This window comes from Mus caroli, unplaced genomic scaffold (genome assembly GCF_978045245.1).
Source record: "Mus caroli unplaced genomic scaffold, Mus_caroli_1 scaffold_1, whole genome shotgun sequence".
Taxonomy (NCBI): domain Eukaryota; kingdom Metazoa; phylum Chordata; class Mammalia; order Rodentia; family Muridae; genus Mus; species Mus caroli.
Genome location: NW_028227256.1, coordinates 37,023,054 through 37,095,142, shown reverse-complemented (window position 1 = coordinate 37,095,142; position 72,089 = coordinate 37,023,054). Strand labels below are relative to the sequence as shown.

At 43.3% G+C, this 72,089-nt stretch overlaps 1 protein-coding gene and 1 non-coding gene across 2 annotated transcripts; one reads left to right on the top strand and one right to left on the bottom strand.

Annotated features, from left to right (window-relative positions):
• Positions 1-24,595: 24,595 nt before the first annotated feature.
• Il1r2 (interleukin 1 receptor type 2) lies at positions 24,596-60,510 on the bottom strand. The gene is made up of 7 exons (XM_021172924.3): positions 60,316-60,510; positions 53,584-53,764; positions 38,201-38,375; positions 35,210-35,272; positions 28,689-28,824; positions 26,607-26,749; positions 24,596-24,762 (listed from the first exon to the last, which is right to left on the bottom strand). The coding sequence occupies exons 1-7, from the start codon at positions 60,390-60,392 to the stop codon at positions 24,596-24,598; spliced, it is 942 nt and encodes a 313-aa protein (XP_021028583.2). The 5' UTR covers positions 60,393-60,510.
• On the top strand, positions 38,948-39,055 carry LOC115032563 (U6 spliceosomal RNA). The gene has a single exon (XR_003838208.1). It is a non-coding gene; the product is annotated as a U6 spliceosomal RNA (small nuclear RNA).
• Positions 60,511-72,089: the final 11,579 nt, after the last annotated feature.

The following is a 72,089-nucleotide window of genomic DNA, read 5'->3' as shown; positions in this document are numbered from 1 at the left end:
GGTTAGTACATCCTGTTGTTCCGACAATAGGGTTGCAGATCCCTTTAGCTCCTTGGGTACTTTCTCTAGCTTCTCCATTGGGAGCCCCGTGATACATCCAATAGCTGACTGTGAACATCCACTCCTGTGTTTGCTAGGCCCCGGCATCGTCTCACAAGAGACAGCTATATTTGGGTCTTTTCAGCAAAATCTTGCTAGTGTATGCAATGGTGTCAGCGTTTAGAAGCTGCTTATGGGATGGATCCCTGGATACGGCAGTCTCTAAATGGTCCATCCTTTCATCACAGCTACGAACTTTGTCTCTGTAACTCCTTCCCTGGGTGTTTTGTTCCCAATTCTAAGAAGGGGCACAGTGTCCACACTTTGGTCTTCATTCTTCTTGAGTTTCATTCGTTTAGCAAATTGTATCTTCTATCTTGGGTATCCTAAGTTTTGGGCTAATATCCACTTATCAGTGAATACATATTGTGTGAGTTCTTTTGTGATTGTGTTACTTCACTCAAGATGATGCCTTCCAGGTCCATCCATTTGGCTAGGAATTTCATAAATTCATTCTTTTTAATAGCTGAGTAGTACTCCATTGTGTAAATGTACCATAATTTCTGTATCCATTCCTCTGTTGAGGGACATCTGGGTTCTTTCCAGCTTCTGGCTATTATAAATAGGGCTGCTATGAACATAGTGGAGCATGTGTCCTTCTTACCGGTTGGGACATCTTCTGGATATATGCCCAGGAGAGGTATTGCTGGATCCTCCGGTAGTACTATGTCCAATTTTCTGAGGAACCGCCAGACTGATTTCCAGAGTGGTTGTACAAGCTTGCAATCCCACCAACAATGGAGGAGTGTTCCTCTTTCTCCACATCCTCGACAGCATCTGCTGTCACCTGAATTTTTGATCTTAGCCATTCTGACTGGTGTGAGGTGGAATCTCAGGGTTGTTTTGATTTGCATTTCCCTGATGATTAAGGATGTTGAACATTTTTTCAGGTGCTTCTCTGCCATTCGGTATTCCTCAGGTGAGAATTCTTTGTTCAGTTCTGAGCCCCATTTTTTAATGGGGTTATTTGACTTTCTGGAGTCCACCTTCTTGAGTTCTTTATATATATTGGATATTAGTCCCTTATCTGATTTAGGATAGGTGAAGATCCTTTCCCAATCTGTTGGTGGTTTTTTTGTCTTATTGATGGTGTCTTTAGCCTTGCAGAAGCTTTGCAGTTTCATGAGGTCCCACTTGTCAATTCTCGATCTTACAGCACAAGCCATTACTGTTCTATTCAAGAATTTTTCCCCTGTGCCCATATCTTCAAGGCTTTTCCCCCTTCTGTGGGGTTTTAACGTATACAATCGCTACCAGACCGAAAGGCCTGAGCAAGCGTTGGAATCTACCCATCCTGGTGGTAATCAGTCACATACCACCATGTAACTTCTAGTCTGATGCATACCATTCTGAAAAGCAATTGGATACCTGGAGATGAAGAATAGGCTAAAATGGTTGCCACTTCATGTTTTCACAAGGATAAAATGAATTTAAAATAGAGGAAACAGACCATTGGTAAAAATGGCACCTTTGGCTTCCCAAGCAACCACCTTCATTAAGTGCTTGTTATGAAAGTGCTACCAGAGACCATTTTCATTATTATTTTAATAAAGCCAGTGTTTTGTACATACTCCTCCTGTCTGAAATTTTGCATTGCTTCTCTCTCTTTTTTAATTTTTTTTAATTAGGAATTTCATTTACATTTCCAATGCTATCCCAAAAATCCCTCACTCGCTCCCCCACCCACCCACTTCCCACTTCTTGGCCCTGGCGTTCCCCTGTACTGAGGCATATAAAGTTTGCAAAACCAAGGGGCTCTCTTTCCACTGATACATAAGTTGAATGAATCTCAGAAGAGACCTTGAACTTTGGACTTTTAACATTGTTGCAACTGCTATAGACTATGAGGACTTTGAAAGTTGCACTAAATGCATTTTGCATTATGCTATGTTTAAGTATGACCCCCATAGACTCATGTTTTTGAACAAGTCTATGGGGACCAGGGAGTGGAATGTGATGGTTTGTATATCCTTGGACCAGGGAGTGGCACCATCTGAAGGTGTGGCCTTGTTGGGCCATCTTCTGATACATATGCAGCTAGAGACACGAGATCCAGGGAGTACTGGTTAGTTCATAATGTTGTTCCACCTATAGGGTTGCAGACCCCTTCAGCTCCTTGGGTACTTTCTCTATCGGGGGCCCTGTGATCCATCCAATAGCTGACTGTGAGCATCCACTTCTGTGTTTGCTAGGCCCCAGCATAGTCTCACAAGAGACAGCTATATCTGGGTCCTTTCAGCAAAATCTTGCATTGCTTCTCTTAAAAAGCTGCAGATCCTTACCACCTCTTTCTATGGACTCTGGTCTCTATCATTCACTTTTTCTTTTCTCAGTTCAAATTAATGAACAGATTCTCTATATAAGTGAGACCACGTAAAGTTAGTCTTCTTGTTTTGGGCTTACTTCTCATATGATATTATTCTGTCACAGATGACCAAACCCCTTCTTTTTAAAGGCACAGTAGTATTCCATTACATAGTGATATTATATCTTTACTTCTCCATTCGTCTACAAATGAACAGTTTCATTTCCTTTGGACAGATGCCCTCTGTTAAGATGACTATGTCATGTGTTCCTATAATTTAATCTTATCTAATGGAAAAAACTCCCTAATTCCAATAAGTGATCCTTATTTATGAATTGCCTGTGACTAACTCAGACCCCAAGTGGCACCTTAGTGCCTGACAATGTGCCACTTCACTATGAGCAACTCTCACATATTTCCTTCATATCAACAAAGCCACTTTTTTTTTGATCAATGTCAAACAGAGTTTGGGGGGTTATAATAATAAATCTGATTTAAATACATCATAATTGTATATAAATATATATGTGTACACACACACACACACACACACACATATATATATATATATATATATATATATATATATATACACTCATACACACACACACACTCACATATTTAATGTGTATATTACAATTTCTGAATTGCCTGAGAAGAAAACCCAGATCTTGGTAAACTACCCTTGCGTGGAAACCATCACCTCTCTTCCAAATCCGAGTTCTGATGCTACTTCAGAGACAATCCCATTCCAGCCTGACTTCAAACTGGAACCAGCAGGAATGCAGGCATCTAGTAAGTCGACACAGGAAGCTTGGGAGCCGATACAGAGGGAGTGCACTGGGAAGTCTGACTTAACGATTACTCTCCATCTCCCAGATAGCACGATGCCAAGCTGATAAACTCTGGGAAAGATCTGAAAATAGAGGAATAGCCATTACATTTTCCCTTACATTTTCTTCCAGATATGTCATCTACACTATTTTTATAAGATAAAGGTCTCCGTCCTACTCATGTGTCCCTGAAAACAGACCTAGAGCTCATCACAGTAGTTTCATGGAGACAGTCCCCCAACCCCCACACCAGTCAAGGGGCGGAAGGTAGAGGCCTCTGTCAGACAAAAATCACCACTGTGTTTCCACAGACCCAGCTTTGGCCATATTTGGAAAATTGTGTGAACTTTAGGGGACCACATCTAAAAATAGACATAATGAGGCTGAAAGAGAGTCTCAGAAACACAGCAAAAGACTATGGGTGTGCACCCAGAGAATTAATCCCAGGAGACAGAGGACAGGGAGCGTCTATCAGAACTCAGGCCCTGAGTGAGACTTTTGCCTCCTCTGCCTCAATTCCTTTCCAAGCCAAGAGGATTACAGGGGTAACAGTCAGTTGTGGGAAGGCTCTTTGTAGTGGTTGTGTGTGCACAGGCATGCATATGTGTTTGCATGTTTGTACACATATGCATGTGTGTATGCATGTGCGCATGTGTTTGTATATGTGTATGTGTGTGTGCATGTTTGTGTCTGTATGTGTATGTGTGTATGTGCGTGATAATTGCACCAAAAAAAAAAAAGAGCTCAAGGATTTGAAAGGGAGTGGGGGCTGGGAAGGGTTGTATGGGGATGGCAAGGAGGGGGAATGAATGATGTAATTATATTTGAACTAACAAAATAAAAATAAATTTAAAAACCTTTTACTTTTGCTAGTCTCTTGAATGTGGTTATCACAGAGCAAGGGCCTTGTTTCTCACATTCATGAGCACACAGCAGGAAGTAAAGGAAGATTGAACCATGCGATTAAGGCATTAAAATAAATGGGATGGTCTTAAAATCAGAAGCAGACATTTCTGACAATCCAGTATTACTGAAAAGTGGGAGAGAGAGAGAGAGAGAGAGGGAGGGAGGGAGCGAGGGAGGGAAGGAGGGAGGGAGGAAGGAAGGAAGAAGAGTGAGAAAGAGAGATCAGATATCTTTACAAGAGATTCCTCACCCAGATAAAGGACTCATCAGAAGGTGACTAAAGTGAGCCATGTCATGCCTGTGTCCCCAAAGTGCAAGTTACTTTATTAAACCATGATAACCAATGCAAGCAAAGTTCCTCCTCACAATAATACACACACATACATATATATATAATATATAATTAATATATAATACACAATGTGTAATGTAAAACATATGATACATATAATGTTTAATATGTAATATAATATGTAATAATATATGATATATGGTATATGATATATAATACATGATATATGTTATATGTGTATATAGATGTGTGTTTATATATGTATGTGTGTGTATATGTATATATGTACATGTGCGTATATATATGTATATGTGTGTATGTATATGTGTACATGTATATATATGTACATAATATATGTGTGTATATGTATATGTGTATGTATATATATAAAACACAAGCATCATGGTGGTCAAATATGTTCCTGTGGTGAGGAACAGGGACAGATATAAATGTATAAATATATAGATGTAATAGATATATACATTCCTGTTACCTCAGCCATAACTTTGGATAATCATAAATATAACCTTAGAGGGCACCTGGAAGGTAGGAGGCCCTGATATCAACTTCATTTCTGTCTCTTGGACACCTGTTTACTTGGGACACCAATGGCTCCTCTAAAAACCTTCATCCTCCAACACCAACATGAGCTCTGCAAGTCTCCTATCTTCCTTGCCTCCTCCACTGTGGGAATCCCCCCACTTTTTTTTCTACTCTCTCCTTTACATCCTGGAAAACACATCTACCATTAGTATTTTCTTCCCAAGAGCTCATAGAAGCTGCTCGCAACAGGGACAGATTTTGTGGACTTTAAGATGTGCAGCCACTAGGTAGAGCCCAATAATAAGAATGTGGATTAATAATAAGATGAAATGTGTATCCACCTACCTGCAGGGCAGGTTGCTCAGGTGCTTGATCCAAAGATCCAGACGTGGGACCAGTTGTAGAGTGTTAACCTTGAGTTCACACTGTCCTGAATGCAGTCCTCAGCATAGCAAAATTGTAAATAAGTAAATAGATCAATCCAGGCAGTTTAGAGAGACTTCCCAATGGTGACTAACTGTAAGGACATCACACTTTAGTCCAAATAAGTTTCAAGCTAGCATTTGACACAAATGTAAGTATAGTCAATATCTTCCTAAGAAGTGTGATAGCCGGGCAGTGGTGGTGCACACCTTTAATCCCAGCACTCGGGAGGCAGAGGCAGGCGGATTTCTGAGTTCGAGGTCTGGTCTACAGAGTGAGTTCCAGGACAGCCCAGGACAATACAGAGAGACCCTGTCTCAAAAAACCAAAAAAATAAAAAAATTTAAAAAAAAAGAAAGAAAGAAAAAGAAAAAGAAAAGAAAAGAAAAGAAAAGAAAAGAAAAGAAAAGAAAAGAAAAGAAAAGAAAAGAAAAGAAACCTAAGAAGTGTGATATGTCAATGAGCAGAGGAATCAGGAAGCAAAGCCATGTTGTATTTACCTATTATTAAATAATCACCGCAAGCTTGGAAACTTAACAAGAATGCTGTGAGCCTCTTCTTTCTCTGGGTCAGTAACTCAACAGGCCTCAGCCTGCTTGATTTGTCCATTCTGGGTGGCATCAACAGTGGCTACTCTGTGGCACTTGGCTAGAACAGGGTAGGTTCTCACACAGTTGGCACGGTGAGGACAGCTGGAATGCTGGCTAACATTCTGAGCTGGCACCTGCTGAAGCATTGAGCTGAGCCTTTCCAATGTGGAGCCTCTGGATGCCAGGTATCTTAGTGACCACTTGAAACTCCAAAAACCAGTGTTTTAATATTAGAGAGAGCCTGGGTCCTATACTATGTGGATTGCCATGGAAATACTCTGGACACCCCACAGACTCACATCTCTCTCCTTATTGGTCAAACAAATCATTGGGTCCAGATCAGAGTTAAGCAAAGGAGTATCCCGTCCCGTGGGATTCAGTTATTCGTGGGTGCGAGGGGGACCACAAACCTGGAAGGAAATGAGAGGAAGAGAAAGAGAAATTGGAGACCAAGAAGATGGTACCTATTAAGGTCTCATTTATTAGGCTGAGGTGCCTTGATTTTAAAGCATACATCATGGGGAATAGGGGAGGGGTCAAGGGGGAATTTTACAAAGAACAAAGAAGTGGGCATCTGCTGACATGGGGGCCAAAGTCAGGCGCCCGGCATCGGGCACTCTGCATCTTATCTCTGGAACATCTATCCTCCTTGACAGCCTTGGGTGTCAGGCCCGGCTCAGGCATAACTCATGTCCTTGGATGGCATGGGAGTTTAGGAAGAGATAGGGAAGAGGGGACTATAATTCAGCTTTTACAGTCTTAGGTGCCAGGAAGGGAATGGGGAGGAGGTGGTGATAACCAGCTCCTAGCATGAGGCCATTTGGCCTGTCAGGGAGATTGTGAAGGGCTTGCTTTCTCACGGGATGGTCACTGACAAAGGAGATTGCTATTCTGTGTTGTGTGCATGTGCTTATGTGTCTGTGTATGTCTCTGTGTATGTGTGTCTCTGTCTATGTGTCTGTGTGTGGTGCTGAGGAGAGAGGACCCAAGGCCTGTGCATGCTATGCAACTGCTCTACCAAGTCCTATATCTCCTGGCCCCTATACCTACTTGTTTATGGAAGAAGTAGCAAGAGATTCGATTCTTGGGCATGTTTATATCCTGATTAGTATCAGTTACCCAATATCCTGATTACAGCCAAAAATCTACAAGAGTGCCTCTCAGATATCACTCTAATTTATGCTTGGGAGGAACACTAGTCATGTCCATTCATCCCAGTGACTTGACACCCCCTTCTTTCAGTACTGTATCCGAGCCAGAATTTTACCATAGCTTTTGTGACTGGAAGAACTAGATGACTATTAAGAAAATACCAGAGCAGTGTTGGTATTAATGTCCATGTATGTCTTGTTACATTTTTGTGATTGTGTCTTAATATATAGTGACAAGGCCTCTGGAGCGTAATGGTAAGAATGTGAATTCTGTAGTCAGAATCCACACCATCATTAATTGGCCATGGAAACTTGGACAGGAGGCTAAAGTTTCCTGACCTCACTCCCAACCCCTCTCTAAAATGAATATGACACCCATGGCAGGTAGTTGAAGCACTGGTCTCTGTTTCTTTGTCCATAGTGCGATAGTTATTTTGTATCGTTTGGAGAATAATGATGTGTGTTGCGATTGCTATTTTGTATCATTTGGGGAATGATGACAACAAAGCACTGCCCTTGCTCAGCACTTATCAGAGGTGGCCCCACCTGCTTTTTCTCTGCCCTTGATTGAGTCTATGTTGTGGTGTGTATGACAATAGTCTATGTGTCTATGAATCTATGACGATTCAGAGATGCTAAGGGCCAACTGTACTGTCTAAAAATGTCAGCAGACAAGAGCTTGGCTGCCATGATAAAGGACCTCCATCCATCACCCTTAATCACCCTCTGTTCAGGTCGATTCATCTGTCTTCCCTTTCTCCTGATTTCCTCAATTGTCCCTTCCATAACTCCCAGCATCCAAGTCCTTGTCTCGTGATCTGCTTTAATCTTTGATCTAAGGGACCTTTATAGGACTGGACTAGGGCATAACAAAAGTCTAAATAGAAAAAGCAACTGGCACAGAGACTGGTGGTCCCACAGCGCTCTCCCTGTCCCTGTCCCTGTCCCTGTCCCTGTCCCTGTCCCTGTCCCTGTCCCTGTCCCTGTCCCTCTCCCTCTCCCTCTCCCTCTCCCTCTCCCTCTCCCTCTCCCTCTCCCTCTCCCTCTCCCTGTGTGTGTGTGTGTGTCTGATTGTGTTTCTTCATTGCTTTCCTTGTGTCTTTCATTCTTCTGTTTTTCTGTCCTCTTCCCTTCCTTTCCCTTCCCATCCCTACTCCCCCACACTTCTTCCCTCCTCTTGCTTTGCTCCTTCCTTCCTAGCATAACAGGAATTCTAGCCTGTCTGGTCACCCTTGCCATCCCATTTTTTAGTCCCCTGAGGTTGTGGAGCTCCTCACTGGTCTAATATCTACCCTTGCCCAAGATTCATCACTCCCCAAATCAAGAAGCACTGGATGACCCATACTCTCCAAATAATAGCCTCATGAAAAAAGAAACTTCTTAGGGATCTGCAACCCTATGGGTGGAACAATATTATGAACTAACCAGTACCCCGGAGCTCTTGTCTCTAGCTGCATATGTATCGAAAGATGGCCTAGTCGGCCATCACTGGAAAGAGAGGCCCATTGGACATGCAAACTTTATATGCCCCAGTACAGGGGAACGCCAGGGCCAAAAAAATGGGAATGGGTGGGTAGGGAATTAGGGGGGAGGGTATGGGGGAGTTTTGGGATAGCATTGGAAATGTAATTGAGGAAAAGATAATAAAAAAAAAAAAGAAAAAGAAACTTCTTCAAGAGAAAGAATGTCAGAGTGAAAGCCAGGCCTGAGGATTTCAATTGATTAGTGACAGCAGAGGACCTACGGGAAGCCACATGCTGCAGGAGACTCCTGTTGCTTTCATATGCAGCCCCCAGGAGCTTTTCTACATTGCAGTCACCTCTAGAGTACCAGAACACCCAACACGAATACAGGCTATGCAAATAGTTGTTACACTGCATTGCTTTAGGAATAATGTCAGGTCAACACACCATAGTGCCTATCCTTTGTAGATGGCCCCAAACAGATTGTTGATCTGTGCTTGGAAACTAAAAAACTGAGCTTATGAAAAAATGAACAGCAATGGCCTTTGGAAAGGATGGTAGAGAGGAGAAGGGAGTATAAGAAACTGAAATGGGACTTTCCTACCCTCCCTTGGGGGATGTGAATCCTACGAGAGAGTTCTAATCAACAACACATAAGCAGAATTCAGTTGTCAGCTGAGGGAGAGGCTGTTTGGAATAGTAAAGGTAGGGGTTTCATTCCCCTGTTGCCTTTCTACAGTGTAGACACCATGACACCTCAATAGTCCCCCCATAGACATGGCATCCCATCAGTCCCCCTATGGCCTTCCGGAAAAGACCATTGAGAGTGTCCAAGGCCCTGACATGGTTAAGCTGCTAGGTGCCTGGTGGTGGAAGGGAAGTTGGCAGGGCTGACTGTGTAAGTGACTCTGCTTAGTTTTCTCTTACCTGCTGCCAAAGTATCCCCTAGCTGTTCCAGACCTGGAGCTAAAGAAGAAGTCAACTGCCATTCCAGCAGCTTGGGGGACAAGAACCTGCCTTCTGTGTGGCTGTCCCAAAAATCCACACAGTCAACAGAAGTACTTCCTCCCAAGACCCTGACAAACAGGACCTCCCAACCATGTCCATTTTGCTTCTTGGCAGGAAGAGGCTGAAAATTAGCTTTGGTTATTGGGGGGAGGGGGACAGGGGAGAATGTGATTTAAGCAATCACTCTGTCAGAGTTGTCACCTGTGCTCAAGAAACTCCCCATGTCACCCCCAGCCTACCACGACATGGTCTGGATTTAGGGGACAGGACGATGCTGAGGGGTGATGGAAAGTTCCTCTGTGGGTTTTCTCCTGACAAGTCCTCATTACAAACACGTTGCTGGAAGTTTTTATTTAATGGGTTTAAATAAAAAGCCCAACGCACACAGACGGAAAGCAGGGGCCGCTCCAGGAGCTATCTTCTCAGGTCCGTTATCTCCAGGAGATGTCTGAAATTGACTCCCACTTTCGGCTTTGAAGATCAGTATCCTGAATTTCCTCAGGAGAGGCATGCTGAGTACGAGCTGACTCAGAAAGACGGGCAAGTCCAAGTGTTTACCGAGAAAAGCGCACTCGCAGTTGGCATGGCTCCCAGAAGAGTCTCCTAAAAAAATATTTTCATTGGTGTCTGAAGGATTTAATCAAGGGCTGTATTTAGTAAGAGTTCAGCAAGTGCTCTGTGCCCAACTCTGATACTCTCTCGGGCCTTTTCAACAGGAAACCCTTAGTCCAGAGAACAAAAAACACTTAGAAGCATGCCAGAGGTGGCTGGGAAAGACTACACACCCTGATCACAGCAGACTCCTGGCGTCCCTCACTCCTCTGCTGAGAGATGTGTTCAGCCTGAAACCAACTGGAAGGTTTTAGAGTTTCCTTTTACATGAAATGAAGGATTGACAGCAGAATCTGGATCTTAGGAAAGGGAGAGACTGATTTCCAACGAGCGGTGTTTGGCTAAGAGAGGACTCACATCTCCATCACAGGGATGCCCCACAGCTACCATGTCTCATTCATCCATTTACTCCTGCAAGTATACATCGCTGACATCTTGAAACCTGCAACACTTTCTTTTCCCCCATATGGGGATAATGGCCTATTTGATGGGGGAGGGGCTTACAATAAAGCCTTACATCCAGAATCTTCCACTCCCCTCTGCTTGTTCATTCACGAATTCCTTCTCCTAGTGTCTGCTGAGTGCTTAGAATGTGCAAAGAAGCACATGTGTGCAAAGAATACACTATCCGGGACCAAGGCAACAGCCCCGTCAGCAAGTACATGTCATGCATGCATGGAGACCTTAGTTCAACCCTCCTGTGCTCATGTAGGAAGGCTAGCATTTAGAGTCTCGGTGTTGGGAAGTTGAAGACAGGAGGAGTCCGAAGGCTAGCTAGCTATCCATTTAGCCCAATCTGCAAGACTCAGGTCTACATGAGAGACTCTGCCTCCAAAATAAGACAGGAGATATAGTTCAATGGGAACATGTATTTGCTATGTGAGCTTCAAGACCTGAATTTGACTCCCTAACACCAACATAAAAAGTTTGGATGGACATTAACATGTTCCCACCTGTAAGCCTAGAGTGTGGAAGGCCAAGACAGGAGGGTCACTGGGGCTTGCTGGTTTCCAGCATAGATCTAAGTTTATTGAGAGACCTTGTCTTGAAGGAATAAGGTAGAGCATGATGGAACAAGACACCTGACAGCCTCCTGTGGCCTCCATGTGTAGACATAGAAACATACATATACACATACATACCTACATATACATACATACATATACACACACACACTCATACACACAGACATACACACACCCACACTTACACATACTCACACACACACAGCAAATGGCTCTAGAGAAACAACACTCAAAGTTGACCTCTGGCTTCTATATATATGCACATACACATATATGGATTTGAACACATATATTCACTCACACCTACATGAACATATATATGCAAATATATAGACACAAAAGTATGTGCAGATAAATATGTGTATACACATACATGCAGTATCTGACCAGGCTAGTCATACCTTCCATCCCAGCACTTGGGAAGATCACAAAATCAAGACCAGCCTGGGCTATGACATAGAAAGACCGTAATTTAAAAGAAAAGAAAAGGAAAGGAAAGGAAAGGAAAGAAGAGAAAAGACAAAACAAAAAACTTAAAAGAAAAGAAGAATAAAAGGAAGAAGAGGAGGAGGAGAAGGAGGAAGAAAACGTGGCCTCTGACATTACATAGTTCAAGTTCAGGGTCTGCTTTTCTGTCAGTTCAATAAAGGGCAACTTTTCTAACTGAACTATGAATTTAATGTTGCCCATAGTCATATTTTGGAGGCTTCATCCCAGGTATTACATTGAGAGATTGAAAAAACTTTAGGTAGTTGAGTCTAGCTAGAGGACCTGAATCCCTGCATCCCTAGCAAATATACTATCCCTGGCTGTCTACTTCTTCCTTGTGTGCATTCTCCTGGACCACAAAGTGGACAGTTCTCTTTCTTCATGTGTTCTAGCTACCATGGCTGCCAAAGTGCATGGGGCAAAATGACTGAGAACTGGCTCTCTCTGACACCTTTTCCTCTTCAATTTGTGTGGTTGGGGTCTCTGTGACAAGAAAATAAGCCACTTCAAGCTGTGGTAGCTGCTTTGTGCTCTGAAATCCAATAAGAAGACCTCTCTGCCAACTGATGGAAGGGGATCCAGAAAGATCTCCTGAGTAAAACCTAAACAGGAATGAGAGGATCAGCCCATGGACACAATGGCTAATGGCTCTTCAGATGCAAGAGGTACATTTTACAAGTCTCCAACACAAGAAATAACAGAGACCCAAGGGTAAGCACTGATGTTTCTGTGTGCCCAGCCACAGGCTGGAGGACAGAGTTGGGGGGCAGTCATAAAAGACAAAGCCAAATTGCTGGGAACTGATCTACACATTCAGTCTGTTCTCAGCACTAACTCCATGGCAAGGATTCTCTTCTGGAATCTGGAAGGACATTAGGGCACTTTCCTGGAAGCTTACATTGTAAAAGCAACAGAGCAGACCCAATACATGGGCTAAAGGAGAAAAAAGGTCTTTGTATCTTAGCTGGGCTATGTAGACTATAGGAATGCAGCAGCTCTCTATAGGTATGTATCAGAGAGGGAATGCTATCAGATGTGAGACTGAGAAAGAACACTTTAGTGCCCTATGAGAGAAGCTATGGAGGAGAGATTTAAGGGGGGGGGGCAAGAAGGGAATAGGGCCATCTGGTAGACCAAGGAAAGTGTGCAGATCTCGTAATCCAAGGAAAGTGTGAAGCTGCATCACAAGCAAACCCAGAATGGAACAGTGAAACAGTTCTTGACTGCACACTACAACTGTATTTGCATACTACCCACAAGATGTCTCTAACCCCACTGCCTTTAGAGTAGTGGTTCTCAACCTTCTTAATGCTGCAAACTAATACAGTTCATGTTGCAGTGACCCCCAGTCGTAAAATAGTTACTTTCATAGCTATTTCATAACTGTAATTTGCCACTGTTATGAAATATAATGTTAATCTCTGATATGCAGGATATCAGATATGTAACTCCTGTGAAAGGGTTGTTTGGCCCCAAAAGGAATCGTGACCCACAGACTGAAAACTGATGCTTTAAAGCATTCAGACTCCAAGAAGTATACTGATTGGACTAGATGGTCATTTCCATCCCCACAGGTTGCCTCACTCATTGGAGACCTGTAGACCTACCAGCTTCCTGGCTTCCTTGGATAGAGTATGGAGAGCCAAAAGGAGTTTGTGTCTTCCAGCCTTTTACGGTGTCATAGCACAGTTATAAGACTCTTGGGCAGTTTTCTGTTACTCCCCTTCTTCCTCAAAGCTTTTACATGATCTCATGTCTTGCTTCTATTCTGTGAAATCTCACAGGATGGGTTCTGAAGCAAAGATCAATCAGACCTTGTATCTGTTCTGAACTTATCTACATGCCAACTGGGGCTGAAAGAGGAAAACAAAATCAATAGTATAGGAAGTAGGAGCCACAAATGCTATAATAAGGTGTAGATGAGGAACTCCATGGGAACCTGACCCCAGCCTTTGTGGGAGAGCCAATGGCCAACGAAAAGCTCCTTCTCATCAAGCCCTTTCCCCTCAGTACAAAAACAGTAAGCACATGCTGGTTGCCTACTGTCTATGAAACCACTTTTCTGGAAGTATAAGAGTTAGACTCTCATGCTCAAACAAAAATGCCCTGTGGTATGAAGAAGATGAGGCTACATAAAATGGGGCATAGGAGCTTAAAAGATTCCTGTCCCACTTTCGAGTGCATGAACTCCAAAGAGATATCTCAGCAGTACTCCAACTTCAAAATGACATGCCAACCACTGCTGTTGCTGTGTTCCAGGGTAGTAATGGAGAGCCGATCCTGACCAGAAAAGCTATGGCACAATTTCTAGAAATAACTGAGAAATGTTTGGGTTTGAGAAGGACACAATTGTTCCCATTGCCTGATGTTTGCTTCTTTGTGGACACTCCTCCAAGAGAGGAGTATGGGACCTTATTATGAGTTTCAGACAGGAGCTAATTATGTGAGCTTTGCTCTCCTGCTTTTATGCTGTTCATTAGGAGACATGATGTGATTAGGAAACCAGATGCTCTTGGTCTCTTTTGCCCTACTCCCAAATCTTCAGGGATCTTCTGCCAGGCCTGAACTTACTGATTTTATATCAGTCACACTGAAATTCCATGTATATGAGCAAAATCTAGAGGAGTATGTTAGAGTAGGTAAAGGAATAAAGGGTGGATGGATGGATGGATGGATGGATGATGGATGGACAAGTGGATGGATGGACAGGTGGATGGATGGACAGGTGGATGGGTGCACAGATGGATACATGGATGGATGGACAGATATGTAGATGATGGATGCATGGATGGATGGATGGATGGATGGGTGGATGGATGGATAGCAAAGGACAGGACAGCAACCCACAAAAACCAGAATGTCAAAGAGGTTAAACTGAGCCAAGCAAGGGCTTCCTCCAACGCCATTCATTAAATTCCTGCAAAGTTTTGACAACGTCCAGAGTCCAGCTTCTATAGCACAATCCTGAAGTGATCTGGATACCCAACGATCTCATTCTGCATCCAGGGCTGAGAATCTTCCACTTACTCACCACATAAGCAGAAGGGAAGTGGTCCCTCCACTTCTAAAAACTGATTCCGAGGAAGAAATGTGGTACACTGTTCTAACCACTCACATGCCTAAGGCAAGCCAAGGAACACACAATGAAAGGGCCATTCTCACGGGACACAGGTGGTGGAGGTGACCTACTCAGGGTGATGATGCAGCTGGAATACAGCTAGGAACGAGCCATTTCCTTGAGGAAGGTGCATAGGTCTAGAAAGTTCCACAGAAGACAGGCATATAGTAACTGCCTACTGATAACAAAATGGGGACCTATGCCACCAACAAAGGCTAAACTATGGAGTCACAGGTAAAAATCATGGTGTCAGGGGGCAAGAAGGTGACCCATCCAAAAAGGTTGAGTCTAGAGATAGGTGTCTAGCCCTAGCTGTGTGCTATTGAAGACAGTCCAAGCCCTATGTGCTGGGATAAGACGCAAGGTGGAAATTTACACAGTTGTGATAAACACAGTCCTATCACTGACTTTTGCTGAGAAGAAAGGGCCCAAGAGATCTTCAATCCCAGATCATGGATCTAGGCTGACCACAGAGACAAAATGCTCAGTCTTGTTGTACAAGCATTAGCAGGGGTCGAGGAGGATGTTGAACTATAGCCCAGTCTACTCTCAACAGCAGTTCTATGGAGTCCATGCTGCCTGGAGAAGCAGGAGTTGGGTTATCATCTACCTCCCCTCTTCTCCCAGAAAGCCCCCAATCTCTACTGTGAACAGTGTTGACACTCAGCCAGGACCTAGAAGCTATACACCTCTGAAAATATGCCTCAGGGATACAGGAAAGCTTGAGTTAAATTTTTGTAGGGATAGAGTCAGTGCAGCCCCAGTCTTGTATTAGCACCTATTATCAGTATAGCAAAGGCTGCAAGGAGAGACCACTCCAGAGTCTAAGATCTGGAAGCACAGGCTTCCCAGCAGAAGATGACTGATCCAGACTGCACCGCTCCTGGATGAGACTCAGCAAGAAGGAACTGTGGAATGGGCTCTCAAGCTCTACTGGTCAAGCTACAAACCCAAGACCACATGTCTACACAGCACCAGCCCTCTGCTGCCTGTGCTTGTAAGACTTTATTGTGTCTGCTCTACTGGGCTTGGTAAATGATGTTTGATATCGGGGACCTATTTGTTTAGTTGACTTTCTTTTTTCAGCACTGGGGACAAGACCCAGAGCCTTGCATAAGCTAGGCAAAGCTCCACCACAGAGCCTAACACCCACCCCAATGCTACGTTTGGCCATTTGATTTCCTAGTCTTGCTTCTCGTGCACCATCTCAGAGAAATGCTAAGTGTGTGCTTCCAGTGACTTGATACTGGAGGCTTGCTGACCCTGGAAGGTCTGCCTCTCCCAGGTTCAGTCAACTCCCACAGGTAATAACTTACCCAGAAAATGAGCCATTCAAATGCACACCAACTAAGCCAAGAGCATAGTCTCAAATCTCCCACTGTGGATCCACTTCCCTGCACGACCAAGGGCCAGCCAACCCTGACTTCAGGGATCACTGAAGCTATTCTGAGGTGCTGGTCCTGAACCCACCTCCAGCTATGCTCCTCCCAGAGAAGCATCGCAAAATCTGATGCAAACTCCTCCAGCCTGACCAAGCCCTTGTCTCCCATGTCTTCTCACACTACACATGTCCTTACCTTTGGATGATAACATTGGATCCTCTCCAATGGCACCTGTGTGCTGATCTAGTGGCCTAACCATACCTGGCTAATAATGTCTACACTTTAAAACAATAGTTTAAGATTAAAATTACAAGGTTAAATCGTCAGCCTCCAGGGTAGCAGGGTTTTGATATTAATTTAGTTCACATACTGTTTTAAATATTTCAGAGCTTTCTGATGGCGAAATCCAGACTCCTTCTCAATGGACTCAGAATGGTCCCAAAAGGCATAGCTGCATTTCCCTGGGGAAGCAGGCTGCAAAGGTCATAGCCATGCTTGACTGCCCAACAAATGGATCATTGCCATGCCTGCGGGTGTGAGGGTGTCTGGCTCAATACATCATAGGTTTGTTAGGCAGTCCACCCAGCTTAGAGAACCCGAAGTATAAAATCACTGCAAGGCGGAACACTTAGTTCACTATGATGCTTCCTGCTCCAGGGAGGGATTCCACACATGTCTGCTGGTGAGTTGGAGGGAAAGTAGATCCCTGTGTCTCAGTCTACTTCCTCTTCTTGGGAGCCAGCTCTCCCAAGAGTTAAAAACAATTACTTTGTCCCCTGTACTGATAACCTTGACTTGGGCCAACTGTTAGCAGTTAAGTAGTGGTTGTCGCTGCTCCTCTAAGCCGCATTATGTGATGTAACTTTTGAATTGAATGTGCCACAGCTGAAATGGTTCACTGGGTAACATACTTGTTGTGCAAGCGAGGGGAACTGAGTTTGGATCCCCAACACCTATGTAAGAGGCAGGTGTGGTATCAGGTGAATATGGCCTCAGTGCTGCAGGACAGAGTAGGCATCTCTCCAGGACTGATTGCTGAGCCAACCCAGGTGAAATGGGCTGAGCTCCTGGAGTTCTGAGCTCCAGGTTAAGTAAGAGTGCAGCCTCAAGAATATAAGGTGGGAAAGAGGTCCAGGAAGACACCCTGATGAAATGTACAGAGAGAGAGAGAGAGAGAGAGAGAGAGAGAGAGAGAGAGAGAGAGAGGTGGGGAAAGGGGAGGGGGAGGGGATGGGGAGAGGGAGAGGGAGACCCCATGTGTAACAGTTTCTTTATGTCTAAAGTGTGGGTAACTGCATTTACCTAGTAGTTTCTTTCTTCCTTTGAGCATTAAATTGGGTAAAACATAAAACCTTACATACCATAAATGCATGATGCTTTCTCTTTCTTTTTTACTCCTTTCATTCACCCCAAGCTTTCTCTCCCTCTGTCCTTAGATCTGGTTCTGTCCCTCCTTACCCTGGTAACCCTGCCCTACAACTATGACCTGGGCAGTTTCTCAAGAGCCAGTGAGCAGTGGATTCCAGGAGTCTCTCCATGGCAGACCTATTTTGCTTTGCTTTTGCTGAAGAAGTGGGAAGAGATGGCGGTCATGCCACCACCACCTTGGGCATTTGCAACCATGCCACCACAACCCTGGCATGGAGTCTGGTTGATAACACGAGCTTCAGAAAATAAGAACTTCCCTGGGGGGGTGTGGTTTACAGAGGATGACCATAGCTGGCTGAGGTTGCAACCAAGGGTGTCAGCTGAACAGCTTGTCCCTGAACACCCAGAGGCTACAACAGATGGCAGTGTTCTCTTGGAGCCCAGGAGCAGTAACAAGTCGACTTGAAGAGGTGACAAAGGTGGCAGATGTCCAGGGGTGGAGAGCACATATTCAAGAAAACAACCACAGAAACACAGGGAGCATTTGTACCCAAGTATTGGCAGATAGTCAGGGCAAGAGCAAAAGCCAGTGCAAGTTTGGGGTGGAAGGAGTTTGCCCATTCTGCAGACATGCTGTAAGTGTCTACAGTGTGGCAAGGCACCATGCCCAGTGCCAGAAATGTACCCTTGAGAAGGAACCCTCCGCCTTGAGACGCTTGCAATAACTCTCTCCCTTTACTACTTAAGAGCCCCTCTGCATTCCCGTGGGCATTAGAAATCTACGAGGCATCAAGTCTACCTTTTAGTGCACCAGACACTTTCAGTGACCACTGTTAACACCTGCTATCATCTGTTGCTTCTTGGGAAGATGGTGTCTTCTTGCACAAGGCTTGGTCCTTTTTCTTTCAGCAACATGTGGAAGTGTAAAGTCCCCACATGATCTGCCTCTGCACATCCATCCTTCATAGAGAAGTATGGAAAAATCCCACCTTCCAATGGTTAAGAGAGCCAGCCTAAGATGGATGGGGTCAGTCACATAAAGAAATCAGCTTGCTGTATATTTCATTTGGACTCAAGCGCATGAACCTGTTGTGATCCTCTGTCCACCACACACACTATTCATCCATTCATGGATGGCCTGGTTTGTAATTTGCTTATCTAATAATAGGCTAAGCAATAACAGTCCACTACCCAACATGAAAATGAGGACTTGATGGATCTGACACCTTCCTGTTGTTCTACTATTATCCCAGACTTGATACCTGATTCAATCATTCTTCACAAATACACATATTTATATTTAGGAATAGATGCATGACCAAATCATACTTAATCTCAGACACGTGACTGTGCATGTGTATGCATGTATACAGAGAAAGAAAGTAGAGAGGGAACATAGTTTTCCAATGTCATCTTTCCCACTCTCCCTAGAAGGGCAGAATGCCAAGACTAAATGCTTCCTGACTTGCCTCATTTATATACTTCTAAGACTCATGATACTGCTCCGTGCCACTTATTACAATGATTTTTTTTATTCTCCCACTATGTATGCCCACCGTGTTCCATACAGCAGTTCACATATGCATCTCTTACCTAGTAGACATCTGGCTTGGTTCTGCCCTGTAGTTTATTCTCCCATATGGAAATTTTCAAACATATACAAGAATAGACCATATGGCATACAGAAGCCCAGGGAAACTGTCACAGGTGACAAAAATTGTCAACACAATGTTATTTCTTTTATTCTTCCACCTAAAATGCTCCCTTAAATAATCCTGTGTGTCTTCTAGAAAGATAACAGCTCCTTTTTTTTTTTCTTTTAATTTACTGGCCTCATCATGCTTTATCTTTGGCACAGATATAAGCTGCTTCGAATCCCTGTCTCCAACCTTCTGGAGGTAAGGCTTGGTCCTTTTCTTTCAGGATAAGTGGCATTTCTTTCAATAAGTGGCACGGAGCAGTATCATGAGGACTTTACTTGGAGGTAAAGCCCAGATGTTCAAAAGCCTGTGCTTCCTCCTCCTAGTTCTTCTTCCTCTCAAATAATTAAAAAGCAGGTGGATAGAACAAGAGGAGACAACAGGGAAATTTCAAAAGAAAAGTCAAAACCAGCCCTGGTTCTCCTTGATGCAAATCAGGAACTGTACAACTCTCTCTATGAAGAGCCAGACAGTAAGCGTTTCAGGCCTTACCATTTGGGCTTCTCTGTCTACAAAAGAAAAGACGACCAATAGCAACCCACAAACATTCAGGGTGTAGATTCTGATAGCAGGTATGCACAGATGCCAGCGGCAGACTGGAGCTGCTCACAAACTTGGGTCTGCTTGTATGTAGCCTGCAAGAAGCAGCCATGTTGATTTCTATCAATGCTTCCTGGTTTGACTTTTAACTCTTTAAAAAAAAAAAAAGGAAAGGTATAATATACACACTGTAGCTAAATAGTTTAGATGATCTTGTGATCATCCCAACTTTTCTCGTGAGAAGATCAGTAGCCGGCAAGATTAAAGGATTTGCTCTCAAGATCACAAAACTCACACAAGCCACTGTTTGAACCTGAGCCCAGAGAGCTTTTTCAGTTCCTCATTCCCAACTTTCATCTGTGTCTAGATGCAGTTTAATAGCATTGTAACCAGGGCAGTCAAGCATGCAGAACTGCTTAGTCACCTGGGGTTCCACTTGGCTAGGCCTATGCCCACACCCGACTCCAAACAATGCTGCTAGCAACTCCTCAGCAACCTAGAACCCCAATCAAGCTAAATGCACACCCCACTCTAACAATGCAATGGGTTCTCCCTTCTCACGATGAACCAGCAAGCTTAGATTCTATCCAGTCATGCTCGGCTTCCAGCTAGGTATGGAGGTAGGGGGCCAACCCTGTCTAGATTGCTTCTTGGATTTATTTCCTAAAGATGCAAAACCATCTCCCAAGAAGGAATCTATGCATCATCTATGGATAGGCATAATTGGGTGTGCATATGATTATAATCAAGGAAAATGATTATGCAGCATAATCAGCCAATCAAAACAGAGACTCCTTCCAACTATGCCCTAACGAAACTCCCCCTTCATTTGAATCTCATTCAAGAAAAGCCTGGAAAACAATGTCAGGCCTTTAAATATCTCACCCATAAGTTATCACTGTCTGTCTTGACATGGTGCTAAGCTGTGCCTAAGTCTGCTTTGAATAAGGTCTCCTTGCTACTTTTGCAAATCAATGTGTAGTCTTAGTTCTTTAACTAAGAGTCCAAGAAACTGGAACTGTTCCAGATTCTGACCCTTAGTAACAGAATTCTAAGGCTCATAGGAAACACTTTATAACTTTCTATTAACGTTAGAATTCTAAGGCTCATAGGAAACACTTCATAACTTTCTATTAACGTTCTCTCTGTCTCACAAGAGGGGAAACCATAACTGGTAATTGATGTATACTTTTTATCTAAATTGTATCTCTGCAACCATTTTTCTTTCCAAAGGATTTCCTAAGGTAGGTTGCTAGGGGCAGCATGACAGCACCTCTTCGGTCTTGCCTAATCCTGTTGGCAGCTGGGAAGCTGGAGAACTAGTCATCTGTGGAACTTGCCATTATTTATGGTGAAATAAAACCGCAATGGCTCTAGATCACCAGCACGATGTCACTGAGTAGAAAAGCTAAGACACACTTGGGAACATGTGAAAGTTGACCTCCGTACCTCTCTGGCTTTAATATTGCCTTTTTCCTATTATCAAATTACAAAAGGAACTATGGGATATCAGAGTCCAGGCTTCCAAACAGCCTTGATCTTACTCATTAACATCAGACACAGTGTGAGCACATAGGTAACTCCAAGTTAGTATGCATTTGATGATCACTGACAAATGCATCTTGCCTCTGCCTCCTACCCCTGTTCTCACATTGACGAGGGTGTGTGTGCTATTAGACTGTGTCTTCCTAACATCCCTATGTTGAAATTTTAACTCTCAACAGAAGGGCACTAGGAGATGGGGCCATAGTTAGAAAATTGTCCTGTAGGGTAGCTCTCTGCAAGCTAGAAAAAAGCAGCAATCATGATCTTGAACTCTGACCTCCCAGAACTGTAAGAAATGAGGAGATAAGAGAGACAAAGTGTGGTGCAGAGACTAAAGGAAAGGCCATCCAGAGACTGCCCCACCTGGGGATTCATCCCATATACAATCACCAAACCTAGACACTATTGTGGATGTCAACAAGTGCTTGCTGACAGATGCCTGATATAGCTGTCTCCTGAGAGGCTCTGCCAGTGCCTGACAAATACAGAGGTGGATGCTCTCAGCCAAACATTGAACTGAGCATAGAGTCCACAATGGGGGAGCAGGGGTTTGCTGCCCCATAGGAGGAACAACAATATGAGTCAACCAGTACCCTCAGTTCTCCCAGGGATCAAACCACCAACCAAAGAGTACACATGGAGGGACCCATTGCTCCAGCCACATATATAGTAGAGGATGGCCTTGCAGGACATCTATGGGAGGAGAGGCCCTTGGTCCTATAAAGGTTCAATGCCTCAGTGTAGGGGAATGCCAGGACAGGGAAGTGGGGAGTGGGTGGATTGGTGGGAGGGAGGGGGATAAGGGGCTTTCAGAGGGGAAATGAGTAAAGGAGATAACATTTGAAATGTAAATACAGAAAATATCTAATAGAAAGAAAGAAAGAAAGAAAGAAAGAAAGAAAGAAAGAAAGAAAGAAAGAAAGAAAGAAAGAAAGAAAGAAAGAAAGAAAGAACGGAAGGAAGGAAGGAAGGAAGGAAGGAAGGAAGGAAGGAAGGAAGGAAGGAAGGAAGGAAGGAAGGAAGGAAGGAAGAAACTCGCTCCCATTATTTAAGCCTTCCCCCATTTACGGTAATTTTTTACAGTAGCTGTCCTGGTTAGATTTTGATACAAGCCAGAGTTATTTGGGAAGAACCTCTACTGAAAAACGCCTCCATCAGAGTGACCTGCAGACAAATTGTCTGGATTAATGATTGACAGTTGGGTAGAAGAACCCAACCCACTGTGGGCAGCACCATCCTTAGGCAGGTGGTCCTTAGAGGTATAAGAAAGATAGCTAAATATGAGCCCAATGTGCAAACCAATAACTGGCATTCTTCCATGGTCCCTGCATCATTTGAATCCTGCATTGCTTCCCGGACAATATACTGAAATCTGAACAGAGTCAACCCTTTCTCTTCCAAGTTGCTTTGGGCCATTGGTTTGGTTTTTGGTTTGGGTTTTTTTTTTTTCCATAGCAACAGAGAGTAAACTAAGACAGTAACAAAGCACACTAAAAATGATGCCTTTAAGCTAAGTAACTTATTTAAATTATTCCACTGTTAGTGGGAAAATGGTGAATTTTTTAAATGAGCTTCCTTTTGTTGTTCTTTTGTGTTTTTACAAATTTTTTGAGGATTTTACACATGAGCACTATATTTTCATCATCTCCCATACGCTCTCCCTTATTCAATTCCATCCATACCACCAACTCCCTCTCAAATTCATGATCTAAACTATATTATTATCTTATATGTGTACATATAATAACCTGCTAGTCCATTTAGTGTTGCATACACATACATATACATATACATGCCTAAGGATGGTGCTGCCCACAGTGGGCTGGGTCCTTCCATATCAATTATTAATCAAGACAATTTGCCTGCAGGTCACTCTGATGGAGGCATTTTCAGTAGAGGTTCTTCTTCCCAAATAACTCTGGTTTATATCAAGTTGACAAAATCTAACCAGGACAGCTACTGTAACAAATTACCATAAAGGGGGTACTTACAAATATGTGTGTGTGTGCGCGTGTGCATGTGTGTGCATGCATGTATGTATATGTGTGTGTGCATGTATGTACATATGTGTGCATATGTGCATGTGTATGCATTTGAGTGTGCATGTGTGTGCATGCATGTGTGTTTATATATTTGTGTGTCTATATTTATATATGTGCATGAGTGTGCATGCATGTGGGGGTGGGTGGGGGTGGGTGTGCATGTGGGTGTTTTCAGAGCTAAACACTTGAAATTGAGTAAGCTAGTGGAGGCTCACCCCTGCGGAAGACTGATTCTCCGTCCCTCCACAGCCATTAGTTAGCTGTAGACCTTTATCTAGGGATAGGGATTTGTGAAATTTCCCTGATCCACTGGCGTTGTAATGATTAGGGCCTTGTTTAGAAGGCCACATTGCTGATATTTTGTACAAGCAATTCCTTGTCATGTCTTGCAGCAGATGCCCTGGACATCTGGCTCTTTGATCTTCACAATCACTCTAAGATGGCCCTTGAGCCCTAGATGGAGAAGTTGTGTTGTAGATGCATCCGTTGGGGATGGGCAACACCCCATAGGCAATTGTTCTCTGCAGTTTTGACCAGTTAAAGATTCTTGTGATGGTTGCCATATGCTACAAAAAGGTGACTGCTAATTTTTGAGTCACTAATCCTTGCTGATGCTTCTGGTTCAGTGTGTCTTAATCATCCTTCCAGAATCAAAATGAAAGTCGCCCTTTCTGAAGGCGCATCATGTCTTAGCCATCTTTGTACCTCCAGTGTCTCCCACCGGCCTATCTACACAGACTAATTATATAAATTAACACACTTTAATTGAAAGAGTTATGAACTTTTAAAGTACTCTGGAGGTTAGCAGTCTTACTCAAGACTAACGGTGCCCTTTTTCGTGGTTGTTTGGGAAGGATGAGGAAGGATCTGACTGTACTAAGGATCAGACCCAGAGGATACCTGCTCCACAAGACCTGCTATGGCTTGTTCTCATACATTGGTCACAAAGGGCAGTGTTGGTCATACTCCCCTCCACATTTTCTCCCAGAACTGATTTTCAGAGAAGAGTAGAGCATAAGATTCCAACTTCAGCTACAAATGAAGAGCTTTGCTAAACAACACAGCAAAACACAGAACCTTCAAGCAGCATAGCCACCCCACCCCACCCCACCCCCATAAGAAACCACATGGGTCACTCTCGTATTATTTCATTTCCTTTATTTAGTTTGGGCTGGAAGGGAAGTCCTGGTTGTCAGTCCGTAGCTTGGTCAGTCCATATGTCTTTCCAGCCCTGCGTTTACACCGTCTGCGCATCCATATTGCCCCCACAACCAAGATGATCAGAGACAGAGGTGCCAGCGCAATGCTCCAGGAGAACGTGGAAGAGACTGTAGAGGGAAGAGAGGGCGTGAGACGGAGCATCCCTCCCTGCAGAACAGGGCACCATAGGTTGACAGGGAAGAAAAACATCAGAGTTTGTTTTCCTTGATAAATGCACACTGATTTCTGGAAAACTTGTCTCTTACAGCTAAGCCATTTGAGGATGACACCTGTGACATCAGAAAGATGTGCCTATGGTCTAGTAGAGGCTTGGGTAGATGGGTGCTGGGAAGGTTCAGAGCTGCAATGGAGATGTGCTCAGTATCCATTCCCATTCTGAGGTTTGGACAAATCATCTTCGTAATTTAACCTAAATACGCCTACAGCTGCCTCCGTGGACATGCACACTATTATGGCCCAAAGGCAGTTTGCGGGCTTACTGCTTCAGAGCTGTGTTCGGATTCCTCTCTAGGTTTACTGTGGTCTGTAAGTTATTGTATCTGTGCCCTCTCAGCAGAAGCTATATTAACGGCACCTCCCTTTCCTTCTCAGCATTTAAACAATAAGATTTAATCACTGAGGGTTTTTTTTTCTTTTTGAAATGTCCTTGTAGACGATACTGATTTCCTGCCATTTGATGGCTTTGACCTTACAGCTGCCTGCTGCCCTGAAATCCTGGTCCACATAAAGCAGGAAAGAGATTTTCAGCTTCATGTTTAAGATAAGGAGATCCATTGCCTTCTAGAGATGATGTGAGGTCAGCGAACCCTGGTGCTCCAAGGCAGAGACCAGGAGGACACAGGGTGTTCTGCTCATTGCAGGGGTTTGTGTGTTTACTAAAAATTATTCCAGCTTGGTTTTTACTTTTACCTGAGTATAACCTCCCAATGCCAAATGTCCACTCTTTTGACAATTCTTTTTAAAGCAGAGGTTTGTGGAGCATGGAAGTGGCTCAGTAGATGAAGTGTTTACCTGCACATGCATGGGGACCAGACTGCAGATCCCCAGTACCTACATATATGCGATGTGGATGGGAGAGCCTGCTTGTAAGCCCGGTACCCATGAGACAGAAATCGGGAACCCTGGAGCTGGCTGGCTGTAGAGAGACTAATACAGTCGGTGAGCTATGGGTTAGAGTGAGTGACACTGCCTAAGTAAATAAAGTGTGGAGTGACTGAGAAAGACTATCTCTGGCTTTCACATACAGATAAACATATACATAAGCACATTCAGAGAGAGAGAGAGAGAAGGGGGAGGTCACTGAACATGCACGCATATTAACACACATATATATGTGCACACACACCACATTTACATGCCAAGAAGAGGAGGAGGAGGAGGGTGAGGAAGAGGAGGAGGACAAGGAAGAAGAGGAGGAGGAGGAATTGGGGCAATATCTCAGCCTTTGCAATGTGTGCTGAACAAACATGAGGACCTCAGTTTGAGTTCCCAGCAGCCACATAAAAGCCAGGTGCACACATTTATAACCTGAACTCTAGGGTAGAGATGGGTAGATCGTTGAGCGTATTGGCTGGCCAGTCTAGCCAATTCAATGTGCTCTACATTCAGTGGGAGACTCCATCTCAAAAAATATAAGTTTGAGAGCAATTGTGGAAGACTTCCAACATCCACTTATGGCCCCTATACTCACCTGCACACCTATGTGTACGTGTGTGCACACACACACATGAACATGAATGTACAATACACATGTGTGAACATGTATGTACAATTCTCTCTCTCTCTCCCTCTCCCCCCCCCCTCTCTCTCACACACATACACACACACAGAGTTTGAGGTTTGCTTTCAGTGCCCTACAAGAAGACATCTAAACATGCATGCTTCCACCCAACATCCAGAAAGCACTCAATACATTCCTTTTCCTTTCAGTTCTCCCCCCCCCCATACATACCTTCTTTGACTGTGGTATGGAGTGACTGAGAACTCCGTGGATTCGAGGCAACACATTTAAAATCTGTATTCAGATCCTCCCTTGTGACTGGATCAAAAATCAGCGACACTTCCACATAGTTTTCATCATTCTCTGAGTACTGGCTGGGTGAGAAAACACTCGATTGAGCATGATGTTGTATGCAGAGCATGATGTGTGTAGAGCATGATGTGTGTATGCAGAGCATGATGTATATATGTAAAACATAATGTATGTTGACCATGTTGTACATAGTCAGAGCATGATATACATATGAGCATGATGTATATATGTAGAGCATAATGTATGTATGTAGAGCATTCTGTACATATGTAGAGTAGGATGTACATATGTAGAGTATGTTGAACATATGTAGAGTATGATAACATACGTAGATCACAATTATGTATGCAGAGCATGGTGTATGTATGCAGAGCATGATGCAGAGTATGAAGTATGTATGCAGAGCATGATGTATGTATCTGAAGTAGTTGTCCTTTACAGGATAACCAGGCAGACATTCTCAAATTAGAAACATCCATTGTGTTTAAACTGATCACAACTTCTGCAGCACTCTGAGAACTTGTTGTCATGTGCAGTGCTCATCTGAGAGACTTTCTAGCCTGTCCCAGAGGACCATGTGTCCTGGCTGCTGCTGTTCTCTGAAACAGGACATATGTCACAATAAAAGCACATACTCTCCTCTTGGTTTAGTTGGAAAACTTCATTTTGGGGTCATCAAATATACCTCCAATAATCAAGTAGGAACAGAAAAATCTAGTTTGGGGAATTAGACTTTCTCACCACTTGGTGAGGCAGAGGGAGTTTCCAGGATTCCAGCCCTCAAGGGTTTCCTCCCTCATGGGGAAACAAGCACAGGCCAGAGGCTTTAGACAGCCTGGGGACGGTCCTAGTCAGGGTGGCTCCCATGTGTAATGTAAGCAGAAGCCAATGAGGTGGCCTGACTCTCCATTCATGGGAGTGAAGGCATCTCAGAGCGTGCTCACTAGGATGACCAAGTAAGCAATGAGTCCACTAACACTGGACACTGCAAGCCAATAATTATACCACTGTGCAGCACTTTCATCCAGTAATTGTACCCATTAAAACAAACATGCTTGTTACGCTTTCCCAAAAGGGAAAAGAGTAACAAGCCCAGGCCCACGCTAATTCAAAGTAGCAAGACTGCTACTTAAAAGGTGCTTGAGTAGCCAGGCTGGGCAGTGGTGGCACACGCCTTTAATCCTAACACTTGGAAGGCAGAGGCAGGCGGATTTCTGAGGTCGAGGCCAACTTGGTCTACAGAGTGAGTTCCAGGACAGCCAGGGCCACACAGAGAAACCCTGTCTCCAAAAAAAACAAAACAACAACAACAAAAGTGGTTGAGATTTCAGACTCTGTCTCCTTCCCTTCCGGCTTTCAGAGTATGAAAACTAAAGGAGGAGATGGATGTCTATATTCAGTTGTGTGTGTGTGTGTGTGTGTGTGTGTGTGTGTGTCTCTCTCTTTCTTTCTCTCTCTCTTTCTCCTTAAGAGACATATCAGACCACAGGTCTAGTACAGATACTATGTCAAGCCTTTGCAATGTTTACAAGAGCTTGTGAAAATCTTTAAGAATCATGAGTGTAACAAAGTGGAAAATGGAAATGAACCGACTGAAATATTTCAGACATGCAAAAATATCAACATTTAAAATGTAAATAAATGAAATAACCAATGATAAAATAAAATAAAATCAAGGAAAATAAACATTTGAAAAGTCAACTAGCAAACTACAACTCATACAAGTATAGAGAACACTTGGTTCTTAAGACAATGTTGAGCAAAATTTAATTTTTTAAAGTTCTGAATCCCTAACAGTTCATAACTATTTTAAATGTTATTTTTACTGCAACATATATAATATATAAAAAAATTATATATATTGATATTATATTGTATATTACATAATACATATTATATATTATAATATTTTATACAGTATATATTTCATGTGAACAGGCCCTGAATGTGACATCGGCTCCAGAAGAAAATAAATCACAGCAGAGACCCTCACCCACTTACTGGTGTAGCCCCTCGGTCACACGGCCTCTTGGGTAAGCAGCTGAGATAAATGTGCTGTTAGCCAACCACCACACAATGGTGTTGGAAGATGTACCAGTTCCCAGAAACACTTTGCACGGGACTATCAGTCTTGACCCTGGGGACAGCAAGATAGAACACACGGACTGTCAGAACCCAGCAGGAAAAGGGGCCGCCTTACCTCACAATCAATCTTCAGGAAGCTCTCAGCACAGGGCCTTGCTTGTCTTCTCAAACACCCCTCAGAAATTAACCCCTTCCTTGGGAGGAAACTTAGTTTCCTCAAATAGCTCTGTGCAAGTAAATGTCTCGGGCACCATCCACTGGTCCACACAGCAGGCAAAAGCCCCAAAGCACATAGACTTGAATAAGCACATAGACTTGACTTGAATAAGCACATAGACTTGAATGGCTTCACCAAGGCCACTGTAATACCACAGAGCATTCAATACTCAGAACTGTTTCCTTCTACAACCGATGTTAACTACAAAAATATCCCATCATGTGTGACTCTTTCTTCGGCCATTGCTGGCCTCAGCTTTACATTTTCCCAATGGGATGCTTCATTCAAAGAGGGTCAGGTTTAGAATTAACCCTTTGAAAACCAGTGGCATAATCTAAGGACAATACTTTCTCTACCATTGTGCACTTCGATGATGCCAATCCCTTGCCTCAGTCATAGGAAATTATTTTTCTTTCTGAGTCACCAAAGAGGAGGCAATGGAAAAGAAGACTCACTTCGGACTCTTTTTTTTTTTTTTTTTTCTTTTTGAATTTTATTTTATTTTTTTTTTCATGCTTTGATTTTGTTCTCTTCTTTTTTTTGTTGTTTTTTTTTAATTTTTTTTATTACATATTTTCCTCAATTACATTTCCAATACTATCCCAAAAGTCCCCCATAGCGCCCCCCACTTCCCTACCCACCCATTCCCATTCTTTTGGCCCTGGCATTCCCCTATATTGGGGCATATAAAGTTTGCAAGTCCAATGGGCCTCTCTTTCCATTGATGGCCGACTAGGCCATCTTTCGATACATATGCAGCTAGAGACAAGAGCTCCAGGGTTCTGGTTAGTACATTATGTTGTTCCAACAATAGGGTTGCAGATCCCTTTAGCTCCTTGGGTACTTTCTCTAGCTTCTCCATTGGGAGCCCTGTGATACATCCAATAGCTGACTGTGAACATCCACTCCTGTGTTTGCTAGGCCCCTGCATAGTCTCACAAGAGACAGCTATCTTTGGGTCCTTTCAGCAAAATCTTGCTAGTGTATGCAATGGTGTCAGCGTTTAGAAGCTGATTATGGGACGGAACCCTGGATACAGCAGTCTCTAAATGGTCCATCCTTTCATCACAGCTACGAACTTTGTCTCTGTAACTCCTTCCCTGGGTGTTTTGTTCCCAATTCTAAGAAGGTGCACAGTGTCCACACTTTGGTCTTCATTCTTCTTGAGTTTCATGCGTTTATCAAATTGTATCTTATATCTTGGGTATCCTAAGTTTTGGGCTAATATCCACTTATCAATGAATACATATTGTGTGAGTTCTTTTGTGATTGTGTTACTTCACTCAAGATGATGCCCTCCAGGTCCATCCATTTGGCTAGGAATTTCATAAATTCATTCTTTTTAATAGCTGAGTAGTACTCCATTGTGTAAATGTACCATAATTTCTGTATCCATTCCTCTGTTGAGGGACATCTGGGTTCTTTCCAGCTTCTGGCTATTATAAATAGGGCTGCTATGAACATAGTGGAGCATGTGTCCTTTTTACCGGTTGGGACATCTTCTGGATATATGCCCAGGAGAGGTATTGCTGGATCCTCCGGTAGTACTATGTCCAATTTTCTGAGGAACCGCCAGACTGATTTCCAGAGTGGTTGTACAAGCTTGCAATCCCACCAACAATGGAGGAGTGTTCCTCTTTCTCCACATCCTCGCCAGCATCTGCTGTCACCTGAATTTTTGATCTTAGCCATTCTGACTGGTGTGAGGTGGAATCTCAGGGTTGTTTTGATTTGCATTTCCCTGATGATTAAGGATGTTGAACATTTTTTCAGGTGCTTCTCTGCCCTTCGGTATTCCTCAGGTGAGAATTCTTTGTTCAGTTCTGAGCCCCATTTTTTAATGGGGTTATTTGACTTTCTGGAGTCCACCTTCTTGAGTTCTTTATATATATTGGATATTAGTCCCTTATCTGATTTAGGATAGGTGAAGATCCTTTCCCAATCTGTTGGTGGTTTTTTTGTCTTATTGATGGTGTCTTTAGCCTTGCAGAAGCTTTGTAGTTTCATGAGGTCCCACTTGTCAATTCTCGATCTTACAGCACAAGCCATTACTGTTCTATTCAGGAATTTTTCCCCTGTGCCCATATCTTCAAGGCTTTTCCCCACTTTCTCCTCTATAAGTTTCAGTGTCTCTGGTTTTATGTGAAGTTCCTTGATCCACTTAGACTTGACCTTAGTACAAGGAGATAGGAATGGATCGATTCGCATTCTTCTACATGTTAACAACCAGTTGTGCCAGCACCATTTGTTGAAAATGCTGTCTTTCTTCCACTGGATGTTTTTAGCTCCCTTGTCAAAAATCAAGTGACCATAGGTGTGTGGGTTCATTTCTGGGTCTTCAATTCTATTCCATTGGTCTATTTGTCTGTCACTATACCAGTACCATGCAGTTTTTATCACAATTGCTCTGTAGTAAAGCTTTAGGTCCGGCATGGTGATTCCACCAGAGGTTCTTTTATCCTTGAGAAGAGTTTTTGCTATCCTAGGTTTTTTGTTATTCCAGATGAATTTGCAGATTGCACTTTCTAATTCGTTGAAGAATTGATTTGGAATTTTGATGGGGATTGCATTGAATCTGTAGATTGCTTTTGGCAAGATAGCCATTTTTACAATGTTGATCCTGCCAATCCATGAGCATGGGAGATCTTTCCATCTTCTGAGATCTTCTATAATTTCTTTCTTCAGAGACTTGAAGTTTTTATTATACAGATCTTTCACTTCCTTAGTTAGAGTCACGCCAAGATATTTTATATTATTTGTGACTATTGAGAAGGGAGTTGTTTCCCTAATTTCTTTCTCAGCCTGTTTATTCTTTGTGTAGAGAAAGGCCATTGATTTGTTTGAGTTAATTTTATATCCAGCTACTTCACCGAAGCTGTTTATCAGGCTTAGGAGTTCTCTGGTGGAATTTTTAGGGTCCCTTATATATAATAGTGGGAGACTTCAACACACCACTTTCACCAATGGACAGATCATGGAAACAGAAACTAAACAGGGACACAGTGAAACTAAGAGAAATTATGAATCAAATGGATCTGGCAGATATCTACAGAACATTCTATCCTAAAACAAAAGGATATACCTTCTTCTCAGCACCTCATGGTACCTTCTCCAAAATTGACCACATAATTGGTCACAAAGCAGGCCTCAACAGATATAAAAATATTGAAATTGTCCCATGCATCCTATCAGATCACCATGGACTAAGGCTGATCTTCAATAACAGAATAAATAATAGAAAGCCAACCTTCACGTGGAAACTGAACAACACTCTTCTCAATGATACCTTGGTCAAGGAAGGAATAAAGAAAGAAATTAAGGACTTTTTAGAGTTCAATGAAAATGAAGCCACAACATACCCAAACTTATGGGACGCAATGAAAGCATTTCTAAGAGGAAAACTCATAGCTCTGAGTGCCTCCAAAAGGAAACTAGAGAGAGCACACATTAGCAGCTTGACAACACACCTAAAAGCACTAGAACAAAAGGAAGCAAATTCACCCAAGAGGAGTAGACGGCAGGAAATAATCAAACTCAGGGGTGAAATCAACCAAGTGGAAACAAGAAAAACTATTCAAAGAATCAACCAATCAAGGAGCTGGTTCTTTGAGAAAATCAACAAGATAGATAAACCCTTAGCCAGACTCACTAGAGGGCACAGGGAAAGCATCCTAATTAACAAAATCAGAAATGAAAAAGGAGACATAACAACAGATCCTGAAGACATCCAAAACACCATCAGATCCTTCTACCAAAGGCTATACTCAACAAAAATGGAGAACCTGGATGAAATGGAGAAGTTCCTAGACAGATACCAGGTACCAAAGTTGAATCAAGATCAGGTTAATGATCTAAACAGCCCTATATCCCCCAAAGAAATAGAAGCAGTCATTAATAGTCTCCCAACTAAAAAAAGCCCAGGACCAGATGGGTTTAGTGCAGAGTTCTATCAGACCTTCAAAGAAGATCTAATCCCAGTTCTTCACAAACTATTCCACAAAATAGAAACAGAAGGTACTCTACCCAACTCATTCTATGAAGCCACAATTACTCTGATACCTAAACCACAAAAAGACCCAACAAAGATAGAAAACTTCAGACCAATATCCCTTATGAATATTGATGCAAAAATCCTCAATAAAGTTCTTGCTAACCGAATCCAAGAACACATCAAAACAATCATCCATCCTGACCAAGTAGGTTTCATCCCAGGGATGCAGGGATGGTTCAATATACGGAAATCCATCAACGTAATCCAGTATATAAACAAACTAAAAGACAAAAACCACATGGTCATCTCCTTAGATGCGGAAAAAGCATTTGACAAGATCCAACACCCATTCATGATAAAAGTCTTGGAAAGATCAGGAATTCAAGGCCCATACCTAAACATGATAAAAGCAATCTACAGCAAACCAGTAGCCAACATCAAAGTAAATGGTGAGAAGCTTGAAGCAATCCCTCTAAAATCAGGGACTAGACAAGGCTGTCCATTTTCTCCATACCTATTCAACATTGTACTTGAAGTCCTAGCCAGAGCAATTCGACAACAAAAGGAGATCAAAGGGATACAAATTGGAAAAGATGAAGTCAAAATATCACTTCGGACTCTTGAAGATACAGCTTCTACAGTTTGCCTGTTAGTATGTCTGGCCCCACGTCACACTCAGAGAGCATCAGCAACTCTCCATCGCTTCTTATCCCTGGGACTTTAAATGCTCCCACCAGCTATGGCAGGCAGTTATATCTAGGTCATGCCTAGAGTACAGAAAGCCTGACCCCGTGCCCAGAGCTAGGATAAAACAAAACAAACAAGGAAAAAGTGGGCATGTAACTGCACCACGCACTGCAGTGCCTTCAAAGCCACAGGCGGGAGTGGGGTCCACTTAGCTGGAGAGCACCTGAGACCCAGCAAACTGGGAACCAGGACCAACCACTGTCTCCACTACTCTGGCTTTCGAGAAGACAGTCAGATAAGCAAGAGGAACACCAGCAATTTGAACCCATGCACAAGGGCTCCCTACCTCGATGGCCTCCAGGTAAACGTTAACATTGAAGCCCAACTCCAAACAGAACTAATAATAATGTTTTGTTTTAAAAACAGACCCTGGGGGAGGGGGTTGCTGGAGAGATGGCTCAGTGGTTAAGAGCTTCTCTTCCAGAGGTCCCGAGTTCAATTCCCAGCACCCACATGGTGGCTCACAGCCATCTGTAATGGGATCCTATACCCTTTTCAGGATAGCTACAGTGTACCAGTATACATAAGATAAATAAATCTTTTAAAATAAAAAAATAAATAAAAATTAAAAACTAAAACAGACTCTGAAGCCAGAACTTGATGAATGAGCATCAAGAACTCTAAAGCCTGCATCATTAGAAACAAGCACATGAGAAGGTGTGTCCACGTCAGTTTCCCGGGCACACAGACCAAAATCTACAGCCAAACTTGACCCCAGCTCCGAGTTTCTGAAGTACACTATATACTATCACTCCTTGCAGGCTTTTCCTTGTGGTAAATAGTAGAAATAAGACCTTCGGAGAGAGTCGGTGTTGACATGGAATGCGCTCCCACCAGGCAGAGTAGATGCTCAGTACATGGGCAGCCCTTCCCTACCATGAGCTTCAGAAAGGATCTCTACAATTCACTCATGTGCCTTCACTGGACACCCGCTACGGACCATCCAACACGTCTGTTGGCCAGACATCCTGCATCAGCAGGGGTGAAAACAGAAACCCCTTTTCATCATACCATTGGTGAATATACCAGCTACTCTAATCAGGGGGGAACTATCTGCAGTCGCTGCTGGCTCTGTTTGACAAAGAGAGTCTTATAGGAATTCTGAGTAGCTGCTAAATATTGAGAACGAGAATTAAGTGGAATGTACTAAAGGTGCCAGCCAACTCTGTGGACCCCTTCCTACAGTTAATAACTATTACCAAATTATTTGCCCCGGAACATTTAGGCTTTTGTGGATCTAACTTTCAGAAAATAAAGTATCATTGCTCTCAAAGAATGGCAATACTGCCAAACAATACTTGGTGAAGACAAAGGTCCCTTCGGTGGTCATGTCAGGCCCCTACATAGTGTGGTTCGTGGGTCTCACTCAGGCACTGTACACCCAAAGGCATAATGTGGTCAGCTGGCACAGGTCCCAAACCCTCTGACGGTTTCAGGCACCGCCAAGGGCGCGTGGGCTGCACAATTCTTGTAGATCCTTACCCAGTGATGCTGGTATTGTCTCCAGGGGAGAAATGATCACAGGGATGGGTTCCGTGGTTGTTCCTGAGAAGATAGAAGGGAAAAGAGATTGCATGAGGAGGTCGCCTTGGTTTCCAGTACAGATTCAGACTTGCTTTTTTAGCTAATTAAGTGGCCCTCCCCCCATGGGACCAGACATTGTGAGAATCGGCCTTTGTCTGGCAAAGGAAATGGGCCTCTCCATGAAACTTAAGCATCTTAAGCCAATGCTTTTCCCGGCAGAGACATTCCCGGACGAGGCCATGGTTACACATTCTTCTGGCAGATGGTCTTCGTTATCTGCTCTGCGTTGAACAATTAGCTATTCCTCTCCCGGGCTTCCTGAATGCACACTGATGGTCTCCACAGCATGGGTTTTGCCCTCCTTCAAGATTAAAGAGCCATGTCTTCAAGAGCTGGCGCGGGGGTCGGAAAGTAGGTTAGAGAGCCATCTGTGTGGAAGACCAATCCCACACTGGGAACTAAATTCAGTGACACACCTTGGTCACTGATGTCATATGAACTCTTTAGGGAGGTTGGAGTGGACCTCCAAGGGATTCGAACCAGCTTGAAGAAACTGGACACCTGAAGTGGAGCAAAAGAGCCAGCTGGGGAGTGAGAAGAGGGTTGGGAGCCATCCCTCAACTGGACCCATTTTTCTTGTTTCTACTACTAAAAAAGCAAGCGCTTAAGTTACCATGTAAGCACCAGATAAACCAGGGTGTGCCTACACCACGGCCTTGAAGGTAAAGGGCTTGGGAAATATAGATTACAGCACCTCAGCTCCCAAGCGCCTATTTATCAGATCTGCATAGGACCTTAGAGTCTCCTATGCAGGTACTACTGGAGTCTGAGGGCGGGGGTGGGGTGGGGGACGGTACATTCAGACTGTGCATGTGAGGACCACTCAGATCTTCCTTCCCTGTGTGAGGAGCACTAGGATTGTGTGTGTGATGAATCCTCAGGTAACTCTGCTGCATCTGGTTCAGGACCCTCTTTTTTTTAATTATCTCGTGTGCAACTCATCAAATTTTATTTGATTTACTGACTGATTGATTTTATTTTATCTTATTTTACTTACTCACTTTACATCGAGCTTACTGCCCTGATCCCGGTCACCCCCTCCCACAACCCCTCCCCCTCCCCCCAGCCCCTTTTCCTCTGAGCAGGTGCCGCCCCGCCCCCTGGTATCCCGCCCCGCCCCCTGGTATCCCGCCCCGCCCCCTGGTATCCCGCCCCCCACCCTCTACCCCACCCTGGCACTTCAAGTCTCTGCAAAACTAGGCTCTTCCTCTCCCACTGAGGCCAGACAAGGCAGCCCCATTTAAGAACCACTGTGTGGCCCTAGTTTCACAACTCGGTACAATACGCGGGTCTGCCGCCCCCTAGTGTTTCTGTGCAGTATCACACAGACGAGTGGTGAAGCCCGTTCTCAGACACCACCCTGAACTGAGCAAGATGTGAGCCTGTTCTCTTCTCACAGGACAGGAAAACAAGTATACGCCAGAGGCTTCGGTTCAGGCAGGATAGTGACATGAATGAGTCTGTGAGGCTCACATATTTGATTCTATTTTCCCTTCACCTCGCTTCCTCTCCAGCATGTAAGAGTTGGGAGTAGCCGGGCGTGGTGGCGCACGCCTTTAATCCCAGCACTCGGGAGGCAGAGGCAGGCGGATTTCTGAGTTCGAGGCCAGCCTGGTCTACAAAGTGAGTTCCAGGACAGCCAGGGCTATACAGAGAAACCCTGTCTCGAAAAACCAAAAAAAAAAAAAAAAAAAAGAATTGGGAGTAAACGACTACATTAAACGACTGTTCAATGCTGGCCAGCCCTGCTTATCACGTTCTTTTCGCGTATAATCCGTCCTGGCATAGGCCGAGCATCATTTCTCTGGGTTTGCAAAATCTGAGTTACTCTAAAACCTGAAACTTGCTAAGCAACAATATAATGTTGTGCGTGGAAAATTCCATACTGTAAGACTTTGTTTGAATGCACAGAATTAATTAAAATACTGTGATAGTCGACCTGGTTGCAGTCATGAGTAATCTCGGCATGGAAGAGCTACAGTAGATTCTCTAGTTAGAAGCCAGCTTATAGCCACTGGACCAAGTATAGCCCAAGCAACCGTTTCAAAAAAAGATATAAACAAAATATCACATCAAACTATCTTTGGGTTATGTGTAAAAATATATATGAAGCATACACTAATTTCATGTTTAAACTTGTGCCTATATCCAAGATTTCATTATGCTGGTGAAAATATGCCAATTCTTGGGGGGAAAAAAATCAAGATTTTGAAGGTTTCTGTTGTCAAACTCTCAGGCAGGTAGTGGTCAGCCTGTACAAAGGGCCACAATCGGCACTCTGCTCAGCGCTCTGGTCAAAAACCTAGTAAAATGATGGTTCTCACCCTTCCTAAAGCTGTGACCCTTTAATACGGGTCCTCATGTGGACATTTTATGTCAGCCATAAAGTTATTTAGTTGCTACTTTATAACTGTAAATTGCTACTGTTATGAATTGTATAGGAAATACCTGATATGCAGGATAGGTGACCTCCCAAACGGATCGTGAACCACAGGGTTAGAACCACTGCAGTAAACTCTCCGTCCCTCCAAAGTATATTTTAAGGCTTGACAAGAGTGTCCGGACCAGCTCAGAGCTCATGAACCTTCCATTTCCCAGGACGCCTTAGTTTGTCCCCCCTCTAGTGGTGAGTTTTAGCATTGCAACCTTCAAATACCTGCTTTCATCCCTTTCCTGACCAAGAGTTAACTGTCCTTCTCTTAGAACTCCCAGCCGTATACTCCTTAAAGTATCTTGTCCGTGTTTTAGTAACATCTAGAATAGTTGATAAACATGTTTTTCTTTTTCCTTCATGTCAAAGACATTCGAGGATTTTTAGGTGATCCTGAAGTTATTATCAAGCTGCTTCTAGAACCAAGCAAGGCAGGTACCTCCGTGGTGTGTATTTACCTTTGACCCGGAGTTCAATATTCCTAGTGATGTTGTATTCCTGGCCATTGTAGGTAAATGTCATAACACATCTGTAATAGCCTGCGTCGTCCATGGACGTGTTGGATATCAATAGGCGTGTGGGGTCTCCTGCACTCAGAAATTCCTTACTGCCTTTATCCAAGAGCATGGAGCCCTAGAGGGGAGATGCATCTGAGAGTTACATTATAGAATAACATCGCTCTCGAACATTGAGTGTAATATCATCGTTGTCAATCAATGTGGAATCTACAACCCAAGAGACTCCCTGGCATATACTTCCTTTGGCCATTTTGTCTTTGGGGTGCATTTTTAGCTGTATTGTTAGAGAAATGACCGGTTTCCCCCCCCCCCTTAGGGTAGAATCTTGTCATGTAGCCCACACTAGACTTAAACTCTTGATTCTCCTGCCTAAGCCTTCTGGCTTCTGGGGTGACATGGGTGTGCCCCCCTGCTCCATTTAGAAAAAGGAATACATTTTTTTAAGATTAAGTTATTGTAAACCAGTTAAGTACAAATATACTTAAGATCTAACTGCCTTCTGACTATGAGCAGTATCAAGAAAAATCACTACTAGGGGAATACCAGGGCCAGGAAGCGGGAGTGGGTGGGTTGGAGAGCAGGGTGGGGGGAGGGTATAAGGGACATTTGGGATAGGATTTGAATTGTAAATGAAGAAAATATCTAATAAAAAATTGTTTAAAAAAAAAGAAAAGAAAATTCACTACTGTGCTCGCTTCGGCAGCACATATACTAAAAATTGGAACGATACAGAGAAGATTAGCATGGCCCCTGCGCAAGGATGACACGCAAATTCGTGAAGCGTTCCATATTTTTGACACTCGCCAACTGCCCACAACACCCGCCACAGGATCTTAAGACTTCTGGTGAGTGGAGCAAAGCTTCTGCTCCAATCCAATTGCGCGGGACCTGAGACTGCATTAGTTAGGGAAGCAGAAACCGGCCTGAGTAGGACCACAGGCCTCTTCCGGCTGGACCAGCACCGGGGTACCGTCAGCTACCCACGACCCCCGCCGCAGGATTTAGAGACTGCTGGTGAGTGGAACACAGCTTCTGCTCCAATCTTTAAATAGTGACAACGATAACAACTAACCCCAGAGATTACCAGATGGCGAAAGGTAAACGTAATAATCTTACTAACAGAAACCAAGACCACTCACCATCATCAGAACCCAGCACCCCCACTTCACCCAGTCCAGGGCACCCCAACACACCGGAAAAGCTAGACACGGATTTAAAAGCATATCTCCTGATGATGATAGAGGACTTCAAGAAGGACGTTAATAACACACTTAAAGAAATACAAAGGAACACTGGTAAACAGGTAGAAGACAGTAAAGAGGAAGCACAAAAATCCCTTAAAGAATTGCAGGAGAACACTGCTAAAGAGTTACAAATCCTTAAAGAAAAACATGATAACATAATCAAACAGGTAGAAGTCCTTACAGAAAAACAGGAAAACACATCCAAACAGATGATGGAAATGAACAAAACCATACTAGACCTAAAAAGGGAAGTAGACACAATAAAGAAAACCCAAAATGAGGCAACACTGGAGATAGAAACCCTAGGAAAGAAATCTGGAACCATAGATACGAGCATCAGCAACAGAATACAAGAGATGGAAGAGAGAATCTCAGGTGCAGAAGATTCCATAGAGAACATCGGCACAACAATCAAGGAAAATGGAAAATGCAAAAAGATCCTAACTCAAAACATCCAAGAAATACAGGACATAATGAGAAGACCAAACCTACGGATAATAGGAGTGGATGAGAATGAAGATTTTCAACTCAAAGGACCAGCAAACATCTTCAACAAAATTATAGAAGAAAACTTCCCAAATCTAAAGAAAGAGATGCCCATGAACATACAAGAAGCCTACAGAACTCCAAATAGACTGGATCAGAAAAGAAATACCTCCCGACACATAATAATCAGAGCAACAAATGCTCTAAATAAAGATAGAATACTAAAAGCAGTAAGAGAAAAAGGCCAAGTAACATATAAAGGCAAGCCTATCAGAATTACACCAGATTTTTCACCAGAGACTATGAAAGCCAGAAGATCCTGGACAGATGTTATACAGACACTAAAAGAACACAAATTCCAGCCCAGGCTACTATACCCAGCCAAACTCTCAATTAACATAGATGGAGAAACCAAAGTATTCCATGACAAAACCAAATTCACACATTATCTCTCCACGAATCCAGCCCTTCAAAGGATAATAACAGAAAAAAACCAATACAAGGACAGGAACCACGCCCTAGAAACAACAAGAAGGTAATCCCTCAACAAACCTAAAAGAAGACAGCCACAAGAACAAAATGTCAACTTTAACATCAAAAATAACAGAAAACACCAATTTCTTTTCCTTAATATCTCTTAATATCAATGGACTCAACTCCCCGATAAAAAGACATAGACTAACAAACTGGCTACACAAACAAGACCCAACATTTTGCTGCTTACAGGAAACTCATCTCAGAGAAAAGGATAGACACTACCTCAGAATGAAAGGCTGGAAAACAATTCTCCAAGCAAATGGCATGAAGAAACAAGCTGGAGTAGCCATTCTAATATCTGATAAGATTGACTTCCAACCCAAAGTCATTAAAAAAGACAGGGAGGGACACTTCATACTCATCAAAGGTAAAATCCTCCAAGAGGAACTATCAATCCTGAATATCTATGCTCCAAATACAAAGGCAGCCACATTCATTAAAGAAACTTTAGTAAATCTCAAAACACACATTGCACCTCATACAATAATAGTGGGAGACTTCAACACACCACTTTCACCAATGGACAGATCATGGAAACAGAAACTAAACAGGGACACAGTGAAACTAACAGAAATTATGAATCAAATGGATCTGGCAGATATCTACAGAACATTCTATCCTAAAACAAAAGGATATACCTTCTTCTCAGCACCTCATGGTACCTTCTCCAAAATTGACCACATAATTGGTCACAAAACAGGCCTCAACAGATATAAAAATATTGAAATTGTCCCATGCATCCTATCAGATCACCATGGACTAAGGCTGATCTTCAATAACAAAATAAATAATAGAAAGCCAACCTTCACGTGGAAACTGAACAACACTCTTCTCAATGATACCTTGGTCAAGGAAGGAATAAAGAAAGAAATTAAGGACTTTTTAGAGTTCAATGAAAATGAAGCCACAACATACCCAAACTTATGGGACGCAATGAAAGCATTTTTAAGAGGAAAACTCATAGCTCTGAGTGCCTCCAAAAGGAAACTAGAGAGAGCACACATTAGCAGCTTGACAACACACCTAAAAGCACTAGAACAAAAGGAAGCAAATTCACCCAAGAGGAGTAGACGGCAGGAAATAATCAAACTCAGGGGTGAAATCAACCAAGTGGAAACAAGAAAAACTATTCAAAGAATCAACCAATCAAGGAGCTGGTTCTTTGAGAAAATCAACAAGATAGATAAACCCTTAGCCAGACTCACTAGAGGGCACAGGGAAAGCATCCTAATTAACAAAATCAGAAATGAAAAAGGAGACATAACAACAGATCCTGAAGACATCCAAAACACCATCAGATCCTTCTACCAAAGGCTATACTCAACAAAACTGGAGAACCTGGATGAAATGGAGAAGTTCCTAGACAGATACCAGGTACCAAAGTTGAATCAAGATCAGGTTAATGATCTAAACAGCCCTATATCCCCCAAAGAAATAGAAGCAGTCATTAATAGTCTCCCAACTAAAAAAAGCCCAGGACCAGATGGGTTTAGTGCAGAGTTCTATCAGACCTTCAAAGAAGATCTAATCCCAGTTCTTCACAAACTATTCCACAAAATAGAAACAGAAGGTACTCTACCCAACTCATTCTATGAAGCCACAATTACTCTGATACCTAAACCACAAAAAGACCCAACAAAGATAGAAAACTTCAGACCGATATCCCTTATGAATATTGATGCAAAAATCCTCAATAAAGTTCTTGCTAACCGAATCCAAGAACACATCAAAACAATCATCCATCCTGACCAAGTAGGTTTCATCCCAGGGATGCAGGGATGGTTCAATATACGGAAATCCATCAACGTAATCCAGTATATAAACAAACTCAAAGACAAAAACCACATGGTCATCTCCTTAGATGCGGAAAAAGCATTTGACAAGATCCAACACCCATTCATGATAAAAGTCTTGGAAAGATCAGGAATTCAAGGCCCATACCTAAACATGATAAAAGCAATCTACAGCAAACCAGTAGCCAACATCAAAGTAAATGGTGAGAAGCTTGAAGCAATCCCTCTAAAATCAGGGACTAGACAAGGCTGTCCACTTTCTCCATACCTATTCAACATTGTACTTGAAGTCCTAGCCAGAGCAATTCGACAACAAAAGGAGATCAAAGGGATACAAATTGGAAAAGATGAAGTCAAAATATCACTTTTTGCAGATGATATGATAGTATATATAAGTGACCCTAAAAATTCCACCAGAGAACTCCTAAGCCTGATAAACAGCTTCGGTGAAGTAGCTGGATATAAAATTAACTCAAACAAATCAATGGACTTTCTCTACACAAAGAATAAACAGGCTGAGAAAGAAATTAGGGAAACAACACCCTTCTCAATAGTCACAAATAATATAAAATATCTTGGTGTGACTCTAACTAAGGAAGTGAAAGATCTGTATAATAAAAACTTCAAGTCTCTGAAGAAAGAAATTCTAGAAGATCTCAGAAGATGGAAAGATCTCCCATGCTCATGGATTGGCAGGATCAACATTGTAAAAATGGCTATCTTGCCAAAAGCAATCTACAGATTCAATGCAATCCCCATCAAAATTCCAAATCAATTCTTCAACGAATTAGAAAGTGCAATCTGCAAATTCATCTGGAATAACAAAAAACCTAGGATAGCAAAAACTCTTCTCAAGGATAAAAGAACCTCTGGTGGAATCACCATGCCGGACCTAAAGCTCTACTACAGAGCAATTGTGATAAAAACTGCATGGTACTGGTATAGTGACAGACAAATAGACCAATGGAACAGAATTGAAGACCCAGAAATGAACCCACACACCTATGGTCACTTGATCTTCGACAAGGGAGCTAAAAACATCCAGTGGAAGAAAGACAGCATTTTCAACAAATGGTGCTGGCACAACTGGTTGTTACCATGTAGAAGAATGGGAATCGATCCATTCCTATCTCCTTGTACTAAGGTCAAGTCTAAGTGGATCAAGGAACTTCACATAAAACCAGAGACACTGAAACTTATAGAGGAGAAAGTGGGGAAAAGCCTTGAAGATATGGGCACAGGGGAAAAATTCCTGAATAGAACAGTAATGGCTTGTGCTGTAAGATCGAGAATTGACAAGTGGGACCTCATGAAACTACAAAGCTTCTGCAAGGCTAAAGACACCATCAATAAGACAAAAAAACCACCAACAGATTGGGAAAGGATCTTCACCTATCCTAAATCAGATAAGGGACTAATATCCAATATATATAAAGAACTCAAGAAGGTGGACTCCAGAAAGTCAAATAACCCCATTAAAAAATGGGGCTCAGAACTGAACAAAGAATTCTCACCTGAGGAATACCGAATGGCAGAGAAGCACCTGAAAAAATGTTCAACATCCTTAATCATCAGGGAAATGCAAATCAAAACAACCCTGAGATTCCACCTCACACCAGTCAGAATGGCTAAGATCAAAAATTCAGGTGACAGCAGATGCTGGCGAGGATGTGGAGAAAGAGGAACACTCCTCCATTGTTGGTGGGATTGCAAGCTTGTACAACCACTCTGGAAATCAGTCTGGCGGTTCCTCAGAAAATTGGACATAGTACTACCGGAGGATCCAGCAATACCTCTCCTGGGCATATATCCAGAAGATGTCCCAACCGGTAAAAAGGACACATGCTCCACTATGTTCATAGCAGCCCTATTTATAATAGCCAGAAGCTGGAAAGAACCCAGATGTCCCTCAACAGAGGAATGGATACAGAAATTATGGTACATTTACACAATGGAGTACTACTCAGCTATTAAAAAGAATGAATTTATGAAATTCCTAGCCAAATGGATGGACCTGGAGGGCATCATCTTGAGTGAAGTAACACAATCACAAAAGAACTCACACAATATGTATTCATTGATAAGTGGATATTAGCCCAAAACTTAGGATACCCAAGATATAAGATACAATTTGCTAAACGCATGAAACTCAAGAAGAATGAAGACCAAAGTGTGGACACTGTGCACCTTCTTAGAATTGGGAACAAAACACCCAGGGAAGGAGCTACAGAGACAAAGTTCGTAGCTGTGATGAAAGGATGGACCATTTAGAGACTGCTGTATCCAGGGATCCGTCCCATAATCAGCTTCTAAACGCTGACACCATTGCATACACTAGCAAGATCTTGCTGAAAGGACCCAAATATAGCTGTCTCTTGTGAGACGATGCCGGGGCCTAGCAAACACAGGAGTGGATGTTCACAGTCAGCTATTGGATGTATCACAGGGCTCCCAATGGAGAAGCTAGAGAAAGTACCCAAGGAGCTAAAGGGATCTGCAACCCTATTGTTGGAACAACATGATGTACTAACCGGAACCCTGGAGCTCTTGTCTCTAGCTGCATATGTATCGAAAGATGGCCTAGTCGGCCATCAATGGAAAGAGAGGCCCATTGGACTTGCAAACTTTATATGCCCCAATATAGGGGAATGCCAGGGCCAAAAGAATGGGAATGGGTGGGTAGGGAAGTGGGGGGCGCTATGGGGGACTTTTGGGATAGTATTGGAAATGTAATTGAGGAAATTATGTAATAAAAATATTAAAAAAAAAAAAAAAAAAAAGAAAGAAAATTCACTACTAAACAGCCAGGAAGACAAGAAAAACTAGGGCTGGAAGAGACCATGTTGGAGGAATTTATTTAAAAATTATTTCACACTTCCGGCCGGACCAGCACCGGGGTAGCTAGAGCACAGGGTCGGCTGACACCCGCCAGCTACCCACGACCCCCGCCACAGGATTTTGAGACTGCTGGTGAGTGGAACACAGCTTCTGCTCCAGTCCAATCATGCGGGACCTGAGACTGCTTTGGTTGGAGAGGCAGAAATCCGGCCTGAGTAGGGCCACAAGCCTCTTCTGGCAGGACCAGCACTGGGGTAGCTAGAGCGCAGGGTCGGCTGACACCCGCCAGCTACCCACGACCCCCGCCACAGGATTTTGAGACTACTGGTGAGTGGAACACAGCTTCTGCTCCAATCTTTAAACAGTGACAACGACAACAACTAACCCCAGAGATTACCAGATGGCGAAAGGTAAACGTAATAATCTTACTAACAGAAACCAAGACCACTCACCATCATCAGAACCCAACACTCCCACTTCCCCCAGTCCAGGGCACCCCAACACACCGGAAAAGCTAGACACGGATCTAAAAGCATATCTCATGATGATGGTAGAGGACTTCAAGAAGGACTTTAATAACACACTTAAAGAAATACAAAGGAACACTGGTAAACAGGTAGAAGACAGTAAAGAGGAAGCACAAAAATCCCTTAAAGAATTGCAGGAGAACACCGCTAAAGAGTTACAAATCCTTAAAGAAAAACAGGATAACATAATCAAACAGGTAGAAGTTCTTACAGAAAAACAGGAAAACACATCAAAACAGATGATGGAAATGAACAAAACCATACTAGACCTAAAAAGGGAAGTAGACACAATAAAGAAAACCCAAAATGAGGCAACACTGGAGATAGAAACCCTAGGAAAGAAATCTGGAACCATAGATACGAGCATCAGCAACAGAATACAAGAGATGGAAGAGAGAATCTCAGGTGCAGAAGATTCCATAGAGAACATCGGCACAACAATAAAGGAAAATGTAAAATGCAAAAATATCCTAACTCAAAACATCCAAGAAATACAGGACACAATGAGAAGACCAAACCTACAGATAATAGGAGTAGATGAGAATGAAGATTTTCAACTCAAAGGACCAGCAAACATCTTCAACAAAATTATAGAAGAAAACTTCCCAAATCTAAAGAAAGAGATGCCCATGAACATACAAGAAGCCTACAGAACTCCAAATAGACTGGACCAGAAAAGAAATACCTTCCGACACATAATAATCAGAACAACAAATGCTCTAAATAAAGATAGAATACTAAAAGCAGTAAGAGAAAAAGGCCAAGTAACATATAAAGGCAAGCCTATCAGAATTACACCAGATTTCTCACCAGAGACTATGAAAGCCAGAAGATCCTGGATGGATGTTATACAGACACTAAAAGAACACAAACTCCAGCCCAGGCTACTATACCCAGCCAAACTCTCAATTAACATAGATGGAGAAACCAAAGTATTCCACGACAAAACCAAATTCACATATTATCTCTCCACGAATCCAGCCCTTCAAAGGATAATAACAGAAAAAAACCAGTACAAGGACAGGAACCACGCCCTAGAAACAACAAGAAGGTAATCCCTCAACAAACCTAAAAGAAGACAGCCACAAGAACAGAATACCAACTTTAACAACAAAAATAACAGGAAACAACAATTACTTTTCCTTAATATCTCTTAATATCAATGGACTCAACTCCCTGATAAAAAGACATAGACTAACAAACTGGCTACACAAACAAGACCCAACATTTTGCTGCTTACAGGAAACTCATCTCAGAGAAAAAGATAGACACTACCTCAGAATGAAAGGCTGGAAAACAATTTTCCAAGCAAATGGTATGAAGAAACAAGCTGGAGTAGCCATTCTAATATCTGATAAGATTGACTTCCAACCCAAAGTCATTAAAAAAGACAGGGAGGGACACTTCATACTCATCAAAGGTAAAATCCTCCAAGAGGAACTATCAATCCTGAATATCTATGCTCCAAATACAAAGGCAGCCACATTCATTAAAGAAACTTTAGTAAATCTCAAAACACACATTGCACCTCATACAATAATAGTGGGAGACTTCAACACACCACTTTCACCAATGGACAGATCATGGAAACAGAAACTAAACAGGGACACAGTGAAACTAACAGAAATTATGAATCAAATGGATCTGGCAGATATCTACAGAACATTCTATCCTAAAACAAAAGGATATACCTTCTTCTCAGCACCTCATGGTACCTTCTCCAAAATTGACCACATAATTGGTCACAAAACAGGCCTCAACAGATACAAAAATATTGAAATTGTCCCATGCATCCTATCAGATCACCATGGACTAAGGCTGATCTTCAATAACAAAATAAATAATAGAAAGCCAACCTTCACGTGGAAACTGAACAACACTCTTCTCAATGATACCTTGGTCAAGGAAGGAATAAAGAAAGAAATCAAGGACTTTTTAGAGTTCAATGAAAATGAAGCCACAACATACCCAAACTTATGGGACGCAATGAAAGCATTTCTAAGAGGAAAACTCATAGCTCTGAGTGTCTCCAAAAGGAAACTAGAGAGAGCACACATTAGCAGCTTGACAACATACCTAAAAGCACTAGAACAAAAGGAAGCAAATTCACCCAAGAGGAGTAGACGGCAGGAAATAATCAAACTCAGGGGCGAAATCAACCAAGTAGAAATCAACAAGAAGAACTATTCAAAGAATCAACCAATCAAGGAGCTGGTTCTTTGAGAAAATCAACAAGATAGATAAACCCTTAGCCAGACTCACTAGAGGGCACAGGGAAAGCATCCTAATTAACAAAATCAGAAATGAAAAAGGAGACATAACAACAGATCCTGAAGACATCTAAAACACCATCAGATCCTTCTACCAAAGGCTATACTCAACAAAACTGGAGAACCTGGATGAAATGGAGAAGTTCCTAGACAGATACCAGGTACCAAAGTTGAATCAAGATCAGGTTAATGATCTAAACAGCCCTATATCCCCCAAAGAAATAGAAGCAGTCATTAATAGTCTCCCAACTAAAAAAAGCCCAGGACCAGATGGGTTTAGTGCAGAGTTCTATCAGACCTTCAAAGAAGATCTAATCCCAGTTCTTCACAAACTATTCCACAAAATAGAAACAGAAGGTACTCTACCCAACTCATTCTATGAAGCCACAATTACTCTGATACCTAAACCACAAAAAGACCCAACAAAGATAGAAAACTTTAGACCAATATCCCTTATGAATATTGATGCAAAAATCCTCAATAAAGTTCTTGCTAACCGAATCCAAGAACACATCAAAACAATCATCCATCCTGACCAAGTAGGTTTCATCCCAGGGATGCAGGGATGGTTCAATATACGGAAATCCATCAACGTAATCCAGTATATAAACAAACTCAAAGACAAAAACCACATGTCATCTCGTTAGATGCGGAAAAAGCATTTGACAAGATCCAACACCCATTCATGATAAAAGTCTTGGAAAGATCAGGAATTCAAGGCCCATACCTAAACATGATAAAAGCAATCTACAGCAAACCAGTAGCCAACATCAAAGTAAATGGTGAGAAGCTTGAAGCAATCCCTCTAAAATCAGGGACTAGACAAGGCTGTCCACTTTCTCCATACCTATTCAACATTGTACTTGAAGTCCTAGCCAGAGCAATTCGACAACAAAAGGAGATCAAAGGGATACAAATTGGAAAAGATGAAGTCAAAATATCACTTTTTGCAGATGATATGATAGTATATATAAGTGACCCTAAAAATTCCACCAGAGAACTCCTAAGCCTGATAAACAGCTTCGGTGAAGTAGCTGGATATAAAATTAACTCAAACAAATCAATGGACTTTCTCTACACAAAGAATAAACAGGCTGAGAAAGAAATTAGGGGAACAACACCCTTCTCAATAGTCACAAATAATATAAAATATCTTGGCGTGACTCTAACTAAGGAAGTGAAAGATCTGTATAATAAAAACTTCAAGTCTCTGAAGAAAGAAATTCTAGAAGATCTCAGAAGATGGAAAGATCTCCCATGCTCATAGATTGGCAGGATCAACATTGTAAAAATGGCTATCTTGTCAAAAGCAATCTACAGATTCAATGCAATCCCCATCAAAATTCCAAATCAATTCTTCAACGAATTAGAAAGTGCAATCTGCAAATTCATCTGGAATAACAAAAAACCTAGGATAGCAAAAACTCTTCTCAAGGATAAAAGAACCTCTGGTGGAATCACCATGCCGGACCTAAAGCTTTACTACAGAGCAATTGTGATAAAAACTGCATGGTACTGGTATAGTGACAGACAAATAGACCAATGGAATAGAATTGAAGACCCAGAAATGAACCCACACACCTACGGTCACTTGATCTTCGACAAGGGAGCTAAAAACATCCAGTGGAAGAAAGACAGCATTTTCAACAAATGGTGCTGGCACAACTGGTTGTTAACATGTAGAAGAATGCGAATCGATCCATTCCTATCTCCTTGTACTAAGGTCAAGTCTAAGTGGATCAAGGAACTTCACATAAAACCAGAGACACTGAAACTTATAGAGGAGAAAGTGGGGAAAAGCCTTGAAGATATGGGCACAGGGGAAAAATTCTTGAATAGAACAGTAATGGCTTGTGCTGTAAGATCGAGAATTGACAAGTGGGACCTCATGAAACTGCAAAGCTTCTGCAAGGCTAAAGACACCATCAATAAGACAAAAAAACCACCAACAGATTGGGAAAGGATCTTCACCTATCCTAAATCAGATAAGGGACTAATATCCAATATATATAAGGAACTCAAGAAGGTGGACTCCAGAAAGTCAAATAACCCCATTAAAAAATGGGGCTCAGAACTGAACAAAGAATTCTCACCTGAGGAATACCGAATGGCAGAGAAGCACCTGAAAAAATGTTCAACATCCTTAATCATCAGGGAAATGCAAATCAAAACAACCCTGAGATTCCACCTCACACCAGTCAGAATGGCTAAGATCAAAAATTCAGGTGACAGCAGATGCTGGCGAGGATGTGGAGAAAGAGGAACACTCCTCCATTATTGGTGGGATTGCAAGCTTGTACAACCACTCTGGAAATCAGTCTGGCGGTTCCTCAGAAAATTGGACATAGTACTACCGGAGGATCCAGCAATACCTCTCCTGGGCATATATCCAGAAGATGTCCCAACCGGTAAAAAGGACACATGCTCCACTTTGTTCATAGCAGCCCTATTTATAATAGCCAGAAGGTGGAAATAACCCAGATGTCCCTCAACAGAGGAATGGATACAGAAATTATGGTACATTTACACAATGGAGTACTACTCAGCTATTAAAAAGAATGAATTTATGAAATTCCTAGCCAAATGGATGGACCTGGAGGGCATCATCTTGAGTGAAGTAACACAATCACAAAAGAACTCACATAATATGTATTCACTGATAAGTGGATATTAGCCCAAAACTTAGGATACCCAAGATATAAGATACAATTTGCTAAACGCATGAAACTCAAGAAGAATGAAGACCAAAGTGTGGACACTGTGCCCCTTCTTAGAATTGGGAACAAAACACCCAGGGAAGGAGTTACAGAGACAAAGTTCATAGCTGTGATGAAAGGATGGACCATTTAGAGACTGCCGTATCCAGGGATCCATCCCATAAGCAGCTTCTAAACGCTGACACCATTGCATACACTAGCAAGATTTTGCTGAAAGGACCCAAATATAGCTGTCTCTTGTGAGATGATGCCGGGGACTAGCAAACACAGGAGTGGATGTTCACAGTCAGCTATTGGATGTATCACAGGGCTCCCAATGGAGAAGCTAGAGAAAGTACCCAAGGAGCTAAAGGGATCTGCAACCCTATTGTTGGAACAACAGGATGTACTAACCAGAACCCTGGAGCTCTTGTCTCTAGCTGCATATGTATCGAAAGATGGCCTAGTCGGCCATCACTGGAAAGAGAGGCCCATTGGACTTGCAAACTTTATATGCCCCAATATAGGGGAATGCCAGGGCCAAAAGAATGGGAATGGGTGGGTAGGGAAGTGGGGGGCGCTATGGGGGACTTTTGGGATAGCATTGGAAATGTAACTGAGGAAAATATGTAATAAAAATATTAAAAATTAAAAAAAATTATTTCAATTTAAGACTTACTACAGGAAAGGAAATTTTGTAAGTAGAAAAATAGGAGAGATGGGGTCCATCTTCTCATAAAGACATAGAGTTCTAGAGGTTCTTGACAAAACGGAGCCCTTGGGAGCAAGGCCTTCAGGGAAAATGGAAGAAGTAGGCCAGGTAAAAACATCTTGAGTGTTCCATAGCCTCAGTACAAGAAAATCCTGCGCATGGTATTTTGTACCTGTAATCTCAGCACTTGAGAAGCTGAGACAGGAGGATTGTGAGCTTGAGGCCAGACTGAACTACATAGAGAAACCCTGTCAACAGTGGGGGAAGGGGTGATGAGGAAGAAAAGAGGAAAGGAGGAAGGGGTGGAAAGGAGGGAGGGTGGAGAGGAGGGATTGGGGGGAAGGGGGAGGGGTAGAAAGGAGGAGTAAGGGGTGGGGAGAAGGGAGGGGTGGGAAGGAGGGGTTGGTTGGGAAGGAGGGATTAGGTGGAAAGGAGAGAGGGAGTGGAGGAGATAAAATGTGATCAAAGGCCAGAGAGATGGCTCAGTGGTTAAGAGCACTGTCTGCTCTTCCAGAGGTCCCGAGTTCAAATCCCAGCAACCACATGGTGGCTCACAATCATCTGTAATGAGATCGGATGCCTTCTTCTGGTATGTCTGAAGACAGCTACAGTGTACTTACATATAATAAATAAATCTTTAAAAGAAAAAAATGTGATCAGAGATCAAGGCTTTCAGAGACTGCCGTGGCCCTTCCTCAAAATATACTTAATTAAAGGGGGGAATCTCACAGCTCCTAGCCTGAGTAGACAAATATGAACACAGGGCACAATATGACAGTTGCTCTATAAACGTAGACTTTGAGTCAGTTTCTTCTGTGCCTGTCATCTGGAAAGGGGAGATGTGAACAGCCCCTGCCTCTGAGGTTAGAACAGGGAGAGCATAGTAAGTACTTAGCAATGCTCAGGGGGACTGTGGGAGGAGCGGCTACTGTTAACATCCCATGCCAGCCCCATTGATTAAGCATGGTGCAGATGCAAGCATGGTGCAGGGGCTGCATGCACAGTACTCCATCCCTAGCCTTCAAAACAGTTCCAGGAAGCCGGACATCCTGCTCACAGCAGCAACAGATACAAGACAGGAAGCAAATGCAACAAACTAAAAGAAAGAAGGTTTGGAACCCAGACACTTTGTTTCCAGATCTATGTTTTATGCTCTGTAGGGGAGTTCTGCATGTGTCCTCTGCCTGCTCTTTCTAAACCAAGAGAAGGCTCTCTGTGGCTCACCAGGCTTATCCATAGGCACAAACTACTTTCAGGAAGGCATTTTAACGTTTCCAGCATTGCATTGCTATGGTGTATATAAATATGTGCACGTACATGTGTGCGTGTGCATGTGTGTGTGTGCATCTTGATGTTAATACTGACGGTCAGCTGATTGACCTATTGATTAAAGGACGAACTCTTAGCAATGACTAAAGGAATACAAGCCTTCTCAGCATCTCTATGGTCTGCATCAGGGGTGGGCAAGTCCTTTCAGATAAGAGCCAGATAGGACATAGTTTATTGCCCTCATAGACCACATGGTCTCTGTCTTACTACACAATGGAACAGACAAAGAAAATCCGTAACGGAAGCCCCCATGCAAATGTGCTTATGGACATTGAAGTCTGAGCCTTAGTCAATGGTCACATGCTCTAGAGTATTCTTTTCATTTTTTTTCAAGCATTTAAAACCTGAAAACTCTCCATACTTGATGAGTTACACTGAGACAGATGATAGCTCTAGGCTATAATTTGCAGCCTGTGCTGTAAACAACAATGTCTCCTAAAAAAGCAATGACCTCACAGAGAAGCCATAAAATAGTTGCTCCTTTTCTTAAGGACACAAAGTAGAAACTGTAAGAGTATTTATTCCTGCAACCCAAAAGTTGCCTTGTGCTTTAAAAATAAAAAAGATATTTTAAACATGGATATAAAATTTTTGTAGAAAATAAACAGGGTTGTTTTGAGCGGGTTTTCCTAGTTATTTTTAGGCAAGTGACACTCAAAAAGCTCTTTAGCAGCTATTGACTCTGAAATCATTTCACACTCTGCCTGCATGACCCTCATCCAAACCATATAATACTAATCTGATCATGGCCACTTTAATTAATCTTATATTTCTAAATACATAATTATCTGTGTATCTACACAAATATATTGTCTTCAATCAGATTTTTACATATGTGTTCTATAACCATTGAGACATATTTTTGTGGCATACGCGTTTCGAAAGCCTTACCTTATACCACTGTATCTTTCCATCAGCGTTGCTGGAGATGAATTCTTTCAGGTCAGGGCACACTAGTAACCCGGTGGTGGAGAGAGCTGAGATTTGCAAGTAGGAGACATGAGGCAGAGATGCTTCAGTATTCTTAAAGACCTTGAGTTCCACCGACATTTGCTCACAGTGGGATGCGTTTCTAATTGTTTGTTAAGAAAAAGGAAAATGGCAATGATTGGAAAGACAGAAATACAAAACCAAATGAACGTAAGAACAGCTTCCTGCCCCCGTCACACCCAGTCTGCCCTGCCTTGATGAGTGTGGCTTACCTCCTGCTTGTTTTAACTTCTTGTGATACAAAATCATCCTGCCTGACTGCTATCTACAAGCTGTGTGCCCTGTGCCTTTCATGAAGGACCACTGCAGAAGCTTCATTCCCGAGCCCGGGGCACTGAGAGTCCCCCTAAGAATGCTTTACCAACTGATTTCTAGTTTCAGAAGACTGCTGAGAACTTTGTGTTTGGACTCTTAAAAAAAAAAATTTTTTTTAATTTAAATTAAAAAAAAAACATGAACAAAACTATATAGCAAGATTTTGGAGAAAACAACAAATTTGGAAAGATACTTTGATTGTTTTTTAGACTGCCCATGATTCTAGGACTATGATGCTATTAAGTGTTCGAGGAAGACTTGAACACACCAACTGTTGTCCTTAGAACTGAGAAAAGGCCAGAGGTAAATGTGTGTGTGTGTGTGTGTGTGTGTGTAGCGCTGGAAATGTGAGGGAAAATGGATGAAGGGATAGAAGAGATTAATAAAATTGAATGTTTAAAATAGAAAAACAAGGAGCTGGCAGGTTAGTCATATGTTCTGCCTAGATGAGGCTCTGCATTTAACTGCAGCATTCAAAACAAATGAAAATGAAACAAAATAAGAAAAATATAATTCGATTAGCTAAGACCCTAAGATGAATAGCTACCGATGATAAATAACACACCAACTGAGAGAGACCATCAGAATCAATTGTAAAAAAGGTGTAAAAATTACTTCCAAAAAATAATTTTTAAAGCCTAACAATATATACATCCAAAGATGTGGACCTTGTGAGCTGCAGCTTCCTGGTGGAGTAATGGCATGGCTCTAACAGAGGTAACCAATGGCTCTCTGGGTAGATCTGAGGCTTCCTCCTCAGAAAGAAACCTGTGCGTGCTTCTGTACACTTGCTCTGCAAGGCTAGAGAGGTCATAGCTCCTAAGTGAAAACTTACTGCTATTGTTTTGTTAAATGGACATGGGGTTGACCCGCCTTCTAAATTAAATATTTGTGTTATACCCATCGATGAAAGCTGCTCTCAGCCTTCACCAGAGGAGCCTCTGTTTTCAGTGGCTGGCAATACAGAGAGACTCATGGTGGTACAAACGTAAAGAACAAATGACTCTGGAGTGCTTAGCCCTACATGGGACACTCATATCACCTACTCAGAGACTCAGAGAGCAGAAACAATGTACGACCCAGCTGTAGGGGGAAATGCTGTGAAACAGCATCTTCTGGACATGACATGGTGGCTGTACTCATGAATTCAGAGCGGCCATGGTTACCTGCATAAGACTGGGCTGGCTTCCATTACATAATGCACGGGGAGGGTCATCTGAGGCCCACTCCTCACTGAAGTGAGGCACTCACTGTAGGCAGGTCCTGGGTAACGAGGCATTAGTAAGTCACAGCCCACTCCTTCAAGCACCCGTGATTAAATGTGATGTGTCATGTACACAAAAAGACCCCAGAGTTGGAAGAGGATAAAAGACTGTGATGGGGAATGAAAAATAACCTAAATCCAGTGAATAAGCATATAAAACGGTCAAATAAACCAATGAGATGAAAATGAGAAGACTGAAGAGTGCTTTCAGTACCCGCTTAACAGCAAACTGATCTCCTGTCTAGTAACAAAGCTACAGGATGGCACTGGTTAGGCCAGTGTTTACAACTAAAGTAAATTAAGTACAGATCGGAGTAACCTAAGTCTCTGGAGCTCGTAAGAGAAAAACAAAAACATCAAAGGCTCTTAGAAATCCCATAAACCAGAAGTTTCTAGAAACCATGCCTGCCAGACCTACCAAGAACCCCAAGCTTGTTCACATTATTGATCTGGTAGTTCCCCTTGGAGAAAACACTGAGATCTGGGGACTGCTTGTTCTGGCAGTATTATCTTGACTACTCTGAGTGACAGAAAGGCCGTGTGACTTCCCAATAGCAAGAGCACGAACAGGGCAGGGCAGCCTCGTGTCCTGGAACTGTGAATGCCTAAGTATGTCTTAGCTGTCACTGCAGATTTCCACTCCAGCTGAAGCCCAGCATTACGCAGTCGGAAGAGAAGGCAAGCACTTCCCCTGGGGCAAAGAATGCCCCTCAATCTCAGAATCCATTTCCCAACAAAAATAAGAGCATCAGCTAAAATTCTTTTTTTTTAATTAGATATTTTCTTTATTTACATTTCAAATGTTATCCCCTTTCCTAGTTTCCCCTCCTAAAACTCCCTATCCCCTTCCCTCTCGCCCTGCTTACCAACCTACCCACTCCCACTTCCTGGCCCTGGCATTCCCCTATACTGGGGCATAGAACCTTCAAAGGACCAACGGCCTTTCCTCCCATTAATGACCGACTAAGCCATCCTCTGCTACATATGCAGCTAGAGCTATGGGTTTCACCGTGTGTTTTCTTAGACTGGTGGTTTAGTCTTAGGGAGCTCTGAGGGTGCTGGTTAGCTCACATTGTTGTTCCTCCTATGGGGCTGCAAACCCCTTCAGCTCCTTGGGTCCTTTCATTGGGGACCCTGTGTTCAGTCCAATGGATGGCTGTGAGCATCCACTTCTGTATTGGGCACTGGCAAAGCCTCACAGGAGACAGCTATATCAGGCTCCTAGTCAGCAAGCTTTTGTTGGCATCCACAATGGTGCCTGGTTTTTGGTGGTTGTTTATGGTATGGATCCCCAGGTGGGGCAGTGTCTGGATGGTCCAGTGTGCCCCTGTTCACCTCTCCTAACATTGGCACTCCTCCTGGAAGAGCTCTGAAAGGGCTCAGTGCTCATATTGATCACAGCCCATGACCCTCCCCACACCAAATATTTCCCATGCTGTGGTTAGCCCATCTCACCCCCAGCAAACTTCTGTACAGGGAAGAAACGCAAACTGGAGTGTCAGGATACAAAAGGGAGGGGCTAAGATCCCCATCTTTCCTTTCCAAGATGGAGGCCTCGTTGTGGTGTTTGTTTGCATGCTTGATTTTCTACTGTGTTTTCCTGGTAAGGCTCCTCAGAGAAAGTCACTTGGGAAGCCTGGGAGGAAAGCAGCTTTATGCCTGCTGCACAGCAGACGTTCCTATTCCCCGGTACAGGAGAGAGCACGTGCCTGCTTCCTCAGCAAGAGCAGCATAATCTTTTAACCACTGAGCCATCTTCCCAGTGCACGCATGTTTCTTTTCTCTCTTTCTCTCTCTCTTTTTTTAAAGATTTACTTATTGACTATTCTGAGTGACAGAAAGGTCATATGGTTTCCCAATAGCAAGAGCACAAACAGGGCAGGGCAGTCTCTGTCCTAGAATGTGTTTGTGAGGACACTGTCACTCTCTTCAGACACACCAGAAAAGGGCGTTGCATCCCATTACAGATGCTTTCAAGCCACCATGTGATTGTGGTTGCTGGGAATTGAACTCAGGACCTCTAGAGGAGCAGCCATTGTTCTTAACCACTGAGCCATCTCTCCAACCCCATTTGCACACTTCTTACACGTCTCTAGGACTGGGGATGATATTGTCTGGACTTCCTCCCCTCCTGCTAAGAATGTCACCCTGCCTGGTTCTTCTAAGTATCAATATGCTAGGCAATTTCTCTATAAACAAGTTAATGAAATCTAGAAGGACTCTAAAGGCAGCAGTGGGTGGAACGAGCAGTGGCCTAGGAGCAGGGCAGCCAGCTGGAGAGGGATGGTTGTTCTCCAGCCAGGCCAAGGGTGTGTCCTAGTCCTTTCAAACTATTAAGAACATGATGCCAACAACTTTACCCTTGGAGACTCAGCAGAACATGTCACCGCTGAAGAACAATCCTTTCAACAAACAGTGTTGAGAAAGCAAAAGGGCTCATGCAAAAACAGACCTACACCCTGGCCTGACACTGCGGGCAAAAACTAACTCAAACCGTGTCAGCCCTGAAACATGGCAGTTAAATGTGTAAGAGTATAGGAAGAAGACGAAGGGGAAAGCTCCATTGCTTTGAAATAATCTGTGATTCCCTGAACCCAGGAACAGAAACACTAAAAGAAAAAAAAAATGGACATAATTTAGAATTCACCAAAATGGAAATGTGTTCACAAGGAGGACACCACTGACAGAGTGCCTAAGCAAGCCACGGAGTGAGGTGAAGTGTCTCCAAGTTGTACAGCTAATTAGGGGAAGACAGTCCAAAAATCCTACAGTAAGCAATGCAGTTCTCAAAACCAGCAAGGACTGGAGTAGCCATTTCTCCAAGAAGTAGACACAAGCGGCTAAGGAAGACACAGAAAGCTACAACCAAGGACACAAGGTGCCACATCACACATGTAAGAACATCACTGTGAAAATAAATAAGCAACCAGTGTTGGCAATGCTGGCGAGCAACAGAACCCTTGCAGAGATGGAAGTCAGTGCAGCTGCTGCGGAAATTCAAAGAAATTCATAAATGGCCATGTGATGCCGAAACACAACAAAAGCTTATGTAGTTACTCAAATTGGCATTCCTAATGAGAGCCACACAGCAGGACAAACCTGTGTGATCGCAGAAGGAAGGACAAATGGACAAACAGAATGTGGGATGTTTGCACCACAAGACAGCAACAGTCAGCCTTGAAAAGGAAGCGGATTCCAATGTGGGCTATAACACTTGCATGAGTCACCTACAAGATGCAGATTTACAGAGACAGAAGGTGGTTGTCAGGGGCTGGGCAGGGAAATGGATGGATAGCTATAGTTTAACGAAGAACAAGCTTTGGTTTGTGAAGAAGAGGGAGTTCTGGAGGTTGATGGAAAGCCAACCAGAACAGCCCCTTGTCTGGACATGATCATAGCTCCCTCCCTCCTTGTAGTGTATTTGGTCTCTGTTCAAATGTCACCTCGCTAGAGAAAAATCCCCAGAGCCCTGTTAGCCGGCACAGCATTCAGGCCTGGCTTCTTGCCCCGATGTTACTTTTCTTGGTGATGTTTTCCCCATGAGACACATCTGTTCTGTGTGCATATATGTAACATCTGGCCACCATCATAACGTGAGCCCCAGAAGGACGGAGACTTGTTTTGTGCTTTTCACTGTTAACTCCGCGTGGTGGAGAAACAAGACATAGATGGGAAATCCCCAGCAGAATTTTAGAACCAGATGGAGTCTGAGCATCCGACTAATCCAAATGCTATTGCACAAATAAGGAAACTGAACGGTCATGGCAGCTGTTCCAGGGCAGGTAGAGGGGCTGCACTATGTATCTCCCTAATCTATGTCCTACTGCTTTTAAAAACAAATTGTTATATAACACACGTAAGACATGGATCCTACCGTGTTGACTGTCTTTAAGTGAACCACTCAAACAAGCTAAGCACTTCCACACTGTGGCACCAGGACTAAAAGTACCATGGAGAGGGTCTATTTCAGCTTACAGCTTACAACCCATCATGACATCATGACAGGAAGCTAGAGGCACAAACTGAAGCAGAAGCCATAAAGGAACACTGCATACTGGCTTGTTGTACAGGGCTTTTTCAGCCTAGTTTCTTATACAACCCAGGACCTCCTGACCAGGGATGGCACCACCGTCAGTGGGTGTGGTAGTTTGAATAAGAATGGCCCCCCAGAGGCTCATATATTTGATGCCTGGTCATTAAAGAGTAGTACTACTTTAGGAGAGATTAGGAGGTGTGGTCCTGTTGGAGTGAGTGTGGCTGTGTTGGGATGGGAGTGGCTTTGTTGGGGTGGTTGTGGCCTAGTTGTACGTGTAGCCTTGTTGAAGTAGGTGTGGCCTTGTTGGGGGAAGTGTGTCACAGATGGGTGGATTTAAGGTTCTCAAAAGCCTAAGCCAGGCCCAGTGTCTCTCTCTTCCTGTTGCCTGTTGATCCCCATGTAGAACTCTCAGCTCCTTCTCCAGCACCATGTCTGCCTGTTCACCCCATGCTGCCCACCATGCTGATAACAGACTAAACCTCTGATGTTGTAAGTAAGCCCCAACTAAATTCTTCCTTTTATAAGAAGTGACATGGTCATGGGGTCTCTTCCAAACCAATGAAACACTAAGACACTGAGTTAGGCTCTTCTACATAAATCATTAACTAGAAAAATGTTTCATGTATTTGCCTAAAGTCGGTCTGATGGAGACAATTTCTCAATTGAGACTCCTTCTTCCAAGATGAAGCTTGCTTATGTCAAGTGGACAGAAGAAGAAAAGAGATAGACATAGATAGAGATAGAGATAGAGATAGAGATAGAGAGAGAGAGAGAGAGAGAGAGAGAGAGAGAGAGAGAGATAGAGATAGAGATAGAGATAGAGATAGAGATAGAGATAGAGATAGAGATAGATATATTCCTAAACAGCACAGGAGGTTTTGCAGGGACACAAAGGAGAACATAGTGTGGATTGCCCTTCACGTACTTTGAAAGTACAATTGTCACTGAAAACCTTAGAGTCCATTCTGCCTCTGCCTGGACATTGAGTCCACATTACCCCAGACCCAAAGAGCCTTACCTGAATGTGCAAATGTAGGTACCAGAGTCTTGCTGCACTGCTGGCAGAATCCAGAGTATGTTACCCTTCACCCACATCCTTGGTTCATCTCTTGGGATCAGCTGAGAAGAGTCCAATTTACTCCAGGTCAGAAGGCTGTGGGAACTGCTGGAGATGTCGGAGTGTGGTGCCAAGGGGCACCTCAGAACCACAGGTTCACCTTCCAGCCTCAATTCAGATTTGAACTCTCTGCCACGAAACTGGCAGTTGTCTCCATGGACTGTAAGTCAGAGATAGTAGGCATTAGGGTCCCAAACCTGCTCACATCACAAAACAAGTCCCCAAAATGAGGGTGGACCCAAACCAAGGATACACATGGTCTCAGCAAAGTGACCTGCACCCAGGTACCCATGGGCAGTACCCTCTGTTACTTTAGACTTCCCAAATGATAATCTGGAACCATCAATTTCAATTTCTATCCTGTGGAGGCAGATAGACCAGGTTCACATTATAATTAAAAAAAAAAAAAGAAGAAGATTTGGGGCTGGAAATTCTTCAGCATCTACATCAGGATGCTCACAAGCATCTGTAACTCTAGCTACAAGTGACCTGACACTTTTCTAGCCTTCCAAGACACCTGCCTACACATACACACACACCACCACCACCACCACCACCACCACACCACACACAGATAAAGGCAAAATTTTAAATCTTTCCTAAAAGATTTAAATACAGGATCAGTTTTCATTTGCTGATATTAAAAGCTGAATTATGTAAATAGAGGTAAAGGGAATGGCTGTAAGAGACTACCCGTTTCAAGTCAAAGGTATGACAGCTAAAGAAACTCCATCTTTTGTTAAGCGTCCATCTGATTGCCCACTACCATTTGTCTCTGACTCCAGTCGCTGGAAGATAAGTTTCTAGTAACTCTAACTCAGTGACTCTCATACAGAAATATACAGCTGTCCCTTATGATAGGACTGACAGCTTGGGGCGCGGGGCTTCTATAATCATCTTATGCAGACATTCAAGGACTATTTTGAAGTTGCCTTGATGACCTAATCTTGGCAGAGCACGAAGCTCTTGGCTTCCTTGTGCAGATAAGCCTGTGATACATTCCTCTATTGCTGATGAACTTAAAAAGTTATACAACCACGTTGGAAATCAATTTGGGAGTTTCTCAGAAAACTGGGATTAGTTCTACCTCAAAACCCAGCTATACAACTCCTGGGTCTACACACAAAAGATGTTTCATTATCCCACAAGGACACCTGCTCCACTATGTTCATAGCAGCTTTATTCGTAATAGCCAGAAACTGGAAACAACCTACCCATCCCTCAGCCAAAGAATGGATAAAGAAAATGTGGCAGATGTACATAACAGGATATTACTCAGCTATTTAAAGACAGCGACATCATGAAATTCGCAGGCAAATGGATGGAACCAGAAGATATCATCCGTGATATTTTCCATGAGTGAGGTAACCCAGAGCCAAACATGATATGTACTCACTTATAAATAGATATTAGCCATGAAGTACAGTATAACCAAACTGCACTCTACGAACTCAAGGAAGCTAAATAACAAGGGGAGGCCCTTGAATCTCACTGAGAAGGAGAAATAGAATAGACAAGGGTATGGATAGAGGGAGAAAACTGGGTGGGGGAAGGGGTAGGGAGGGGAGCTAGAGGGAGGATGAAAGTGTAGGGGGGGTATATGTAGGATGACCAGGAAGTTTAAGACAATGGAAACTTCCAGGAATCTTTGAGGTGACCCTAGTTGAGACTCCTAGCAATGGAGAATATGGAACCTGAAAAGACCATCTCCAGCAAACAGAAAAAGACTCCAAATGGAGAGACTGGGACGCCAACCCAGCCACACAACCTTAGACCCACAATTTCTCCTGCCAACAAGATGTTTGGGGATAAAGATGGAGTAGAAATCAAAGGAATGGCCAACCAATGAGTGACCCACCTTGAGACCCATGCCATGAGAGAGAGAGCCCACCCCTGACACTATTCATGATATTCTGCTAGATTTCCAGAAAGGCACCTAGTATAACTGTCATCTGAGAGGCTTCACCCAGCAACTGACTGAAACAGATGCAGAGACCCATGGCAGAACTTGGGGAATTCTATGGAATCGTGGGACAAAAGGATTGAAAGAGCCAGAGAGGTCAAGGACATCACAAGAAAACCCACATAATCAGTGAGCCCATAGGGGCCCACTGAGACCCAAAGTATACCAGAGAGCATGCATGGGATGGACCTCTGTACATATTTAACAGTTGTGCAGCGTGGTCCATGAAGACTCCTAACAGCAGGGGCAGCGGCTATCTCTGACTCTGCAGCCTGCCTTTGGATCCCTTTCCCCTAACTGGGCTGCCTGTCTAACCCCAACAGAAGATGCGCCTAGTCCTGCTGCAACTTGACATGCCAAGGCTGGTTGAGGTCCATTGAAAGCTTCCCTTTTCTAAGGAGATAGGGAAAGCAGAAGGAGGGCAGGGTTGAGGTGAGAGAGGTGGACTGGGAGGAGAGGAGGGAGGGTAAGCTAAGCTGCAATCAGGATGTAAAGGAAATAAATTGACTAATTTAAAAAATCCTTCTTTCACCCCTCTTAGAGCAGTGGTCTCTAATCTGTCTCAGAGATTGCTGTTCTGCTAACAGCTTCAACAACTTTAACTGACTATAATCTGGATTACTCCAAAGTAAAGGTATCTTTGAATAAGGGCAAATTGGTCATATTCTCCATTCTCTTCCTTGCAGGAAAGACACACACCCAGGCTTCAACACATGGACGGGGAATATCTGTTATCTTGCTTGCCAAGCCATGAATAGTTGTAGTTTGCTGCTTGTTAAGCGAACCCCGCCAGAAACCTGTTTTCCCCAAAGCCCTTTCCCAGCTGAAGTGGTCGTTTCGTTCCTCACCTGTGGGCTTCTCCGATGTAACGGGGGATTCAGAAACCTTTCCTGTGTGCACCACTGTTGGAGTGGTGAAAGCAGAAACCCCAGTTACTAACACAAGCAAGAGGAACATTGTCTGCACCAACTTCCTGAGCACACAGGACCCTTGGAGCCTATGGGAGGAAAAAGAGGGAGGAGTCAGTAGGATCATGAGCTTCCATTGGAAGGTGGTCCTGGGGTTGGGGGTGGGGTGGGAAATAGAACAGGATCTTAAACTGCACCTGAGAACGAGAATGTTTGAGATGTGTGTGTGTGTGTGTGTGTGTGTGTGTGTGTGTGTGTATATAATTTTCAAATAAGGAAATTGAAACCATTTGTATTTGTATTCAACAAAGAGTTGCAGCTGTATTTATGAACTTGACTAACATTAAACCCCCAGGCACCTCCCACAGACCTGCCTGGAAGTTTCAGGTCCTAAGTGCCTGCCTCTCCAGAAATGAAACTGAGCAGTCCCTGCCCCTCTGCCTGGGCCACAGCTGGTACCCTTAGCTCCTCCAGGCCTGTGCCCACTCCCCACTCTCTGAGTGAGGTGTCTCCTTATCCCCAATGTAAGCCTGCACCATTTTCTGACCCCCCCCCAGTGCCCTCCCCACAGTCTCCTCACTGGCCCTGTGCACCTCTGCAGCACTTATCACTGAACACACATAAGCTCTCCACAGATAGATAAGGATTCTCTTCGTCCTATGCACTGTCCTACCGTGCCCGAACTCAGTTGCTCAGTTCGTGAACACCTCAACAAATCTCCAGAAGCCCAAAGATCCTCTGGTTTCTCTTGTCAGGGAGCTTTGCCTGATTCCACGCGGGCAGACTCAGCAAGTCTTCTCACCAGGACCCATCAGCTCTTACTGTTAGCTGTCTGCCGCCAGGGGTGGGACCACAACACGCAGGAAGCTACTGTGCCTCCTCAGCCTTGGGTCCTTCTGCTCAGATCAAGGTAGAAATAAAGCAAACCACCAGAATGAGACTGTGGCGGAGGATTTTGCTCTGGCAAAAGGGATCAGAACACAGGCTAAGGTCCCCCGGGCCAATCTGAAGGGGCGAGGAGGGAGCCTACACAGAGATGCTCACTTTGGACCAGCCGGACTGCTCAGAACTGAAGTCCCTCAGAGTGAAACAGCTTAAATAGCAGAATCCTGCGAAACCTGCTTCTCATTAAGCATAGAGTCCGGGATTGAGAAATCATCACTTTCTTTCTCGCCTCATCCCACACATCCCACCCTCCACCCTCAAGATGGTTATCTTCTTAGGTCTTAACCGGTCATGACTGACATTAGCTGTTTCTGGCTGCTAACACTAGAGGCTTAGAAATCTCTGCTTGACTGTTCTAGTGACATGTGTGGTCTCAGCTCTTCTCTTGAGGGCATAATTTTCCAACCTGTAGTTCACCATGCCCAGGAAGCACAGTATTGTCCTCTGAATCTTAACAAATAACACTTATTTATGTCTGTAGCCCAGTCCCCTTTCTTAGGTGATTTTTATTGAGGTTCTTTGGCCAAAACACTGCCAAAAAAAAAAGAGAGAGAGAGAGAGAGACTTTCCCTGACCCTGATCCCACCCCATAAGGCACACAGGGTTATGGCTCTGAAGAGATAAATATTGGGTCCCAGGGACCAAGATGGCACTCCCTTTTATCTGTCTTTACGCATAAGGGTGGGGTCTAAGGGGTCCGTGTCCAAGAAGTATCACTAGCAATTCTAGAGCCCAGCTTCATTTTCATAGCCTGTCTGTTAGGAATGCACATGAGTTAAGAACCAGGCTTATCAAAGGGAGCTAACTGATGAGGACTTTCTGACTCTTCAGAAACCTATCTGCTCTCTCTAGAGAGAAATAGAAGCAAGTGTTTAAACTGGAAAGAGACTAAGAATCCTCGCTCTAGGCTGCCCGTGTATAGCCACCACTGCACAGCTAATATTGGAACCAGAGCCAAGGAGCTGAATCAGAATAGAACTGGAAACTCTGTATCTAATAAAACTCCCTTTCTCCATTTGCCAGCCAAGGCTTCCCTAAGGCCCGGGCTCTGCTGATGTGATAGTGACTTTGTGAAGGGAGTGGTAGGGCCTGCAGGATGCTCAGGCCTCTTCAATTCCCGTGGTGACTTTCTCCCTTAGGGGACCAGACCTAAGCTTGGGCTTAGCGTGGGATGCCCCTCAGCTTGCCCTCTCTGAGGTGACCAGAGAGAGCAGTCTCCCTTCCAGTGACCTTCCTGTTGCAGTCTGCACACTGGTTCTGAACCGGGTGTCACTGCTCTTACTGGAAGCTGGTTGTAGATCTTCAGGGGCTTGTGGGGTTACCCTGGGGTATCAACCAAATCAGGGCAGCCAGAGCTTCATGGGTTTCTCTAAGCTCCTTTTCTTTAAGCATCTTCCACCTACTCTAGTTATTAACCTTAAAGGCTTCTATCAGAGTTGACAAAGGGTCAGAGGATGCCTCAAGCTGTGTAACTTCCTGTAGGAAGCTGGGGTAGCCTGTGCCATAAGATGAAAGGCCACTGGAGTTCTTCTTTGCTCTGAGCTAGGAACAGCGTTGCTGGGTTTTGCAGAAGTGCCCTGATAAAGGTTCTAACTTCATCTCGTTAACAAGCTGGACCTGTTAGACCTTCATTCCTTCTCAGACACAGATCAAGTGAGATCTGCTCTCTCCCTAGCTTCAAGATGGAGTTCCCCAGGTCTTGGTGGAGACCAACATAGGAAACTACATCTTCCCTGGGTCCCTGAACATTAATTATGTGGCCATGTGTTGGTTGCTGGCCTGCAGTGCTGTGATAACACACCTCCAAGGCAAGACGAAAGTCCAACCTCAGGGACTCAGCCCTGAATCGTTCAGTGTTCTCTGAGACTTTGACAAACCTATCTTTACATTGGGTCATACCTGCTGCTGAGAGGGAGCCTGTACCCTGTCCATCTCTCTGCCTCAATTTGTCATTTCCCAAAATTAGAATTGATTTTAAAGATGGGATGAATGGGGGATAAGTGGCCAACGAGGAAGAAATATCTCAACCCCTGAAACCTGGGATGGAAAAACTCTGAGGAGAACTCAGTAAATCAATCTCACTTTGTCAGTGTGACTGCACAGTGCATTTAGATGCAGGGCCAAGCATCTTTACTAAGATGATGCTGGTAAAGTTCACAGAAACAGTTTGCAGAGATGCTAGCCCTTCTACTCTTACCCTGCTGTCTTCAGACTCGCTTAGCACATGTCAGGTTAGGAGGCTGTGAAGCCAGGATTCTGATTCACTTATGTCTTCTTAGCAAGTCCCCACTTGACTTCAACCAATGTTTCTTTTTTTTTTTTCAACCAACGTTTCTTGACCTTGCTATGCACTAGGATCATCTGGAAGCTTTCAAAAAGTACCTAACACCCTGTGCAATGGTACCTGAAAGCTGATCCCCAAATCAGAAATCATGATCTTCCTCCAGATGATGCCAACCAGCAGTCAGCATCTGGATAGATCAGCATGTACCCTTTCAAAGATATGTGAATCAAATTCCCATCGGATAATTACCCTTTTTCTAAATCCCAAAAGAAAGTAGGGGAGAGGGTTGAAAAAAAAATACACATCTCTGCTGCTGCATTCCCAAATACAGCCTTCTTCATGGGAGGTGGGGGACAAGACTCTGGTGACATTCCAAATAGAAGGGAGTCAGCTTGTCGGTGTTTGGGGTCTGTCGGCTGGGGTGGAGGGGCTTGGAGACTGGTGCCCATAGAGACCCAGGACAGGAGTTTCTCACAATTGAGTTCTGATCCCACTTCATGAAGGTACTCAGTGTTTTTCTTCTCATTTTTCCTCCTCTTCACAGAATGGTGTTCTATCTGAAAGACCCATTTGCTCAGGTTGTTTGTTAAACTCAGAAAACATGGTGGGGAAACCTGACCTTCCTTTTTTTTCTCAGAATCCCTGCTATACATACACAGACCTTGCTCTTGTCGTCATTCCTTAAGCCAGACATTATAGCAATGACCCATCAAGCATTTCCTTTGTGTTTGATATAAGTGACCCAGACATGATTCAAAGGATACAGGAGGCCTAAACAGCTCATAACTGTAAGGGGGTTGAGCATCCTAGATCTTCAGTATCAAGAAGATCCTTAAGTCAATGACTCATAGTCACCAAGAAACAATAACTCCCTGGAGAGTGACCCTCATTTTATATACAATTCTGATATGCACGTAGAGATTCTATACACTTCCAGCTTCCTGGTCTAAAGCATTCCAGGAGGCAGGGCATGAATATCTTGAGAGAATGAGTATCCAAAAAGTGAATATCACACAGAAGCTCATGAGTCATTCCTCCACCAAGACTGGCCCATCAATTGTCCTTTGAAATCTCCCTATGGCCCTTCTCACAACATATAACACGTAGCTGTTGGTTAGACCAGCTAACCACTGCCACAGCAAGGCAGTCCAGTAGATCATCCCAGTGCTGGTGTCATAAACTGGTAGTTTGTTCTTGCTCACAAATCTTTATGCCACATAGAGGCTGACTAGCCACGACCAGGCAGGGCTGAGGATGGCTCACAGATACAGGTAGAATCCATGTCAGCGCCATCTTTCTCTCTGCTTCTTTATAGCAGCAAATACCCATTCTCAGGAATAGCCAGGCAATGCAGGCAGAAGCAAGCCATGCTCTCCTTGGAATGAGCCCCTTATTTCCTGCCCACCTTTCCTCTGGCCTCTGCAAGTCATGGGGTCAAGGAAAGACTTACACCAGCTGGGCTCGTATGGAAGCATTCATGTTCTCTACTGTGCTTGCTCTCTGCCTGGTTTGGTCAGAGTCTGCATCATGTCTACAGGCCTCTTGGCTGCACAGTGTCCAATCACAGATTCTACCCAAGGTGTAATCTGAAACACTGCTGTGCCTCTCTTCCCTTGTGGACAGCTCGAAGTAGTCCAGATGGATATACATTGTTAGTGCAGGGAAAACACCGGGAATATTCCAGTAATCCTCTCTCATACGTAGGGAATTTCCGAGTTCAAGGACTCAGACCTACAGCCTTGCTACCTGGCTGTAGTGACAGGACAGTGGAAAATTCTGCCTTGGGTTGTATCTGGCCTAGCACTTTCCCACAAGCTTTTCTTGCTTCAGTGAATCTCTCCCATTCACACATTCATGAAACGCAAATACTTCCTAAGTCTCACCTCTAACCCTGTCCTCGGGCTTGGTAGTATGAAAGCCTTACAATATTAGGAGTTGTTTTGTCCTTTTAAGACACTCAACCATACATTATGTTCCCAGCTATACTGGCTCTAGCCAGACTAACTGGTTCTCTAGTTGGTGTGTGAAAGAAGTAAAAATAACACCATGCCTAGCTTATGCCTTTGGACTAGAGAATAAAGCCAAATCTACATGGGCTAATGTCACAGCCACCGTGACTGTGACAAATACAGAACACACATTCCTTCATTTATCTTTAGGAGGTGAATATTATACCATTTCATACAAGATATATGAAAATAAATCAAAGACTAAGTGGTTTGGCCATGATAGTATACCTACAAAGAACTGGCATTTAAACCCAAGACTGCTGACTTCAAAGCCCCCTGTTCTTCAGAATTATACTTTCTATGACAGAGACTCCTTTTCCCCTCCCCTAATACCTATCTACCTATCCAATAAAATAACCTCTGTCTCTCCACAGCGTCTACAGCCAACCCTCATAGAGACCACACTTCCCGTCATCCTCTATAATGAGGAATGTCCATGTGAGAAATTTGGGGCAGATAGAATGTCATTGAAATGTGTGATCTTCCTGGGGAGGTCTCTTAAAGTAATAGTTACAAAGCTCACATCCCCACTATTTGATATATATCCAAAGGAAATGAAATCAGTGTGTCAAAGAGACTCTCATATTTATTCACAATAAGCAAGGCTTGGAGTCAATCCAATATCCAAACACAGATGAGTGAAGAATATGGTGCATATGTACACATCTGGAATACTGTGTGTTTGATTTTTTTTTTAATTATAAATCCTTCCACTTGCATCAACATAGGTAAAAGGGATATCATGGCAAACAAAAGGAGCCAGACATAGGCAGTGACTGTTAAATCTCCTTTGGATGTGGAATCTGAAAATGCTGGTCACATAGAAGTCATAGGCAAAGAAGAGGTGTTGATCACCTAGAACTCACAGGTAGAATAGAGGTCTGCAGGGATGAAGGTGGGAGCAAAAAAGATGTGAAATATTGGTCAACTAGTACAAAGTTAGAAGTAGACAGGAAGAATAAATATTCTGTTTTAATTGTACAACAAGATGATGGGTGACTACAGTCAACAAAGATGTACTATGTACTCCAAAAAAGCTAGGAGATTTTCAAATGAGATCTATACCAAGTGGTTAGCATGCAAACTGCAAGCAATCAGTCATTATGGAATATATACGTACCAACTCATCACATTGTATCATAAGTGCGTACCATTATCAGTTAGAAAAGAACTACATTACCAACAAGGTCTCACCAATTATCCTTCTTTGGGTCCTCAGTGTTCATACTCACTGGGGGCTAGACTGTAGCTGCCATCTTGGACCACAAGTTAAGAGGATTCATGGAAAGTGTTGGAACAATGAGGAGAGAGTTGACTCCTGGACTGCCTTCTTTTATATGCTTCTATAATATGTGGCCAAACCTGATACATGGCCTATCTAGAGTTTGTTAAATAAATAAATAGATAGCTGATAGATAGATAGATAGATAGATAGATAGATAGATAGATAGATAGATAGATAGATAGATAGATGCAAGAGGTAGGAGCCCTAAAAGGTACCACCACCAGGGGCGCTGTTCCCATAGCCCTCCTTCTGACACCAACCTGATCCAGATCAGAAGTTTTCTGATAGTTGATTCTGAAAAATTACTTTTCACTCAGGAGATGCCTTGCAGCCTCTGCTGGGATGAATGCAGTGCCCACCCAAGGCCCACACTGTTTCTGAGTCAGGCTTTCCTTGGGTTTATATGGAGGTCTATAAACATGAATAAAGTTGCTCTGACACCAAAACGTCTGGTCACATTTACATCTCTAGCTGATGTTCCATAAAACCGTGAAGTTGTGGAGTCAGGGGAGTGTGGTTTAGAAGGGAACTGTCCCAGGCTTGTGTGTCTTCAACTAGGGACACTGTTTTGGAAGGCTGTGGAACCTTTAGGAGGTGGATCCTTGCTAGAGGAAGTAGGTCACAGGGGAGAACCATGAGGTTTGATGGCCCAGCCTCACTTCCTATTCACACTTTGTTTCTTGACTGCAGATATAACCTGACCAGCTTGCCTCTTACCCCTGCTGTCATGCCTTCTATACCATGATAGACTAAGGCCCCTTAAAACTGTAAGCCAAGAAATAATTGGCTTTAAATTGCTTCTTGTCTGGTGTTTTGTTCCAGCAGCTGAAAAAGTAACTCGTATAAGAATTCTACTCTAGGGCAGAAGAATTACTTTGGCAGGAAACCAAAGAGCATTTGAAATTGGCCACTCTCTCCAGCTTGTCCATCTGGCCAATCAAGATCACCATTTCCAGAAGGAAAGGAAATCCTCTAGTGTGCCCCTCCTTGAGTTCTGCTAGCCCCTGTCCATGCCCCAGTCTACTCCCAAGTCTAGGGGCTGTCTTGGCTTCTCTCTCTCTCTCTCTCTCTCTCTCTCTCTCTCTCTCTCTCTCTCTCTCTCTCTCTCTCTCTCTCTCTCCCTCAACTTCAGCAAAAATAAGTGCTTCAATGTGACTCTCCCCAGAAGTGGCTTCAGGCAAGCAAACCACAGGCACTTAAAAGTGACAGTTTTCAATAATCAAAACCTCATGGAAGGCTGGAACCAAAATTGTTGTAGTGTAGGAAACAGGGAGTCCTTGGCAGGCCCAGAGAGGGGAAGAAATCATCTTCTTCAGCTCCCAGCCAAACACACTCCCCTGCCCTACTTTCTTTAAACATGTCTCCAAATGACTGGCGACTTGATTTCTCTCCTGGAGTCTGAGGAGACCTTGCTGCCCAGAGGAAACCTCAAAACTGGTTCATTCCAAGCACTGGGGCAGGGGATATGAAAATGAGCAGTGTGTGTGAAGACGGGTCAGAAAAATAAAGAGAGAGAGAAAAGATTGGTAAAGTAAAAGGCTCAGATGACCCACCCGGAGCAGACACCCAGGCCTGGGAGACTGGTCAGCTGTGCCTCTGATCAGCTGTTTGTGTCCTGACCTCTGCATATGGAGAATGCAGACAGCCTAAGAGCATGTACATAATTACATCATCTCTCAGTCTAACTTTTATAAGCCACAAAAGGACTGTATACTAAAGAAAAGAAAAAAACAGTATGGGGCACTACAGAATATATTTCATCAGCCTGGCAGTGGTGGCTCACATCTTTAATCCCAGCACTTGGGAGGCAGAGGCAGGCAGATTTCTGAGTTCGAGGTCAGCCTGGTCTACAGAGTGAGTCCCGGGACAGCCAGGGCTACACAGAGCAACCCTGTCTCAAAAAATACAAAAAAACCACACACACACACACAAAAAAAATACACAAAAAAGAATATATTTCACCTAGACTAATTAATGCTCTCTCTCTCTCTCTCTCTCTCTCTCTCTCTCTCTCTCTCTCTCTCTCTCTCTCTCTCTCTCTTTCCCTCCCTCCCTCTTCTGTGTACACTGTAAAATTCTATATACAGGAAAAAATATAACAACTAAAGAATACAGGTATCATCAAACCTCTAAATATGTCAGAATACATATAAGAATAAATATGTTTCAGCAGATTGATAGAAATAAAGGAATGCAAGCCAGGGGCTGAAGAACCATTGCACTCCGGGATGACCTATGGTCGTTGCTTTGCTAAATGGGCAGCAGCAAACTGCCTTCGAGA

Excerpts from the sequence above, each read along its gene's own strand:
- Il1r2 (XM_021172924.3), bottom strand. The coding sequence starts at position 60,392 with ATGTGGGTGAAGGGTAACATACTCTGGATTCTGCCAGCAGTGCAGCAA. Across the intron at positions 28,825-35,209 it reads GACAATACCAGCATCACTGG|GGTCAAGACTGATAGTCCCG; the intron begins GTAAGGATCTAC and ends TGCTGTCCCCAG. Across the intron at positions 24,763-26,606 it reads CCATACCACAGTCAAAGAAG|TCTCTTCCACGTTCTCCTGG; the intron begins GTATGTATGGGG and ends TTCCCTCTACAG.